This window comes from Furipterus horrens, unplaced genomic scaffold (genome assembly GCF_987537825.1).
Source record: "Furipterus horrens unplaced genomic scaffold, mFurHor1.1.pri manual_scaffold_7, whole genome shotgun sequence".
Lineage (NCBI taxonomy): Eukaryota > Metazoa > Chordata > Mammalia > Chiroptera > Furipteridae > Furipterus > Furipterus horrens.
Genome location: NW_028327177.1, coordinates 39004180 through 39076268, shown reverse-complemented (window position 1 = coordinate 39076268; position 72089 = coordinate 39004180). Strand labels below are relative to the sequence as shown.

Genomic DNA, 72089 nt, shown 5'->3' with positions numbered 1-72089 from the left:
AAAAGACCCTAGCCCATTATGCCAGGATTGGAACCAAGTCATCTGACTCCACAGCCCTCAATCTTAACTCTCTACTGTCCTCTCAGGTAGAGCAACAAACAAAAAGAAACTTGCAAATCATTTTATAGCTTCATGCTAGCTATTTATTTCTGCCTCTCCTTGCACCAAACATTTGTTAGAACTGTTAAGCATAAGCAACACTGTGCAAATTGATTCAAATTCTAAAAGGAGAAAAAACTGAGATCTTGACTATCTACACCAATATCAGGCCTCAAGTTACAGTATTCTGCATTTTTAATATGCTAAATATACCTATATAATATCCTTAATTCTATAACCAACCCGCCAATTCATATGCTTTTCTCTCCCCTGTTCATCTACACTATTCAGTGCTTAAAGTATGGGCTAAATGTAGGCACGCTGACAAATTTTAGGGTTTCCATTTGCTTTTTTGCAGGAAAATACTGGTTCATAAAGAAAATAATAGGGAATCAATATCTATCTCTCCCTCTCACCGTCTTTCTCTCTTCCCTTCTCTCCCTCTCTCCATCCCTCTCTTTCCTCCCCCTCCCACTGCTTCCTTGCAATATATTAATAGCACAACTTAGAAATGAATGAAAGCTGAAACAAGTGAGACCCAGATGTTCCCAGAGAGTTTTCCCAGTATTACAAACTCCTAGGTGAAGCACCAACATGGCCTCTCAAATTCTAATGGAACTGTCAGATGGACATTGATTCATGTTTAAGGCACAGCAGATTGGTAAGATCCTAAATAATAGGTATCCTTTAATACATATCAATTTTTTGATTCCACATTTCTAATATTTATGCTGACAACTCCAAAAGGAAAATAACTGCTAGTAGTGCCTGTATCTATTCTTGATGATTCACTAGACGAGTTTCAACAGGGCACTTCTTATTTCTGTCTCCTTGACAAGGAGCCCACTGCTGACTTTGTTCATCGTCAGGAAAGAATGAGTCCATGTCCACAGAGGTTCTTTGGTGAGAAACAGGCCAATGATTCATGTCTTGATCTCAAGGGTCAAGAATCAAATATTAGCACTACAGATAATGCAACAAAATATAGGACATGTACAACACACAGGTTCTAATTTGCTAGACTTTTATCACCAATTTTAGGAAATGTGCCTGTGCTCTCCACTCCACTACAATGTGTAATCTTGAGGAGTTTCCTCCCAGAGTTTCCCTTTCTCCTCTGAAAAGTGAGATACTGGTAGACTTCCAGTTAAACATGGAGGATTGTCATTTATTTGTGTTTCCTCTCAAAACCCATAAAAAAATTTTTTTATTTATCTTTTTATTTATTTTTTTATCCTCACCTGAGTATATATTCACTGATTTGAGAGAGAGAGGAAGGGAAAGAGAGGAAAAGAGAGACATGGATACGATAGAGAAACATTGATCCATTGCCTCCCCCATGCACCCTGCCCAGGGATGGAATCTGCAACCTAGGTTTGTGTTCTAACCAGGTATCAAATCTGCACCTTTTTTTCTTTTTCTTTTTTTTTTTTTTTTTTTGTGCACAGACAACACTCCAACCAACTGAACCACCTGGCCAGGGCTGAAATAATTTTTTAAAAGAACTAGAATGGTATCCAACCAAAGGTCTGGAAAGGAAATAATGGGAGAGAAGACAACAGTACATGAGATATTTCAACATATTTTTGAAAGATGGAAATCAGGTGAAAAGTAATTCTTAAAAGAGTGGATAATGTTCCAGCTTTAGAGCCTTCAGAAAGGAAATATGGCTAGAAGAGAGCCATGTGCCTTGCATCGATCGTCCCTGAGCTTAGCACTTGAAAGCAAAAGAGGAAAGAGTGAGGCTAAAAACAGTCAGACATCTTAAAAACCTGTACTGATTGGTTGATCAGCAGTCTCCTTCACTGCACAACCAAATCAGTAATTATCCTTCCTCCACAGAAAACAGCGGAAATTGAGCCAAAGAAGCACTAATCTTGTATACACCAGACACAATAATATGACAGAGAAAAAGGGTGGGGAGGAAGGCAGATAATAAAACTCCCCTTCCCCACCCGGTCCCAGAGTACCTACAGACAAGTATATATAAACGCACACACACACTCTCAAGAGGAAGAGATTGCAGTATTCTTTCATAGGGAACTGAAGGTCCTCTTCCAAAATTCTTTAACATACTGGTATGTTAAATATGTTAACACACTGGTATTTGGAGATCACTTTCCAAATGAAACCTACTAGCCCTTCACAAACACCCAGAGCTTCTGGTCAGTATTTCATCAGTATTTCATTGCCTCCTTTTTAAGCAAGAATTGACAGCCAAAGATTAAAAACACTTAAGGAAAGTTTGCAACATGAAAGAAAATCCAAAGCAAACAAATGGAAAAAGGAGACTGGAGAAAACACAGCAATATAGGAAAATGAAAGAAATGCTTTTAAAATCTATAATCATTTTCAAAACAATAAGAGAATCTATCACATTCATAAAACAAAATTGAAATGCTCTAATAAAGAAAGCATGAGAGAATAAGAAAGTTCTCCTAGAAGCCAGTATTATAACCAAATGGAAACTTTAATTGAAGTATCAAAAGAAGAAAATCTCCAAAACTAATAAAAAATGGATGAAAAGAGAATGAGGTGGAAATAAAGAGAAGAAGAAGGAAGAAGAAGGAGAAGAAGGAGAAGGAGGAGGAGGAGAAGGAGAATGGAGGATCAGGAGAAGGGAGAAGAAAGAAGAAAGAAGAAGGGGAAGGGGAAGGAGAAATAACAACAGAGAATCAGTCCAGAAAGTCCACAATGAATAGATGGTCCCCAAAAAGAAAATGATGGGAAGTAAATTATCAAATAAAAAAGTATAAGAAAGTTCCAGTATTAAGTATAAATTTACCAGAGAGTATGTAGCACAATGAAATTTTTAAATCTATACTACAGCTCATCATCATGAAACTTTCAGAATATCAAGGATAGTTAAAGGTTCCACATAAAGTCACATTCAAAGTAAAAGAATCATAAAAATGTCATTAGAATCTCAATGTCAACACTGTATTTTAAAAGTAAATGGGAGGAAAATGCCTTCAGAGTTCTGAGAGACAATCATTTTTAACCTAATCCTATATATCCAGCCTAACTGCAATATAAACGTAAGTAAAGAATAAAGATATTTTAAAATAAGTACTCAAAAACATTACTTCTCATGCATCCCTTCTTGGGAAGCAACAGAAGTAGGGGCTTCTGCAGCTTAAGGGAGTTCCAAGAAAAATGAAGATATGGTAAATAGCAATGGAAGTCCCAGGCTGACTGGTAGATCAGATCTAGAGAACATCAGTCCTAATCAGAACAAGAGGCCAGGGGACTGAACCACCTGGCCAGGGCTAAATTAATTTTTCAAAGAATTAGAATGGTATCCAACCAGAGGAAAAGAAAGAATGGAAGAGAAGACAACAGCAGATGAGAGATTTCAACATATTTTTAGAAGATGAAAAACAGGTGAAAAGTAACTCTTAAAAGAGTGGATGGTGAGGCCTTGAGGGAGAGATGGAAATAATATATTGTCTGATATGTCGGAGATTTTAGAAATTCTATTGCTCAGCCAGATATATGTGATACTGGGAGGAGAAGAAGGCAGAAATAGCCTTAAGAAAACTAAGCAAATGAAAGACTAAAATAAAGCTAGAGAAAAAAAGCCATCATTATTTAAGAAAAGAAAAACAATTGGAGAGCATTTCTTGGCTTAACAGTAAATAATTTTACATAATAATAATAATGTAAAACAGATTCTTTATTCCAAAAATATGATATTGGGAGGTTAGAGGCAGGGAAATGAAATGATTGTGGTATAAGAGAGCTAAGTACTCAGCCACCAAAATAAGAGAAAACCAATAAATCAATAAATAACATGATAAATGTATTATTTTTAAATATGAAGGAAAAACACAGACATAGCAAAGTAAAAGATTGAAAATGACTGACTCTGGGAAGCAGACTTCGTCGTCGGCAGCCGTCCGTCTTGAGAGACGATGGTGTAGCTTCTTAAGAGTCTATCTGCACCGCCGAGAATGGCTGTGCAGTCCGACTCGGGAGTGACACGGTATCTGTCTCCTCCCGTGTTGAATCGACATCTTGCGATGACGCTGGAGTGTCCTCTCCAGTGAAGCTGAAGCTACAGAGCCTGGGCAGGGTGATATGGAGGGTCTGCTGTTGCCCATGCAGCAGACCCCCCCTCTCTTCGCAGCTGAAGGGTCCAAGGGAAAGACGGAGTCAATACAGCTTGGCTTCAGGTGCGCCGCAGGAGTTGCCGGTGTTGACTACAACGTCAAACCGCCTTAGGGACTCCGGCTCCGGATTTTCTGTCGGGGTTTACTCCCTTAGCCTTTCCCCTGAAGAGGTATGCCACAAGGCAGCGGAGGTTTTTTGGAGTCAGAGTTTTCCTTCTCTGATGTGCCCTGACTGGAAGATCGAACCAGCGACACTTAGCTCGCAGGCCGACGCTCAATCCACTGAGCCAAACCAGCCAGGGTAGCAGACTAGAGGATTGAAAAAGAAAGAACAAAAGACTTTATAAAGAAGTATGTCTCTTAGCACTATTTGATGTTTTAATTATTTATGGGCTACTTTAATAAAATAAAAGTTATTAACATTATACAAATAAATATTATGATCTGTCAGTCAGAATAGGCTTATTTTATGCTTTGTCGCTAAAAATTACAAAAATATATTTCTTGCCCATTCCATATGCCCTCTGTCAATTCAGGACTTTAACTGATGAAACAACCATCACCTTGAATGTTTCTGATCCTCATACCAGAAGCAAAGAGAACCCTAAGGGTCTAGTATCACCAATGAAATGTTCCTGGTTTAAAGTGGCACAGATCATTTCTGCTCTCAGCTTACTGGCCAGAGCCACAAAAATACCAAGGATGGCAATTCTACCATATGATCAGAAAGGAGGAAGAACTGAAGGATTTAATTAATTGTACTAATCTCAATAATGTAGAGTGATGGAGATGGTCTAAGTCAGTGGTTCCCAAACTTGTTTATGCATCTAAATCACTTGGGGAGTTTGGTTCTAGTACAAATTCCCAGACCCCACCCCATATTTACAAAATTCAAATATTCAGAGCAAAGTCTGGGAATAAATAGTCCCATTGCAGCCAACCTGAAACCAACCTAAAGCTGTGTACCTGCAAGTCACAACACTAGAATACTTCAGGATTCCTTTAAAAAAACATATGCTATAAAACAGGACACAGATTGTGGTGGACCAAATTGTTTTACATATGTGAACTTTATTTTATTAATAAAACTTTAAATATTCCAGGCCATTTTAGTAAATCTTTCTAAAACATATTTTGTATTCATAACTTATATAGAATAAACATTTCCTTGCTGACACTGAGTGATCATTCAGTTAGCCAAAAATTCCTATCTTCACTCCAGCACTTTGTTAATGGTATTGGGATGCCAGAATTTAGATCTTAAATTATGAGCTAAGAATAATAAGAGATGAAATTTTATAAATATAACTATAAATTTATACACTCATATCCAAAAAATAAATGATACAAGTATAATTGGGAAGGCATATACTGATAAGAGCACATATTTTAAGAACCAAGGATTTGTTTGATTGTCAACAGCATGATGTTCTTGCCAAAGAACTAATGAAATCTTGGCTACTTTTTCAGAAACAAATTCTCCAAAATAAAGGGAGTTCTGCTCTGCTCCATGCACATGGGATCATACCTAGAATCATGTAATTGGCTCCAGATAAGGTCCTTTAATAGGCTTATTAATAAATTAGAACCAATCTATTATGGTGAATTTAAAATTGAAATGATGGGAACTGAAATATCTGCTCCAGCAATGGCTTTAGTTTCCTTATCTGCCAAATGCTGATATTAATAGTGGATATAACATGGGATTTTTATTAAAATTAAATGAGAAAATACCTAGTAATATTTACTATACTCTAAAGGTAAAATGTTAAATATAATACCTAGCAAAGATAAGATTCACAAAAAATGGTTTAAACATTTTTAAGTATAATGAAGTACACAGGACAATTAATTTTCTTTGAATTAATTTCATATAAAAATTATTAATAGAACTGGGAAATTAGCTGGGAGAAGGGTCATCCTGAAAACAAAATGAGGTTGCTATGTTCAAATATTTATTTGAATGTTGTCACACAGATAAAAGAATTGGACCAATAAGTCCAGTTACAGGGAGGCAAATGATTTTTAACTCAACACAGGAAGAACTGTTCAATGAGCAGTTGAAAAGTTAAGTGGTGAGCTTCACAGCAGTGAGAAGTTTCTATAACCACCTTGAGAATGAATCTATGACTCTATAAAATTCCCCTACTGCTCCTCTACTGTGTGGAGTCTCTCTCTGGACATCTCATCAATTTACCAGCCACTTCAAGATTGCAAAAGTCTAAAGACCAAAATGCTATGTGTATTCCCAAGTCCTAGGATCAACTCAGCTTTGATCCACTGCCATATATTCCCTGTGCCAATTGCCCCTTTCTCCCCTCACCAAACTAAAATAACCAAAGACACTCCTCATTTGAGGAAAGACTGAGAAGTCGAAAGCACAAAATAAGGTGATCACCTCCTTCAATGTTTAGCCCAAAGAAAGCCCAGTTTCCTTCCAGATGATTTCATCCCATTCTGCACACACCTTTAACCTCTGGCCCAGTGGCACTTAAATAATCCATAGGAAGCCTATCATTTTTGCTGTTGTCAGCATGTTATACTTCCATTTATCCAGAGAGTGAGCAGGGATCAGAAAATGGAAGTGTTATGGTATCAGTTTTTAATTTAACAAAAGAAAGAATTTTTTTAACCATTATTGCTGTATAGTAATGAGGTGGCTATCTCTAGGGACAGTAATAGTCCTGTCAGTCAAATTGTTAGAACTGAGGTTATGTAGGCATGGTGGGGGGCAATGGGGAGGGGTCAAACTAGATTACCTTAAAAGTCCATTCCAAACATAAGAACCTATACTCCTAAGTATATAATGTGGTAATTTCAAATGGAGTCAAGGGAGAAAAATCACCTGAGTGTACAAATAAATGAATCCCGGTTGAAATGACACACCTGTACTTGCTATAAACACTTGAAATTTAAAAATAAAACAAAAACTTCCATTTCAAATACCTTTGTTGCTATTTTTTTAATGAAAGGTTAGTGTGTTTTAGTGATTAATGCTTACACTACATTATAAAAAAATAAGGAGTTTACTAAGAATATACACACAAATGACAAACAAAAAAGTTAGTCCATAAAACTTGAAGGGATATCCCAGGGTGGCAATTACATAAGGTTCTCTAAAAATGTGTAACAAGATTTGACCTTGGTTCCTGGTTCCCCTTTCAGATCTTGAAAAGAAATAACTCAGTAGGGTTATGAAGTTAAATGCATAGAACATAGGTGAACACAAAAATATATGTAGAAAAGAAGCTGTCACAAGATCATCCCAAAACTGTTCCTATAGTTAAAACTCTGCCTTTCTGACTCTTGCAAGGGCATTGAACAATCTCATTCTTTCATGTCTGCAGGCACTTACGTGAAGATGAATGTGGAGGCCTTTGGCACACTTCCTTCACATTGCTAAGAGTATACACCTCCACCAGAGAATATTCATTCTCTTCCTTAAACAAAGAGCATAAGAGTCTCAACCCCTGGCATTTCCTCATAAATAAACAGGGAACTGGGACATGGGCTGAAAAGCATCATGAAACATGCTCCATTTACTCATGCAGTAATTTAGTTGCCATGGTAATCTTTGGTAACTTAAGAAGAGTATTTTGGAGTCATCATTTCTAATGCTTGTTTTTAAAACTTCTAGAACTTTTAAAAGTCCTAGAGTATAAAGAAGAAAATGCTTTCGTTCTTCAGTTTCTAACCATGGACTCATTAACTGGAGCACAGCTATTCACAATATGTCATCCATTACAACTCTGACAATGATCACTTCATCATTTTCCACCTCAAGACAATTTTACAGACTGCCCATGTCTTCCCAATTGAATGGAAAGCATTAACTTGGGTCTCCAAGGCAGTGAAGAGAATTAATTCATGAAATAAGCACTTTCCCATAATAGTCTTCAAAGCTCACAATTGAGCACTGTCATTTTGGCCTTCCATCAATAATAGGGTGACAAAGTACATTTTGAAGCAGTTTAACAAAGAAATATCAGATAACTTGGGACTTGAACACATCCAGTCTGCTGCCCAAGGAAACATTATCGGACAGGAGGCTCTGATGATTCACATCTCTAACCCACTCTGCTCATCAGCTATGTCAGGGCTCAAAAGGTTTTAGGAAACACTGTCTGGAAGACTTTTTTGGGCTAATAGCTACATTTGACAAGTGACCTTTAATCTTTATTTCACATTATCGTCCTATCATTAACCAAGGATAATACATGAACATTTTTCAAATATGATTTCATGGACTGGAGATGTTCTAAAAACTTTTCATCCAAAGAAAGACACTATTAATAGTTTTCCCAGACTCTGACTACATCCTGGATTTTTCAAAAGAACTTAAAAAGTAAAAATAATGATTTCACTGGAGTTAAATAAGCAGTCGCTCACAATTTCTGTCCTTTTCTGCAGGGCTCTCTTGGTCACATTAGGATAGGATAACACTCATGAACTAAAGCAGTGCAGGCTGTTATGGTAAAAGGAGTAGTGACCTGGAAGACAAGAAAGAGCCTGCTTCGATCTTAAGCAAACCTATTTACTATCTCTGAATCTGTTGCCTCATCTGTAATCTATGAGGATTGAGCTAAATAGGAGAGCATGTGGTTCCATTCAGTGTGTAGCTGGAATACAGAGAGAAAAGTAAAGCATCTATATGGAAAAATGAGGTTTGGCCAGGTAGGCAGGGGCCAGGCCATGCCTTGTAGATCTTCTCAAAGAGTCTGATATTTTTCCTAAGAGCAATAGTATATAATCCACTGAAGGATTTAAACAAGGGGGTGAAGTGATAAGAGATGTATTTTGAAAAGCTCACTGCAGAGCTTGGTTTGGAGATATGAGCAGAGGCATGGAAATCAGTAAGTAAACTACTTCAGTAGCCCAGGTGATTGATAGTGAGTGCTTAGGGTATGGCAATGAACATGAAAAAAAAAGAGGATAAATCTGGGAGTTGCGTAGGAGGTAAAATCAACAGGATTTTGTCATGGATGGTAGGGAAAAGTACTTCTCAAGAAAGGCTTTGGTGGTGGTGAGCCTGGCCTGTGTGACTCAGTTGGTTGGAGTGCCTTCCCAAGCACCAAAATATTGAGGGTTTGATTCCTGTTCAGGGCACATACCTAGGTTGCAGTTTGGTCCCCTGTCAGGGCACATATGAGAGGCAAACTATCGATGCTTTCTCTCTCATGTTGATGTTTCTCTCTCTGAAATCAATAAGTACAACAAAAATAAAGAATGGCTCAAGGGGGAATATTTTGTAAAGTATTCAATATATGATTGGCTAACCACTATGCTGTACAACTGAAACTAATACAAAACAATATTAAATATTAACTGTATTTTTAAATTTTTTAAAAATTAAAAAATGGTATTGTAATTTACTGAATTAACAAATTAAAAAATGGATTGGAAGTTGATGGCTCATACAACCAGTTGGTTGGTGATGTCATTGGCTAGAATAGAAAACACCTGAAGAGAACCATTTTAGGAGAAACTACTCAATTTTTACAAGTTCAGTTTTGGACAAATTGAGTTAGAGGTGCTTTAAAATAACCAAATGGAGATGGAGCTTAGAGAAGGGACCTGAGCTGGAGATATGCATATGAAAGTTATCGCCATATGGAATTCAATTGAAGCCATGGTATGGGGTAAATATATTTAGGAAAGAAGAGGCCCTAGAGCCAAACTTTCAGAATCGCCAACAATTTGACCTCAAGAGTATAGAATAGGAATTATGAACAAGACTGGGAAGGGAGAAGCCACGTAACTAAGAGGAAAACCAGAATGTAGCATTACAGAAGACAAGGGGAAAAAAGTATTTCTTGGAGGGACTGTTCAATAGTAAATTTAGTGACTGGGGGTCAACTGGTCTCAGTGAAATTGTGATGAACTCAGAAACAAATTACAATGAGGGTTTAAGTCTTTAAAAGTTTATTTATATGTAACAATTTATCCTAAAAAAAAGTTAGATAAAGAAGGGTCTCACACACACACACACACACACACACACACACACAAATCTTGAATGAATCATGTTTAAAAAGAAAAAAATATTGGATTTTGAGCAGGGTTATTCTGTTAAAGACCCAAAATACTCTGTAAATAAAGCTGCAGTGTATTTCTGCACCACCAGCTACAGCACCCTCACTGAAGGACTTATATTCCACTTGAGAACAGGACAAACCTTCATGACTTACAGCCCCAACAAACCCTGGAGGCTTACTATATCAGGTTCTCGAGTGTGGATAAGGAAACCACTAATTACATGAAACTGCCTTCCTGCAAGGACTCTTGACACTTAGTCACCATCCTCACAGACATTTGCACAGTATATTCTATGTCCAAGGGACTATGTTGGGGGTTAAAGCACAAAGTTAAAACCTATGGAGGGACTACCCTGGGGGCCTTTCCTAGGTATGACTAAACAATTACTCTCTCCCAATTCATAATATGGGCCAAATGGGAGATGATTATGTTTTTCATTTGTTTGTTTGTTGGAGGCATTGAATTTTGGTTCAATCAGCTCCTTGAATAGGATTAAATGATCTTGGAGATAATACCACCTTCCTCTCTCAAGTGTTCTTTGGCAACTGTGTTCATTCATCATTCATTCATTCATCACTCTCCAGTCATTCAACAATGTATCACATTCTAGAACCAGCACTGGTAATTCAATGGTGAGCAAGATGGGCATGGTCCTTGGTCCTGTGAAATTTACTGAATAGAGGATATCCCTGTTCTGGATGTATTGCCCTAAGCAAAGCTGGGTAGTCAGTAGCCAGGACTAATGAGATAAGGCTATCCACCTTTTTTTATAGATGGCTATGTTTAGGATCAGGGTCCATCTTCAAGCCATTATGGAAACTGTTTGGGAGAAGAGCAAGAGATCCTCTGAGGAGCCATGGGGGTGGAGAGGGAGTGGTGAAGGGCATTGTGAAGTACAGTATCTGGATGTGTCCAGTGAACCCCTGATAAAAAAGACCTTACCAGTAGCACTTTATTGATAGACTTACAGATGGTGTAATTTGGAAAGGACCTTCAATGTCATATAATATATAATTTCTCCAACACAGGGCTCCCCTCTTCTTCATACCATGTATCTAGCTTGTTTTACAAGGCAGGAGGTGTCACACTGAGCATTAGGGTTAGGATGTCTAGCTCCCACCTCCACTACTCTCCTTGGTCATGGAATAATCTTCTTATGTCCCTGCCCCTGTGGCAGAGGCCACTTTATCCATAGTAGGTCTAGCCCTGTCCCCAATGCTCAACTAATTCTTCTAAATGAAGATCATAATCCCACTTTCACTGGATTGTTAAAAAGTGCCCCAAACAGTGCTTTATCAAACTGACTGCTGTCTTGTTCCCCATTCGCCCTGCCTTGGCACCAGGATCTTCTGGTTATGGGATCTTGGGATGTTTGCTTGCTACCAGGGGTCCTTCTGAAGACTCAAGACCCTATCACCAAAACCTAGTTTCATAGCTGGTCCCCTGCTTCCTGCCATTAGAGTTTCTCCCTTCCCCCTCAAAGCAAAGCAATGCTCTGCATCCCTGTTAGAATGTACACCTGTTTGGTCTTAAAAGTCAGGAATCCTAAATCCCCCAGCCCCCAGTTTGTTACTTCCTGGCCATGTGAGCTCCAACAGGTTGTTTACTGTTTTGTCCTCTTCTGTAAAGCGTGGGATAATAACGCCTATCTCATGCTGGGGTGAAGATGATCAAATGAGATCACTTACTGAAAACATTTTAGAAATCATGAAGCATTGTGCATATGTTAGACCTCCTTGCATTCTCCATTCCTGAGCTGATCATACTGCAGGCTCTGGACCTTCCAGCCTATTCTACTGTGGATGGACCCTGGTGTGGTGGAATCTGTTCTACCCTTAGAAGCATGCTGAATAAATCATCCCCTTGTAATACATGAAACCATCATGTCATCATCAGATGATGGCCCCACTTGAAGGCCTTCCTTTGTCTTCATTCATATTTTGCAATACCCCCCTCTGAAATACCTTTTCCCCTCCAGTAATGTCACTCTCTCACTATGAACATCAGTTTTCACCAGATTGCTCCCTTTAATCTTCCTCTACAATTTTCCAGTTAAGTATACTAGTCTACTAATAAATGTGAGGAAGACATGAGGAGCCTGCGGAGTCCCATAACAGTTCCTTGAACACGTGTGCCTTGAGGAGAGTGGCTTCTGCTTGAACAAATCAGTTTTCCAGATGCCTCTGTGTGTGTACATCTCTATTGACAGTGATTATGCAAGTGTGACATTTGTTTTAATGAGTATGTCAGGTGTGCTTTGCTGTAACGTAATATATGACAGACTATGGTATTACGGTAACAACTTGGTAACAACTGCATAAGAATATGTGGAGCTGTAAAAACAGAGGTCTAACAAACTTCTCTTCTGACAGTGGCATAATCTATGAAGGACAGTAGGATCTTAAATTTTCTGTAAATCTATTCCCACTATGTGATAAAATTTCAGATATTCAGAGCCCTTATCTAGTGATTATTTCTGCCAAACTCCTTTGGGGGCAGAAAAGTGGTCTGGGACTACAGCCAGCCAGTCAGTAATCTTGTCAGTTTTCAGACCATGTGTGGACTTTTTGAAGATCTGTCTAGGGTTAGAGAAGGGTATACTTTATTCTGGAGACCCACAAGGGCAGAGTGCTTTCAGAATCAGATCACACCTGAGTCTAAATTCTGGTTTCTACCCTTTTTTGCCACATAATCTTATCAAAGTAACTCTCTGTAGATCTTGGTTTTCTTATCTGTAGAGCAGAGATTTAGGATAATGTCTCCTTCATGGGGTGCTGTAAGAATTTAATGAGGTGCTAGCTGCAAAGCACTTAGCATAGTACATAAGCCCACAATAATATTTTTAGAAACTAAGACTGCCAAGGCATTAGCTTTCTGTTCACCATCTTAGATGTTGGTTAAAATACTTGACCCTAGATTTGTCCTCCCATATTTTCCTTCTACCTCTAGCCCCAATTGTCCCTATCTATCCTGACTGCCTCTCTCCACCTTCTTCAGAGGAAGTGACCAGAACAATGGGAACTACTGATCTCTCCTCTGATTGGATTCTGAGTTGTCTGGCAGGATCAGGAGAGGAACTCATTGACAAAAAGGTTCTCCTACTTCAGCTTCTGCTCTTTCATTACACGTGGTTGGGTAGGGAGCAAAGGTGGCCTGCTGGAGGAAGACCCTGTCATTTACTGGGACACAAACAGAGTAGCACCAAGGAAATCTGCATCAAAATTGAGTCAGTCACCAAGACAACTTTTGACCAAAATCCATTGTTAATTCTTTGATTTCACCCAATTACTTATAATTATTGCTCTGGTCCTTACTATCACAACAAACATTTGAATATATTTCACCCAAATCACAAAAGGCTGGTAGTGAAGGGCCAAACATCCTGGGCCACAACTTGGTTACTTTATCTTCATACTCCTGACTCTAGAAAAGTGTGTAATGAGAAATACCCAGACAACAACAACAAAATTGATTAAATATTTGCATATTGTCACAAATTGTAGTAACTAAGGAGGTTCCTGAGCATTTCCTGTTATCATAAAGGCAAAAACATATTTCATTATCTAGAAAATCTGCACATCAACAAGGTCAACCACTTATCTGATGTATGCTTTGCAAATATTTTCTCCTATTCTTTTCATTTTGTTGATGGTTTTCTTTGCTGTCCAGAAACTTCTTAGTTTAATGTAGTTCCAATTGTTTATTTTTACTTTTGTTACTTGTGCTTTCAGTGTCATATCCAAATATCATTGCAAAGACCAATGTCAAGGAGTTTCTTCCTTATGTTTTTTTTTCTCTAGAAATTAGGAAAATAGGATATTGAAGAAATATGTGCACTCCCATGTTTATAGCAGCATTATTCACAATAGAAACAACCTAAATGTCTAACAGCAGATGAATGGATAAAGAAGAGTTAATGTATACATATACAATGAAATATTATGCAACCATGAGAAGGAAGAAAACCCCTCCATTTGCAACAATATAGATGGACCTTAAGGACATTATGCTAAGTGAAATAAGTCAAGACAGAGAAAGACAAATACTATATTACATCACATATATGTGGAATCTAAAAAGGCTAAACTTGAAAAACAGGGAGTAGAAGAGTGGTAACCAGGGATGGAAGATGGAGGAATTAGGGTGATGTTGTTTAAGTGCACAAATTTACAACTATTAGATAAATAAATCCCAGAGATTTAATGCATGACATAGTCATTATAATCAATAATACTGTATTATAAACTTCAAAGTTGCTAAAACGCTACATGTTAATTGTTGTCACCATAAAATAATAATTTTTTTTTAAAGGGCAACAAGTCTGACATTTAGGCTTATTCTCTTTCTGACAGTATCCAAGTCCTTTTTAACTTTAGGGCAGCACCAGTAGCACTCTGTTCTCTTCAACTTCTTCCAGATAATTTCTGCTCAATTCACTCTTCTTGAGATGTCAAATTATTTACACACACACACACACACAAATGGTTTTGCCTCTATTTCCTGTGCCATCAACAGGCCTATGACAGTTTCAGGACTTAATCAGCTACAGCTGGGTCTGAATTTAATCTGTACTCTCCTTGGGTTTCCAAACTGTATTCTTAAGTTTCATTATAACAAATTTACTCATTTCAAATACTGCAGGCCTTGGGGAAATTGAAATATCTGAAATTTTTAGAATACCTTGGCTTTAAGATACACAAATAATCTAAAATTTTTTTAATAATTAAAGACCTCAACCTTCTCCCGTATGAAAAATTTAGTCAGAATTCCTAGTGAAATAAAGTGATTTGAACTTTAACTTATATAATTTAAGATTAAATGTTTCCAAACCAGATTGCTCAAAAAGACCCAAAAACCCTAAATAATTCATTGATAGTCAAAAATTAGATATCATTTCTAGTCACCAAGAATAGAATCAAGCTGAATGAACATAGAAATGATATATAAAGTTAGGCAGTTTTGTAAGGCCTTCCCACAGACAACACAGTAATACCTCACACCTCACAGCACAAATAGCAATTCATCATCATATGCTACTATCTTTTTAATTTAAGAATAGCAGTTAACAGGCTCATTTTAGAATCTGATTCATTATCATTTTTAGGAAATTTAAAGGCCTTAAATCTTTTCCATACTATGTGTGATTACACCTAATTAAAGTTCACATATTTCACAGAAAGGTGGAATATCAGTTCTAATTTTATACACTAGCACGATCAAGAACATAAAGCATCAGATTGCAAGTCAGGAGACCCAGGTTCTATTTCTGACTTGGTCACTGCTTTTGTTAAATGGCTCAGGTTTTCCATTCATAATACATAGGAAGAGTTCACTAGAACTTGTCAGAGTTATGAGGACAAATCATGCTGTCAACATTCAGTTTTGAACTATTGAGCTAATACTGTGGGCCGGATACCATGCTATTTGCTAGTATACATGTGAGCAAGAAAGGCATGATTCCTATTTTCATAGAGTTTCCATTTGTTCCAAATATTTTTACTGCTGCTGAATCACTAACATGACACTCTCAGGATCCACTGAGGATACATAAAGTCAGTAAGTCACAAGTCAACAAATATTTGTTGAATATTTACAATGTATAAGGCATTGTTCTAGATGAGTAAAAAAAGATGTCCCTCATTGGACCTATACTCATAGCAAGAGGATAGAGGTCGTGTTTATTATTGTACTCTGTGTCCCCGAAGTCCATCACAGTGTCTGTCTGGTACTCAGTAGGTGCTCAGTATATAACTGTTGTATAACCAAATGAGTGAGTTTTTGAGTGAAAAAAATTATGGTGCATGCTGTCAAGAGATTAGACTAACAAGGAATTTGAAGCATGTGTGTGTCTATGCATCAACTACAATAAATCACAACTTGTTATAAAAAGACATAGAGGATACAAAATAATTAAAAACCGTAACTCAAACAAATACTTATACTATATCAAAGGTCATAGCAACATTATCCATAATAGCAGAAAGGTGGAAACAACCCAAATGTTTGACAAATGAATGAATAAACTAAATATGGGTATATCCATACAATGGAATGTTATTCAGCCTTAAAAAGGAAGAAAATTTCAACACGTGCCATGATACGGATGATTCCTGAAGACTTTATGCTAAGTGAAATAAGTGAGACACAAAAGGACAAATATTGCATGATTCCACTGACATGAGGTACTTAGGACAGGCAAACTCAGAGAGAGAGAAAGTAGAGTGGTGGTTACCAGAGACTAGGAGAACAAGAAATGAGGAATTAGTATAATATTTAATAGGTGCAGAGTTTCTGTTTGGGAGGAGGAAAATGTTCTAGAAATGGATAGCAGTGATGATTGCACAGCAATCTGAATGTGCCTAGTGCCACTGAACTGTACCCTTAAAAATAATCGAAATGGCAAATATTATGTTATATATTGTTTGCCACAATAAAAATGATAGTTATTAAAATACTAAAGAGTTTGGGAAGCATTAACAACACCTCCCTGGCTTAATCTAGGTGAGGGATCCTAGAAGTGGTACCATTTGAGCTTGTACTTCTTTTAATGCCTAAAAAACAAAGTTTTCACTATTAACAATGAGAAGCACACATTTGTTTTCATATGGTTCACCAGTTCTATATGACTCCTTCTACAAGAAATCAACAAAAGTGGTTGCTTCTGGAGAGAGGCACTGGACTTCTACAGGTTTGGGAATCTAATAGCCTGGGACAGGAAATGATTTACTTTTCACTGCACATTTATTTCTTTTTATTTAAAATACTAATATTAAAATAAATTTAGAAACAAATGACTCCTTGTCCTCTTTATAAAGATTCTCTAAATGTGATCTAAAAGACAGATCATCTTAGTTTCCTACACTCCTTTTATTCAAAGGACATAAAAATAGTAAATATTCCATGTCAGAAGCATTAATCAGATAACTACCAAAGCACCATTTCAATGTGAAACTCTAACCATCTCTTCTGGGGACCATTGGTTTTGAAATTATGAAATCTCCCTCCCTGCTAATCACCCCTGAACACACAAATATAAAGAACTAATGATATCAAAGTACAGTTTTAACCACCAACCCTTCCTCCCAGGCATCTTAACGAAGGGCCTTGGTCTGACTCTTTGATGCTCTGTGTTTTAATCTCAGGCTCTCTTCTAAGAAATTATAATTTGTCCATTTATTCCTATGGCAGAGTTATTTGCAGTGGCAATGCCCTGGGTTAAAGACCAGTTTCCTTATACTGCTTTGCAGCTGAGTATGGCCAGGCAACTAAGTTTCAGCCCATGAGACGTATTGTGTCCTTTTCTGGAAGATTCCTTGGCCAGGAGATGCATTCCTTTTACCCTTCCCTGTGTGTTCTTCCTGGAAGTGATTTTTGAGAATGGAAGGCATATACTGAAGATAGTGGAACAGAGATAGGATGCTGCATCTCTGATGGTATCCTGAAGCCTCTATGCAACACCTGGCTCCCTTCTGTGGATTTCTTTCATTTGGGAGAATAAACCACTGTGTGGTTAAGCCACTATTATTTGGAGCTCCTGTTATATGCTGTTTATCTAACTTTCTTTCTCTGCCCTTCCCCACATTCTTTCTTCTTCATGCTCACTTTCCTGTAATTCCTGTACTTTTCTGCATTGTAATACAATCTCTATTTTCTGGAAGCTTTAGCTTTCTTGCACAGCACTCTGTCTTTTGCTTAGAGCCACTTCCAGGGCTTCTCCTTTATCAGCCCCCTCATGCTGTCCTCCACACAAAATGCTGCACAGTCTGTAATTCTGCTATTTTGTGGTTAGTTCCCACTAGGAACATTAGCTTCAAGAAAGAGGGGCTGCCCTGTCTGTTCACAGCTGTATTCCTAGAACTTACAACAGGACTTGACTTAAGGGGTAACTACTCCAGAAACATTTCATTGAGTTTATTGAGAACCTTTCTAATCACTGGGGACAGCTCAGTGAACAAAATAGATAAAAATCCCTTCTCTGTGACATTCGAACTCTAGTGTGGGAGAAATAAATATAAACAATAAACATTAAATCGATAAATTATTCAATGAAAAGATAAAAAACTAATCCAGTATGTTACCAGGGGAGAGGTGCTATGGAAAATCAGAGCAGGGCAAAGTGGGTCGGGGGTATTGTGGTAGAGAAAATGTGCAGAAGGGGAAAATGGTCACAGTGTTAAATAAATAAATAAGAGTTGGCCCTTGGTGAAGCAATATTTGAGTAAAGACTTAAAGGTGGTGAGGAAGGGAGCCATTTATATATCTCAGGGAAGAGCATTCTAAGCAACTAGTGCAATAAGGAAATAACTAGTACAAAGGGCTGTGGCTTCAAAGGATAGTGCTGAAGATACTGAGCCTAGAGAAAAGTCAGCAGGTGGGCAAGAGGTATAAGAAGAGGTCAGAGATTTTGTACCTTGTAGGTCAATCTTAGTTCTTTGGCTATTACTCTGAGTGACATGGGAAACCATGTCAGATGAGGGACAAGATGTGGTCTTAATTTTAGAAGAACACTCCGGCTGCTGTGTTGAGAATAGGTTATAAAGAAAGAAAAGTGGAAGCAGGGAGACCAGTAAAGAGACCTGAAATAATTCAGGTGAGAGATGGTTAAAGGCTTAGACCAGGATGGACCAAGAAGTAGGGAAAAATGATGAGATTCTAAATGTACTTTGAATGTCTCTGGAGGCAAGTGGATTTGTCAGGCAATTGGATATGGGGTATGACAAAAATAAGAAAAGAATTCCTTGGATGACTCCAAGATTTTTGGCCAAGGCAACTGGAAGAATGATGTTGCATTAACTGAAATAGAACTGTATGTGGAGCAGGCTTGGGGGCAGAGGGGGTAGACTTGGGTGTGGCTGTGTGAGGTGGGAGATGTCTATCAGACACTCAAGTAGAGGTGTCCACCAGACAGTCAGATATACTCACTTGGAGTTCAAAGAAAAGTTCTGGGTTAGGGGTATAAACTTTGGAGTCATTATGATTATATGAAAAAAGGGCCCTGAACAATAATAAAACATATTTACCTTTACTCAAGGAACCTTAACATTTTGTAGCTGAAGGAATGGCTTCCACAGAGTGAACAAGACCATTTATCAGGAAAACAGTCAAAACCTCTATGATGCTTCTGAAACTCAAAACACGGCCTACAGGTCCCCTAAATCAGAATAAAACCATCTTTTGTCATAAGTATTGTTAGTGATTCTAACATGTATTCAAATCTGAAAATCATCCACTCTGTGTGTGTAACTCTATGGCATAAAGGGTCATTTGGAAGTTTCTACTTTCATAGTTAAAATGGAATCTAAGTATGAGTTACACATGATGGGCACAGCCTGGGGGAAGAGTCACTAGAAATCACTGATATCCAACTTATTTTATATTTGCCACAAACTGACACATGTTGCATGGGATTTATCAATATTCAAGGAAATACATTTCTGGACAATCTTCTGAATGACTGCCTGCATCATTTCCATAGCAACCCTGATCATTCGACTTGAAGATGGATCTCTTGCTATGAATAACAACTTGGGTTCAGATGGGCATAATATGTTCAGGAAAGAGGCTGCTAATTCTCAGCCATATATGATTCTCTGGGGTCAACATTTAAAAACCTATATACCTCATGACAGTTTTTCAGTTCTTTGTAATCCTGATTTTTTTTCTTTTACTATTTTTTGCTTGCTGATGAAGTTTAAGAGCACATGAGATTATACTCTAGTCTGATGAACTGGAAAGCTCTTAAAAAGTAATTGGTTACTTGGAGAAACGAACACAGCAGACACATAAAAGGATTACCCAGGTACCCTTTCAGGGAAATTCTAGTTTCAGAAGACTTGGCAACCACACTTAACAGGTTTTTTGAGTAATCATTTTTAGCCCCAGATTAACCTGCAGTAATGAAGTGATATTTTTAAATTTTCTAGATTGGGGAAGCCAGTCAGAATATGTGGTAGTTGTGGGCTCTATTCATACATTTCCTTCCTGGTCCTTGTGGGTACTAGAGTTACCACACTTAACACAGATATTGTTTTCATGGCTTCAAGATCCTGAAGCCACATTTTTAATCTACTATGTCAAAAAGAAACAGAAAAAGCCACTTGGCTCAGTATGCTATGGAGAATCTGGTATTAGAAAATCTTTAGAAAGCACTTGGAGCATTTTTTAATGATAAAACACAAATTTGTGATATCTCTAAGTTTTGTTTTCCAAAATTCTAGGTATTTCTGACTTCAGTTCTGCTGGACAAGAGGTTTACATTTTTAATTACAGTTGTCACTTTCATTTGTCTCAATTTTAAAATAATATATTTTTATAATTTTGTTGCATAAAACAGTAATACATTTGATTGACAGGTTGCACCAAAATTCAGTAACCATCCCAAAGGACTGAGATTCTCAAACATAAATTAGAGATCATGAGGAACCACAATCATGTGGTTCTGAGACAGCCTAAGCTGGAGGTAACTGGCCCACAGCATCACAGAACTAACATTTGTAACCCAAAGAAGACAGGAGGCAAGAGGGCAAATGGTCCTGTCAGAAAGTTCCGATGCTGGTGACTCTCTGGCACTATCCCAAGCACTCATTCAGGCCTGGACTCTGGTAGTGGTAGGAGGAGAGCACAGTGGAGGCCCCAGTCCAAAGACAGTAGTGGGAGGACAGGGTTCCCTTGGGGAAGTCACTCCGTCTTTCCGAACGTAAACAAGAAGGAGCAGCCGCATCCAATAAAGAAACATTGACTTTTCCTCATTAAACTCATGAGCTATGACTCCAGGCAGATAGCAAGTTTGTAAGTTTTTTTGTTTTTCATTTCCCACTGGTTACTACTAAAGAACTCAGAAAGGACTTCTTAAATATTGTGATATCCCTTCTTTTATCCTCCTCTTTATTCAGATGACACTTCATTCAAATCTTGTTTCATCCTGGGATGCACTGGGTCTTATTCCAAAATATTAAGCTACATAATTTCCCTTTTCTTTCTACACCTGGTGTAATTAGGAAGCACATGGCCATACTGGGACTAAGGTATGATGGGAAGGGCAAATACCTGTGCCGGGGTGCATTACAATGTCTGGGAAGTTCTGCCACACTTTCTATATGCCTTCCCATAATGGCATTTTCTCTTCAGTTACACTAACAGTCCCTGCAATACAGGCATCCTGTTGTCTTTCTATAGCATTTAGAGTTCTGTTGCATTAGGCATTCACCAAGTATTTGTTGGCTCATGATTTATGCAAACTAAAAAGAAAAAAATTAACATATCCCACTGTATGTCCATTTTCAAGACTGCAAATAGCATGAGATGCTTGTCATGAAGGCTTATTAACAAAGCTCTGGTGTACTTAGGTATATAGCTAACCTGGGAGCTATAAACAGGAAGACAAATATAATGTAACAAAATGTTCTCAACACTTACTTGCTTAGAGGAAATTATGAGTTGGAAGGTATCAACAGTGTCTGCTAAATCATCTGTTATTAAATATATTGTCAAGAGAATAAATCCTTTTGTTGTATATTGTAAGAAAACAGCTTTATACAAGATTCCAATAGGAAATGAAGAAAAGGGAAAGGATATTTGATAAAATATCCTTTGTTAAAGTAGCAGTTCCCATTTCCCCTTTATTTTTATAGCTGTTAAAGATGATGACAACAAAAACTAATAGTCTCTAACTATTTCAAATTATATACATATACTTACACATAAAATTATACAACATTGTCTTATCTAGCAATTATTTTTACAACATCTATATGAGGTAATTCACAGAATTATCTCAAAGGGATCGCTAAATGTTCTAGTAAAAACTTAGAAAATAATTTAATTCCTCCACAGGGGCATTTCCAATAAGTCAAATATGATGAACTAGGATGTTAATGAGATTTAGTGTGGTCGTCATCATTATGTCATATACCTGAAATTAATATACAAATACCCCATCATTATATCGTATACCTGAAATTAATATAATGTTATATGTCAATTATATCTCAATTTTAAAAAAGAAAGAAAACTCAATCAAGCTAATAAAATGTAGGAGCAGAGAAAAACAGGTATAGAAAAGGTCAGGTAAATAGAGGGCATAAAGTAAAATAGAAATAAATATATCAGTAATCAAAATAACTATAGTCTAAATATGTTAATTAAAAGTAATAGATTGTCAGAACTGATTTTAAAACAAACAAACCACCAACATATCCAGCTGTACACTCTTATAAGAGACATATCTAAAGCAAAAGGACAGATGCAGTTTGGAAACAAAAAATGAAAAAATATGAATCAGATAAACACTAATCAAAAAGAGCAATATAGCTATAGTACTTTGAAAGCATATTAAGGATAAAGATGATCACTCTGTTATGATAAAAGGATAAAAAGAAATTCACCAGGAGGATTTAGTAAATCTAAATGTTCATTTTCTTTAATAATATAACATCAAAGTATAGAATGAAAATTTGGTAAATTACACATTGATAAATCTATTCTCAAAGTAGAAGATCTCAACATACCTCTCAGTAATTGGTAGATTAAAAACATAAAATATTAGTAAGAATAAGGAAGATGTAATTAATATAATTTAAAAATATCACTTTGGTTACCTTTTCAATCGTCTAAAATCTTCCTCTGGAATCAAATCCTAAAAGTACTCCACCTTTGGTATGGCCTTGACTATCTAGCCAAGCTTACGTCATACCACCCGATATAAATAATCTATCCAAGGCAGACCAAACCACTAATGGACCAAAGAAAGGAAGCTCTATGGTATAGTGCTTATGTGCCTGGGTTGGTAGATGACAAAGGTTCAAATCCTGGTTCTTCCATTTACTAACTTCATAACCATAGATGTTACTTAACCCTTGTGATTTTCAGTCTTCTCATCTATAAAATGAAGATACTGGTAATATCTACCTCCTATTTTGAGGATTTATAAAGAAAAGCAGTACCTGAAACATTGTATTTGCTCCATAAATGCTGGCTACATGTCTTTATTCATATTGTTACTATCCTGAAACACCTCTCATCTACTCAAACCCTATCCAAGCTCAAAGGCCAAGTCAAGTTCTTTTTCTTTCACAAAGCCTTCACCAATTACTCCCTCTAGCCTTCATTTATCTCCATCTTCTACAGTACAGTAGTTCTTAATCATGTAGGGGAGAGGCAGAGTCAGAGGTGCCTTACAGAATCTTATGAGGGGAAATATCTTCTACCCATAAAAATGCACATGCATAACCACAAATGATGCTTTCATAAAACATTAGGGGATTCATGTCTCTCTGAAGCTCACCCATGGAAACCAACTAAAGAACTTCTGTCTTCAAGTCTATATTTCACCATCACCCACTCTTTTCTCCTGAGGCCATCTTAACAAAAGCACTGAATGCTATATACAAAGCTAGAAGAGGCATAGAGAGAAGCTAATGAAACTCACTTCAAGATAAGGTAACTGACTCAGAAAGGTGAAGTGACTTACCAAAGCCACACACAGCTGCACAGTGGCAGGAATGGGGCCAGAAACTGTCTCCTGACTACCTCTCTAGGGTTCTTTGCAAAAATATGTTTGAATAATTCATCTCCAACTCACAGAACTCTAAAACTGAGAAATAATGTTAGCTTATTTTTCAGATGAGATAATGATTCCTCGGGGAGTTTTTCCCTGGGGAATCAGGCCAGAAATCACCAAGGCTGATTCGCAGAATAATAATTACTAAACATACCAGAAATGTTATTATATTTAACTCTACTTTACCTTCCACCCCCTGGCTGGTTTGGCTCAGTGGATTGAGCGTCGGCCTGCGAGCTAAGTGTCGCTGGTTCGAACTTCCAGTCAGGGTACATCAGAGAAGGAAAACTCTGACTCCAAAAAACCTCCACTGCCTTGCGGCATACCTCTTCAGGGGAAAGGCTAAGGGAGTAAACCCCGACAGAAAATCTGGAGCCGGAGTCCCTAAGGCGGTTTGACGTTGTAGTCAACACCGGCAACTCCTGCGGCGCACCTGAAGCCAAGCTGTATTGACTCCGTCTTTCCCTTGGACCCTTCAGCTGCGAAGAGAGGGGGGGGTCTGCTGCATGGGCAACAGCAGACCCTCCATATCACCCTGCCCAGGCTCTGTAGCTTCAGCTTCACTGGAGAGGACACTCCAGCGTCATCGCAAGATGTCGATTCAACACGGGAGGAGACAGATACCGTGTCACTCCCGAGTCGGACTGCACAACCATTCTCGGCGGTGCAGATAGACTCTTAAGAAGCTACACCATCGTCTCTCGAGACGGACGGCTGCCGACGACGAAGACTTTACCTTCCATGTTTTGAAATTCTCATTAGTTTTCTCTGAAGCAACATCAACTGGGGAAATACAAAACTACCCCAATTTTATTATTTGAGGGAGTTAACTTTGAAGCTTTCTTTAAAATTTTACTAAAACTGTAATAAAGAATACATCAGTTCTACATCTTGGGCCAGGAAAGACACAACTAAAGTCAATCCACAATCTTTTATTCTCAGACCTAACCTTGTAAAATATGAATATTTCATAACTATTTCATAAATATCTTCTTTTTCCCTATAAGACATTTTTTCAGAACCATGAACAAATAGTAAAATGAACTGTACCTTGTTCATTCTCTACCCTATCTTCCAATTCTCAAAGTAGTTTAATGGTTAAGTAAAGAAAAAAGAAACGCATCACGAATAACCCACAAAACACAACAATCAGCCTCCTTGTTATTAAAAACCGATTAACGCTGGATAGTCACAGTCTCCTTATGCAGGCAGGAAGCTGTTTCACTATGTGGAGTCATATAGCCAGTCTAGGAATGAGATAAATGACTCAGGAAGAGGGAAAGGTTTGTAAAATGCAATATATCAACCAAAAACTTTAATCAACAACCAGGAGCCCTGGTCAGGTAGCTCAGTTGGTTAGAATGTCATCCCAATATACCAAGGTTGTGGGTTTGATCCCCAGTCAGGACACATACAAGAATAAACCAATGAATGCCTCAATAAGTGGAACAACAAATCAATGTTTCTCTCCTTTCCTCTCTCTCTCTCTCTCTCTCTCTCTCAAATCAATAAGTTAAAAAAAAAAAAAAAAAACAGGAAAGAAAGCACTTTATAAGAAAATAATATTAGAACACCTGAAGAGCACAGACTTTTAACAAAAGGATCACAGAGATGGATCAAAAAGGCCACCTAGTGAAAACCTTTTATTTTCCAGGTAATAAACTGAAGCCTGAGAACTAAATTGTATCACCTTTGAAATCTACAAGCTTTCCAGAGAACGGAACCCAAGACCTACCATAATAAGTCAGCTTCCCCAACTGAAATTCAGCACTATCTTAGATAATGAGGCAAGTGAAATAAATACTGGAAAACACTAGGAAAATTATTCATACATTCTAAATAATAAGTTCTATTTAGGCCTTGTTGGGAAGTACACACTCCTCATGCAGCTTCTTTATTACCAAGTGGCTCAGAGAGCTAGATGAGACTCCAGTGCACTCTTGGATGCTTATAAGGCCACAATGATACACCTCCTTGCCACTAAGAGGCTCTTTCCTTTGCTGTCTCCCCTTGGCAAGTAAAAACACCTAGAAAAAGAAAAGTGTTTGTTACAGGCTTATCATATATAAAGTCCTGTTTTTAGTATTCTATTCATATTTTTCATAGGTGTGTTCTAAAAAATAATGGGTCAATAACATTTAGAAACAACTTTTGGTTAAGAGAGGCCAAGAATTAGTGTTTATTTGATATACCAGTAACTTAATATATATTATTAATATTGCTTATTTGGGAAACTTAGAAGAAAAATTGGACTTATATAATATATATTTACACATGGTCTATAATTACAAAGACAAATTAAACAAATTGAAGGCTGTGTGAAACAAAGTTGCTTTCCTGAGGGGAAAGGCATTTTTATGACTCAGTTGCCTAGACTAGAGTAAATCACTCTAAAGTTATTTGCAATAATTGCTCACATTTTCCTGACTAAGAATACACAAAATGATTTCTTACTCATTTCACTTTTACTTTCAAAAACTAAAATATAATAGAAAAGAATAATTTAGGACTTCCAGTCAACATGGCAGTGTAGGCAGACATGGCTTGCTTCTTCACACAACCACATCAAAATTACAACTAAAATACAGAACAAGCATCACTCAGAACTGTCAGAAATTGAGTTGAATGGAAGTCTGACAACAACAGAATTAGAGAATTCACATCCATCCATACTGGTAGGTGGGATACAGACACAGAACAGGCTGTTCCCATGCTCACACGTGGTGGAATAAAATTCGGAAGGGATAACTCGGGAGCGAGGAGTACCAGCCCCACAACAGGACCCCCAACCCAGGGTTCCAGTGCCAGGATGATAAGTTCCCACAACTTCAGGCTGCAAAAACCAGCAGGGATTGAGTTGGTGGAAGAAACTGCTGGAGCTCCAAGCAATTCCTCTTAAAGAACCTACACACAGACTCACTCTCTCTGAGTTCCAGCAGCAGGGCAGCAGCTTGAAAAGGCAGCAGTGGCATACAGGGAGACTGAAGAGTCTGTCATCAAGGGGAGCAGAGGCTATTGTCCGTTTTCTAAACCCTCCCCCACAGAGCCCACAAACTGGTGCTATATCTGAGACTCCACTAACCTGGCTAAAACTGTTTGATCCACCTTGGAGATCCCTAGAAACTCTGCCTCATCCAACTTATAGGCCCACCCAAGCTGCTTTTCCATATGAATGGCCGGTCAGGCTTCACAACTTCCTAAATGTTCTCAAACAAGCAACAGCCAGCCTCAGTGAGCCCCAGGCCTAGCACTAGCAACAGCCAGCCTAGATTCACACTTTCACTTCACTTGGGAATCTTCAAGCCCAGCTCAAGTAGCAGCCATCTCAGATTGGTTTATAGCTCAGGAAGGGTGCCTCAGGCTGACATAAGCCTGCACCACCTGGGAAACCCCAGGGCCAGTCCACCCAGTGGACAGCTACAGACCACACCAGAGTACCACCACCCTACCCCCACACAGCTGATCCTCCACAGAGTGCAGAGATTAGTGGTCAGTGGTCACAGCCAGTCCTTGCAGCTGACTGGCCTGGTTAAATCCCTCCCATTGACCTGTCAACAGCAATCAAGGCTCAACTGCAAGAGGAGGGTATACTCAGCCCACAGGAATGACGCACGTCAAGGACCCCGCTTGGGTAATACGGGAAGCTGTGTGGACCCTACAGGACACTTATTACATTAGGCAACACTACCAAGACACAGAGTCATAGCAGCTCTACCTAACACATAGAAACAAACACAAGGAGGCTCCCCAAATGAGGAGACAAAGACATGGCCCAAATCAAAGAACAGATCAAAACTCCTGAAAAGGAACTAAGTGAAATGGAGATAAGCAATCTATCAGATGCAGAATTCAAAACACTGGTTATAAGGATGCTCAAGGAACTCAGTGAGGACCGCAGCAGCATAAAAAAGATTCAGACAAATGAAGGAAACAATAATTGAAATAGAGAACAACTTACAGGGAAACAACAGTAGAGTGGATAAAGCCAAGAATCAAATCAACAATTTGGAACATAGGGAAGCCAAAAACAACCAACCAGAACAACAAGAAGAAAAAAGAATCCCCCAAAAAGAGGATCTCAAAAGCAGCCTCTGGGTCAACTTCAAGCAGTCCAATATTCACATCATAGGGGTGCCAGAAGGAGAAGAGAAAGAGCAAGAAATTGGAAATCTATTTGAAAAAATAATGAAAGAAAACATCCATAGTTTGCTGAAGGAAATAGACATGCAAATCCAGGAAGCACAGAGAGTCCCAAACAAGATGGATGCAAAGAGGCCCACTCCAAGACACATCATAATTAAAATGCCAAACATTAAAGATGATTGATAGAATCTTAAAAGCAGCAAGAGAAAAGCAGTTAGTTACCTACAGGGGAGTTCCCATAGAACTGTCAGCTGATTTCTCAGAAGAAACTTTGCAGGCTAGAAAAGACTGGCAAGAAACACTCAAAGTCATGAAAAGCAGGAACCTTCAGCCATATTGCTCTACCCAGGAAAGGTATCATTTAGAATCAAAGAGCAGATAAAGAGCTTTCCAGACAAGAAAAAACTAAAGGAGTTCATCATCACCAAACCATTATTATAGGAAATGTTAAAGGAACTTATTTAAGGAAAAGATCAAAACTATGATCAATAAAATGGCAATAAATACCTATCTATCAACAACTGAATCTAAAAACAAACTAAGCAAACAGGAAGAACAGAGACAGAACAATAGACATGGAGAGCTTTGATGGTTGCCAGATGGCAGGGAGTGTGGGAGAATGGATAAAGACGTGAGAGGATTAAGATGTACAAATGGGTAGTTACAGAATAGTCATGGGGAGGTAAAGTATAGTATAGGAAATGGAGTAGCCAGAGAACCTACGCATGACCCATGGACATGAACAATGGTGGGGTGATGGCCTGACGGAGTAGAGGTGCTGGGTGGAGGGGGACAAAGGGGGACAACAGGACAATTGTAGTAGCATAATCAATAAAATATAATTTTTAAGTCTGTGTACTAGATTTATTCCTTTAAGCAATCATGTATTGAATACCTATTATGCATTCAGCACTATGCACTATGCTCAACAAAGTGGAAGTAAAAATCAGACTCGAGTCATCAAGGAAATTAAAATCCACTTGAACTAAAAACCATTGAGCATAAAACAATTAGAATTCAATTAAGAGCTGACTTGTATGATTCAATCCAAATACCATTTCATCCAGTGAGAATTCATACCATTCAGCACCTGTTGATATCTGCTCTCCCCACAGCCCCAACTCAGGTTGATAGAGGAGATAAATCCTACTAGGTGTACTTCCTATTAAATGGCCAATCATACCATATGGGAAATTTCTCTTTACCTTTCTTCCTTCCCCACTGTTCCATAAGGTGTCAATTATCTTTGCATCTAGTGTCTAGCACATGGAAGGCATTCAAGTGTTTGTTAAATGTATGAATGAATCAGAAGCTAAGCCAACTCCAGAGCAGCTGCCAACATTCTTAACTCTAAGACAAATCCCAGAAGCTATACGGTTAAAAGCTGTTACCTAATATGGCCATTCAATGATTTTGGCCCAGGGGATGACTGGTATTAAAGACTTGGTGCTGAGCCATTAAGACAAAAAAAGGCTCAGAAAACCCCTGGGAAATCCTAAATGGCTTTTAGAAAAGAGGAAGAAAGAAGATTCTAGCACAGTGGTTCTCAACTTTCCTAATGCCGCGACCCTTTAATACAGTTCCTCGTGTTGTGGTGACCCCCAACCATAAAATCATTTTCGTTGCTACATAACTGTAATTTTGCTACTGTTATGAATCGTAATGTAAATATCTGATATGCAGGATGTATTTTCATTGTTACAAATTGAACATAATTAAAGCATAGCGATTAATCACAAAAACAATATGTAATTATATATGTGTTTTCCGATGGTCTTAGGAGACCCACAAAGGGGTCACGACTCGCAGGTTGAGAACCTCTGTTCTAGCACAATGCCTTAAGTATAAAATGTGTTTGCATTTCTAACAAACTCCCAGCTGGGGCTATTGATGCTGGTCCAGAGACCACACTTGTAAAGTATCAAAAGCCTAGAAGACATTACAGAGAATATATAAGTAGTCTTAAAGCTGTGCGTAAGCTTCCTCCTGCTCCCACATTTCCTAGTTATATAACATTGGACAAGTCATTTTACCTCTCTGAGCTTTGTCATCAGAGTAATACAGTGAATAACAACAGCTAAGACATCGAGTGCTTACCATGTACCATAAACTGTTTCATACTTCTCAACTTACAAATAGGACTTAGGTTAAACAGCCTGTCCAAGGTAGGTACAATAAACCTAGATCTGTTTCTAGGTAGTCTGACCCAAGAACCTGGTGTTTAATCACCGTGTAAGACTGCCTCTTCAGCTTAGCTCCTGGAGCCTTTATGAAGATTAGCTAAGAACTGATACGTAGCCCTTACAAGTTCCAGGCCCTAGTCTAAGCTCCCTTCGGGGCATATCAACTCATTTATCTTTGCAACAGCCCTAGAAGGTTACAGGTTTTAAAACAGGCCCAAAAAGTTAAAACTGAAGGTCAAGCAGTGGCAGAGTCAGGGCTGAAATCCAGACAGTCTCGCTGCGGAGCCTGGCCCTCTTTTGCCACAAACCAAGAGTGAAGGCGGCCGGGACTCTGGGCTACCAGCGCTCAGCAAGCTGAGGTGGGCGCACAACACTCAGGGCGGTCTGTAAACCCCACTCGCGCCCAGAACAAACCGAGTCTCCTACGCTTAGCTTCACGTATCCGTGGAGTCTGTCTCGGCCCATACCCAGGACTCCCCACGAACGGGTCAGTATTCTGGTGAAATATAACTTGTCCAGACTCAAAAAGGGCTGACTGGCTAAACATCTTCAGAATACATTTTCACTGAAATTGTGACAGAGTCGCTCGGGAACCCTTCAATACGCAGCCCCAGGAACTACCACCGCCCATCTGCTCCACCGCCTCCTGGGTGCTGCAGCCCCATTTAGACTCTGCGATTTGTAGTCTGGGCTCCTCGCGCCAGCTCCGCCTCCTTCCGGACTGGAGCCAAAGGACTGCTTAGGACCCCATCTGCTCTCCAACAGCGCCCTCTGCCGGCCTCTTCTCGAGTCGTCCGCACTACGAGCTAGTTCCGGTTGCTCCGGAAGTTAAGCTTTTCTTTCCGGGGTGTGCGTCCGAGTGCTCGCACGTGGTTGTATTTCCCCGGCGCCGGCAAGAAAATAATTTGAACTGTCTTCCCGGAGGTCGTGAGCCGAGCCAGAGCCATGGAGAGCCAGGGCGTGGAGGAGCTGCTGGCAAAGGCAGAGCGGGATGAAGCCGAGAAGCTGCAGCGCATCACGGTGCACAAGGAGCTGGAACTGGAGTTCGACCTGGGTAACCTGCTGGCCTCGGACCGGAACCCCCCCACGGGCCTGCGGTGCGGGGGACCCACGCCGGAGGCAGAACTGCGGGCCTTGGCGCGGGACAACACACAGCTGCTTATCAACCAGCTGTGGCAGCTGCCGACGGAGCGTGTGGAGGAAGCGCTGGTGGCTCGGCTTCCGGAGCCTACGACTCGCCTGCCGCGCGAGAAGCCGGTGCCCCGCCCGCGGCCGCTGACACGCTGGCAGCAGTTCGCGCGCCTTAAGGGCATCCGTCCCAAGAAGAAGACCAATCTGGTGTGGGACGAGGTGAGTGGAGAGTGGCGGCGCCGCTGGGGCTATCAACGCGCCCGCGACGACACCAAGGAATGGCTGATCGAAGTGCCCGGCAATGCCGACCCCTTGGAGGACCAGTTCGCCAAGCGGATTCAGGCTAAAAAGGAACGGGTGGCCAAGAACGAGTTGAACCGGCTGCGAAACTTAGCCCGGGCGCACAAGATGCAGCTGCCCAGCTCGGCCGGCATGCACCCTACCGGCCACCAGAATAAGGAGGAGTTGGGCCGCGCCTTGCAAGTGGCCAAGGTCTCCACTGCTTCTGTGGGGCGCTTCCAGGAGCGCCTGCCCAAGGAAAAGGCGCCCCGGGGCTCCGGCAAGAAAAGAAAGTTTCAGCCCCTTTTCGGGGACTTTGCAGCAGAGAAAAAGAGCCAGTTGGAGATGCTGCGAGTCATGAACACCAAAAAGCCTCAGCTGGACGTGACGAGGGCTACCAATAAGCAGATGAGGGAGGAAGACCAGGAGGAGGCGGCCAAGAGGAGGAAAATGAGCCAAACGGGCAAGAGAAAGGGGGGCCGGCAGGGTCCTGGAGGCCAGAGGAGAGGGGGTCCACCCAGCCAGCGGGGGAAGAGGAAAGGAGGCTTGGGAGGCAAGATGAATTCCGGGCCGCCTGGCTTGAGTGGCAAGAGGAAAGGAGGGCAACGCCAAGGAGGAAGGAGGAGGAAGTAAAGTTCACCCTCCAACCCTCCTGCCTGTAAGCCAAGAACTGTTCTAAATGTTCAGGTCCAAGTCCTGCGGAGGGATGAAGGAGAAGGCCACTGCCTTCATTGAGCTTGAGGTTAAAGTGATAGGATTGCCCTCCCCTCAAGACAGTATGTAAATGTTGGACTCTACAAATTAATGTTGTTTTTTCAATAACTAGGTTTTGGGCTGGAGATTTAAAGTATGTATTTGAAGACATAAGAATTAGGAGAAGAGTTAAGTTGAAACTGGGAAACTGTTTTTCTCTTATTTTCTTTTTTTAACTTTGGATGCGGTGTGAGGGAGAGTTCAGCTTTATTTTTATAACAAGCTTGTGTATTTGTCAAAGGGGGGGGGCACAAATCACATTTTCAGAACTTGCCTTAAAAGTAATTGTGAAGTTATTTAATAAAAGTGTGTCTGTTATCTAATATTGCTTTTAACTGTTTGGCTGTTGGTAGAAATTTTAAGTAAAGCCAGTGAGCTGGATATCTGGTACAGATAATTTTTACTTTGTAAAAAACACAAAGCAGCTAAATTGTGATAATTTCAACGACACCACTGTGAAAAATAAATACTTCTTCTAGTATCAGTTATAAAATAGAAGGTGTAGTATAACTGGTGTTTCTGAAAAAAGGATTTCCTGCTTTTCAACACTGAAAAATTATTTGCTGTAAATGATCAATTTGGGCTTAAATAAATAATGGTAATAGTTATCATTAATCCAGAAAATGCTCAAATCTTTCAACATGTATATCCCCAATTTATTTAAAGTTTCAAGTAGAGTCTGTTTTGGGAAGACAGAAAAATCTTCAAATTTCTTAATTGGAACATTATCTTTTGATTTATTTGACAAATTGACCTGAGCTGGTTTGTGTAGGTGGTAAAATGTTTATAGCTATTCTGGGTCTCTTTTCTATTTGATTTCAGTAACTCATGTTTGTAAAAATATCTCCTGAAAAGGATTCATAGTAGATCTGGAATCCAGAGGTGGGTTTTGCTGCTATTACAGAGTTGAGAGCCACTCTGCTGTTTAGTCTGACAATTGACAGGAAATTAAAATGGGGAATTAACTTTTTTCACTGGTGACTCATTAGGTCACTTTTAGAAATTGCTGTGAAAAAATACAGATTTCTCAGGGTTGCGTAAGATATATGCTCAGTCATTACATAGGATACTTTCTGATGAAGTTAAAGTTGAACTTTTGCCAAGTTGATCATTGATCAACTTTTCCACTTGGACATGGATGCACTTGGGGCTGCTAAGAGTAGTCTAGTCATGGAAACTTTTAACTACTTATGAAACCATTTAATGGGATCCTAAACAAAAGCCAAGCCATTCGCAGAGCATTTAACATTTAACTTTTTAAAATCTCAACTTGGTGGTGGTGGTGGAGGGGGGATGGTCATGTTGCTACTTGCTTGATTTAGCAGTTGAACACAACACAGACCCTGTGAAAAGGGACCCTCCGGCCTTTTGCAGGGTTCTTGTTTATTAGAAGTTTGAGTGTCTTAATTTTTTTTTTGAAAGTACTTTAAGAAGTCAGAATAACATTTTAAATGAGTGGGGAAAAGAAGTCTCTTGCTTTTCCCATTCCCCACGTGTGAAATAGAGGGTTTCAAGTAGAGGGACTTGAGTATCCAAGACCCCACCGAACAGTTACTTTTACAGCAATTGCAAAGATGGGCGGGCGGGGAGACTGCTGCTGGGGCAGTTGCGGTTTTGACTCCTGGGAAAGGAGGATAAGGGGGCTGAGCTAGCGAAGCAGGTGGGCAGTCGCCCCGGGGAGGAGGGCGCTGCAGGGATTGGTCGGCGCAAGGGGGCGCGGCCATCGGGAGACCGCAGAGCAGTCATGGCGGCCGCCGAGCGCTCCCGAGTCGCGCACTTGCTGAGGCAACTGCAGCGGACAGCGTGAGTGCGGGGCCCGGCGGGCGGGCAGGGGACCCGAGGGTGCCACCGTGCCCACGCAGCCCCGTGGGTGTGATCCGTCTGGGCCCCGCGCATTCTTCCTCCGGTTACTCATTAATTTGGAGAAGGAGTTACTGCAGTGCCCGGCTGCTTTGCCCTGGGCGGCGTGCCGGGCGTGATGGCCTTGTCACTGAGTGTGCCATGCAACCACGCGCCGCGCCGTGAGGCTCGCTTTACCCTGTTCTATGTACAGCTAAGGAAACAGGCCCAGAGAGGACAGTGCCTGGTCCCACGTCGTGGCAGACAGCGCATGGCTTGGCACAGTGACCAAGACAAATTCATGTATCCAATCAATACATTTTTATTGGGTGCATGTTATGTGCCAGAAACTACTCTAGGAGTTGGGGATACAAAGGTGCAGTCTCAGGTCTACTAGGATGTTGGATTGAGGAAAAGGGGTTTGTAAAACTGGCCTGTGCGGATGCAGCGGACAGAGGTGTAGAAGAGAAAGGTGGAGCTGAGAAATCACCAGAAGCTTCACTCCCTGGCACGTGCAGCGCTGTCACAGCAGGAGCGTTAAAATGTTATAACATGTGTGACTTATCCGTTAAGAAAAAAAATGCAAGTTACATAAGCAGCCACCTGATAAAGTAGTTGTTGGATGTGCAGGTGCAAAAGAGGAACAGGGAAAACACGGGAAAATGCAAACAAACAGGTGGATATAAATAAGGAGTTGGGGGCAAAGTAGCAAAATGGTGCTTTGTTTGTCCTACACGTTTCTTTTTTTAATAAGGGAAGCATTTAAAATGGGAGATTGCAAATAAAAATCTTGGAAAATTGGGGAATGGCATGATGGGGCCCACATCTGGAGGAAGTCTGTGGGGGCCGAGGTGAAGTGGTGGCCAACTCCTTTGGACAGGGGGAGCAGTCCAGCTTCCTGAGAGACCCAGCACAGCCCACCACTCCACGCAGCAGCTCCCCTGACAGCCAGCTGCTCTGACTTCTCATTTACATTACCTGCTGACTTCCGTAGGCGTCTGGATTTGCAAATAATTTACACTTCAAATAGAGGGAAAGTAAGTCGCATTAAAGGATTGGAGCCCATGCCAAAGAGATAAAGCCCAGGAGGAAAAGACATCACATTAACTGCAGATGGACAGTGTTCTCATCCCTGGGGTACAGCCGGGAACCAAACAGCCTAACATCCCTGGCGCTTAAGTGTGCATGGGGTAGGTGGGACAGACAATAAACAAGTAAGGTTAAAGTAAATTAGATGTTGATGAGCAAGATACAGTAAAGGGAGACTGGATGTTGGAGGAGGGGGATGCAATTTTAGAAAAGATGGTCACAGAAGACCTCACTATTTCTTATTACTACTGTAACAAATTATCAGGAACGTGGTGGCTTAAAACAACACATATTTATTCTCTTACAATTCTGAAGTTCGGGAAGTCTAAAATCAGTGTTACTGGGCCAAAATGAAGGCCACACTGCCTTCAGAGGCTCTAGGGGAGAACCCATTGTCTTGCTTCTAGAGCTGTGCTCCTTAAATTCCTCTGCTTGTGGCTCCTTTCCCCATCTTCACAGCCAGCAGTGTAGAATGTTGCTTCAGTATGTAGTCACATTGCCTGCTGTGTCAAATCTAACCTCTGGCTCCCTTATAAGGGTGCTTGTGATTACATTTAGGGCCCTGCAAGATAATCTAGGATAATCTCTCCATCCCAAAAGCCTTAATTTAATCACACCAGCAGATGTACTTTATCAAGTAATGTTCACAGGTTCCAGGGCCTAGGACCCCGGATGTCTTCAGGGGCTCAGCTGACCACACTCATTGAGAATTAACTATTGCAGAAAGACCAATGGAGGGAGGGAGTGAACCATGCAGCCCTCTGGGAAGTTGCTAGAGGTGGAGCATACCTACTGCCATTTCAGAACATGGTGACTGAGGCATCAGAGTGCATGAGGGGGAGATGGATTCAGAGACTTTGGGGGCCAAGTGGGTGGCCAAGGATGACCCCTATATTTTTTACCTGAACAACTGGAAAGATGAAGTTGCCATTAAACTGGGGTGGGGAGGAGGCTTTGAGGGAAGACCAGGAGCTGAGTCTCAGGCAGGGAAGCTGATGCAAAATAGACATTCAAGAGCAGTTGAATCTGAAGTTCAGGTGAGGTCTAAAGTATAAGATAAATGTGGAAATCATCAGCATAGAAGGTATTCAAGGCCATGAGACCAAATAAGGTCACTCAAGGAGTGAGTGGAAGAAAGGAGAAGGGTTCAATGGGCTACACCTGGGACTCCAGCATTCAGACTCCAGAGATGAAAAAAAATAGGCAAGGAGCAAGCAGCCAGTGTGGGAGAAAGAAGACCAGAGTGGTGTCCTGGAAGCCAAGGGAAGAAAGTGTTTCCCGGGAGGAGGGAGTGAACAGGAGAATGCTGTTGACAAGTCAGGTAAGGTGAGGACTGAACTGAGAAGCGAGTTGTGTATTAGCAAGGTGAGGGCTTTCATGACCTTGTCAATGGAATCAAGAGGCAAAGGCCAATTGGAGGAGGTTCCAGAGTGGGCAGGAGAAGAGAGAGCCAGGTCAGCTAAAGGGAAGGAGAGACGTGGGGGCAGCATCAGGAGAGGGAAGAGGAACAAGAGAAGTTTATTGTTTGCTTTTGAAGGGTTGGGAGATAAAACCATTTTATTGAGGGCCTTTGGGGGAGGGTTGAAGGCCTAGAAAGACCAGGAGATCTGAGGTCTTCTGCCCAGCTGGTACATCCTCAATTTCACAGCTGCTGAAAGTTGTTTCCTTTTTATATAATATGGGAAAGGATGTATTGGGAGGGAGATTTTGATGAGAGAGAAGGAAGAACAACTAGGAATGCCCTTGAGTGGGGCTGAGATGTAGTGCACAGGGGAGGGGCAGGCCTTTGCTAAAAGCATGGCCAGTTTATCAGTAATGCAGGGAAGGAAGCCAGAATGGTTGGGCCAACCAGGGGGTGAGTGAGGGGCTTGCTCTAACTGGGGTTTCCTCTACTTCTCAGGAGGAGCCAAGAAGCTCATCAATGACTTCAGGCCATCCTAAGAAGGTGGGGGAGCCCACAGTCTATTCTCCCTCCCCAGGTCAGGTTCTATGTCTCTGGAGGTTGGGAGATTTAAAATGTCTTCATTCATTCAGTCAGTCACTTACTCATTTAATCAGCATAAAGGGCTTACTCTGCCTGGCACTATGCTAGCCACTGCAGATAAAGTTGTGAAAAAGGTTAGCTCTTGCTTTGTTACCACAAAATTTACATTCTCAAGGCATAGGGAAGCAGGAAAAGGACACCAACAGCACAGTGTGTTAACAATTTTAATGGGAAGGGAGGTGCAGGGATCACAGAGAGAGGAGGTCTGCCCTGGCCTCAGGCCTTAGGGAAGACTGCCCAGGGGAACTGACATCGGAATTGGCAAGAGAAAAGAACACTAGTAATCCAGAAGGTGGGTGGAAGGGCGGGGAGTAAGTTTCAGGCAGAGGAAATAACAAGGACAAAATTCTGGAGGCAAGAGAGTGTGTGGTTGATTAAAAGAAAAGAACCAGGTTGATTTTTCAAGAGCTCAGCCCCAGAGATGGAGAGTAATGAGCCAGGCTGGAGAGATTAGCAGGGGCACATCTAAACTTTGTCCTAAGTGCCATGATAAACCATCAAAGTACTTTTAAATAAGGGAGTGACATCATTGAAAATATACCCCTGGCCACAGTGTGGCAAAGGTGAAGTGAAGAGAAGCATGTTAGGAACTTCATAGTAAGCCAAATGAAAGATGACACCAGAACCAGAGAGAGGCAGAGGGCCCCAGAGCAGTGGATGGATTTGGGGGGAGAAATATTAGGGGCCTTGATGCATGGTTGGCTATAAAGAGGAAGGGGTGAGCCTGGGACAGAAGCCAACATTTAAACAATGGGCAGAGTGGAGAAAAAGCCACAGGGAGAATAGTTAGAGGTGAGGGCAGGGGGCCTGGAAGCCAAGCATTTCAGCCACCCAGTGAGGGGTGGCCCACAGCGTTCAATGCTAGGAGGAGGTCTGACAAGTGAGGATCCTTGTGAAGACAGCAGTCCATTTAAGAGGGCCAACACAAATGTATGGGAAGCAAGGCAATGGAGCCAGCAGATATCGGTCAGGAGTGCAGAACCAGAGACTGAGCAAGCCATGAGGTTGAGAGGTTTAAGTGTGAAACGCTTAAACATGACATGACAAGGATCAGCTAAGGGGGAGAACAGATGGAGGTTCTGATAAGGCAAGAGGGGATGGGATTCAAAGCACAGGTAAGGAGTAGAAGAATTGAGGTAGCCTCAGAGCCTGAAAAAATATAAAATAAAAGAAGGGGGGGTGGCACTTGAAACCCCTCAGTTTGATTTTCTTCCCTTTGCCTCTTTTCTTGTCCTTAGAGGGCATTAAGCCCACCTGCGAGGCCCACCTTGGCCTTGCCTCCTTTCATTTCCCTGCGGGAGCCTGCGGCTGCGTCAGACCAGCTGGGCTGCTCCCGGGGAACCCGTAGCACCTGCCGTGCTCAACGGCGCCCGCCAGGTGGCAGCCTTGACTCACGGTAGCGTTCCCACTGGCCTCCCCCGTGATTTTGACTTCACAAGTCTCAGTTTTTGAGAACTTGACTGCCACTGAATTCAACCCTTTTCCTTCTTTCTCCTTCTTCCCCTTCAGATGATTTCATTACAAATTTCAATGGAGATGGGGAGGTTATATACTCACTTATCTATAGGAACCTCACTATGACAAGGTCCGCTAGGCAATAAATACAAACAAAACCCTTTCTCAACACTCAAACATAGTGAGCAGGACAAAAGGAAGCCAGAGAAGGGGCTGTCCAAGAACAAGGATGCTACCAGGATAGGGAAGGGATGCGGAAGGCAAGAGTAGAGGGACAGGTGTGGGCGCAATTTAGGCAGAAAGTGGACAAGCCCGGGGAGTCTGAGAAGTGGTCGCTGGTGTCTGAAGCTTGGCCCAGAAAGGATGGAGGCGGGCAGCGGTCCCAGGGAGGCCAGCAGAAGAGGCTCAGAACCTGTTTGAAAAAAAGTGAGGACAATGGGAAAACACAGATGCGGGAAATGAGGTGTGTGAGTAGTTAACCTTGGGTCAGTTTAGTCAAAGCTTCTAACTCGGTAAGAGCGGGGACGTCCCCCAGAGTAGGGACTCCATCTTAAACTTACTTGTGCCCCAGAGTGCTAGTCTCAGCTCCCCGCAGGCATTTATTAAGTATTGTTTGAATAATTAATGAAAGAATGAGCTTACAGCACTAGAAAGACTCAGGCCACTTTTTTTTTCCATGGTGATTTCTGGTTTTTCCTATGTGCCATGTTTGCCAATAGCTACTGTTTTGCTAGCATCTTAAGACTGCTGAGCTAGTTACTTTGTCTCCTTATCTTTTGATTTTCTACTTTCACTTTACAGTTTTTCCTTTTTTTCTTTTCCCTAGATGCCAGTGCCCAACTCATTCTCATACCTACTCCCAAGGTAATAATACATTTTGTGTTTTTAAACTGGCCACAATTTCCGTTTCCGCAGTTGGCACTCCAATACGTTTCGGCAAAGGGTAAAGCTAGAAAATCAAGGGCTATGAGAAGGAGGTTGGTGAAAATGGTTGCCTTTCACTTAAAATTGGTAATCTGTAGTTCTAATTACACAAGGGTAGCTGAATGTATGCTGCTGATTATGTGTTTGGCTCAAATATATATTTAATACTATTTATAATGTTTTTCTATTTTAAATAGAATTATTTGCCAAAGCTAAAAACGATGCTGTGGATGGGCTCTTAAGATTGTCTGGGTCATCAAACAATAAAGATAAAATCTTTTGAAGGTTCTAATACATCTCAAAAACAAAAGAAGCTAAAGAGCAAGGTGGTTCCCAGAAAGAAAAATTTTGTGTATTAATTTTTAAAATAACATTCTATTAAAAATAAAAATAAAATAACATTCTGTTTCTTAATAATTAAAAGTAATGACAAAAGTTTTCAGTTTCCACAAACATCTTAATCCTTAACAACTCCATTGTCCACAGACCAGCAGGAAGCTCATTGTAGCTTCAGTGTGTCCTCAGAATGTCACATGAATTACTGACACAAACATTGATTTCACCTCTTAGAAGGAAAGGTCAAATATAAACAGCAAGGCTAGGAGAGAGATGAAAAGTACTGGGGCTGGTCAAGCAGGATCCTAAGCAGAAACCCCCAGAGAAGCCCATTGGGAGTGGAACAGAGAGAGAAAAACTGAGTGCTTTGCCTGCCGGTGGAGTGACTCATACTTCAGGACAAGCCAAGGGACTTCCCATTCATTAACGGCCATCTGCCAAGCAGAAGCAAACATGTGCAGAATTTTGTCTTCAGCTGATTTTCTCCAATTCTTACTGGGTTTCAACAAAGAATCAGGAATTTCCTATTTGGGCAAATAAAATTAGTAATTTGGGGAAAGTTAATTTCTCTGTTTAATAGGATCCAATTTATATCATTTCCTAAACTTTAGTCACAAACTTTTATGATTTAAAAATAAGTACATAAAAACAAGGATAAAATTCACTTGGTCAGGCCCTCTTGTCGTTCTAATATGAAAGAAAATCATTTTGTCCTACCTACAGCTGTTGCAAAGACGTATCAGTTTATAAACATGTTTATTAAATTTCACAAAGAAAACTAAAATTTTATATTTATAAGCTTGAGAAATAGAAATATCTTACTGTGATAAGTAATCTCCATGGAACAAATATTAATTGAAACGATCACAGTTGCTATAAGAAGTATAATCAAGATTCTAATTAATGACTTTACTAATAGTTGTTTGTTCTCTAACAATAACCCCACTCTAGAGCCTAGGAGATTTTTACACATTATGTTTTTGAAAGTATATTTTAATTTCAATGGAGAAAATATTTTAAGTAACTTTATTTTCACACAATCAGCATCAAGTTAGCATTACATTCTCTTAAACTATAGCTTTTAATTTTTATTTGATATGCAACAATGAAACCTGAAAAACAAAATATATGAGGTAAGGCTTCAAGGGAGATACTTATGTTCACTGCTAGAATACCAATTTACTATCAGATAACTATTTTTGAGGCCTACTCTGACACTGAGTTTTACATTTCTAGCTCCTGGGCTTTCACCTTCTGGAAACACAACAGATTATGCCTTTGAGGTAAATTTAATCAGTCATTCTTTCTTTTATGAATGATCTAAAAAATACAACTAGAGTATTTTGCTAATGCATTATTATCTCTTTTCAAGTCTGCTATTAATTGATGTCCCCTAATTTCATTATTTGATCAGGCCCTATTTAGCAAAGTACTTTGTTAGGATAATGGAATGTAAATCTTCTGATAACATGAGTAATGTCTAGAATACCATTTTCTGTACAGCCATTAAACTTTTCCAATTTACATATGTTGTATGTCGAATCTTCAGTTTTGTAAGTATAACAATCCCCAAAGAGGTCCAAGTAATCTTTTGACACAAGAATAAAGAAACAGTTCTGATGAATTTTTCATCATACTGTAGTTACATAATTATTTGTTTAAATCCATATCTTCTTCTAGTTCAGGACTCATAAATTAAATATCACCAGGGCCAACTGCTAACCAGTCCATGAACTGATTAAGGCTGAGTAAGGACAGTGCTGAGTTCACTGAGAGCACAGGCCCATCTGAAGAGTATGTCCTCCACTCAGCCCCACGTGATTGCTGCCCCACAGGAATGCAGACTCTTGTGGCCCAGTTACTCAAGAGAGATCAGATGGTCACATTGGATATTTTTATCCTGATTTTTTAGAGTTATGAGCCAATTCAAAAACGAAGAAATATAAACAATGTGAATGAAACAAAACACATCTTTGGGTCAATAGTGACTATTCATCCATCATTGTAAAACCTCTTCAATCAGCTATAAACTTTATAAAACTATTTCTCTTATTCATAGTTGTATAACCAGAGCCTAGCACAATACCTGGAACACAGCAGGCACTCAGTAGCATTGGGTGGGTGAAATATAAATGGATAATTGGATGGATGGATGGATGGATAGATGGATGGATGGATGGATAGATAGATAGATGGGTACATACATGCAAAGGTAATTGGATAGATGAATAGTTGGATGATGAATTGTTGAATGAATGAGTGAAGAGGTGAAAATATACAAGGAATCAACATTTAAATTGGAAAATAAGAAATGCAAGAGGTGACTTAGCTGTGGAGATAAGGAAAGGCAGGCATTTAAAGCTGAGGGAATACTTGAGAGTTTATTATGTGTCTGGAAAAAGATAAGTAATTTCAATGGGACGAAAGCCATAGTTTGCTTAAAGAGGTATGGTGAGTCTGAGGCCAGAAGGGTTGAACTGGAAAGCCATGCTATGGAATATATACTTCATTCTCTAGGCAATAAGGAAACAGTTCAGGCTTTTAGAAATGAAGTGGCCAATCTCTCCTACACCTATCACCAAAATTTTTTTTTCCAGATGGCTGTTTCAAATATTAGATATGGAGCTGGAGTTACAAAGGAAGTGGGAATGGCAAGTATTTAAGAGTTCTAGAGACTACTGTAAAGGTTAAATATCTTTTAAAACAAGTGCAAATGGACAACAACTGAGTCCTTTGTTTTAAAAATGTTTAGTCCTGGATGATGTGGCTCAGTGGATTGAGTGCCAGCCTGTGAGCTGAGGGGCTGCCAGTTTGATTCCCAGTCAGGGCACATGCCTGGGCACATGCCTGGGTCATGGGCCAGATCCCCAGGTGGGAGTGTGTAAGAGGCCACAAATCAATGTATCTCTCACACATCATTGTTTCTCTCTTTCTCCTTCCCTTCCTCTCTGTCTAAAATAAATAAAAATTAAAAAATAAAAATAAAAAACTGTTTAATGTTAAGTTGGCCGGAAGTATCTATTACATTTCTAGTGTAATCAAACCTTACTTATAAATTATTTTTGTTACTGCAGGACCTACAAAACATGGGTGCTAAAAATGTTTGTTTGATGACAGACAAGAACCTCTCCCAGCTCCCTCCTGTACGAATCGTTATGGATTCCCTAGTGAAGAATGATATAAACTTTAAGGTTTATGATAATGTGAGGGTGGAACCAACCAATAGAAGGTATTTTTTTACTGTTGTTGTTTTTTCTTTTAAGTGAAAGCCAGCACATATCACTGTTGCTTGAAACTTGCCCCAGGACTTACTTAATGACATGTCAGTTTATTTCTGAAAAATATGACAATAATGACTTTTCTTTTCCTTTCTTGTAGCTTCATGGAAGCTATTGAGTTTGCCAAAAAGGGAGCATTTGATGCCTACGTTGCCGTAGGTGGTGGCTCCACCATGGACACCTGTAAAGCTGCTAATCTGTATGCGTCTAGCCCTCACTCTGATTTCCTAGATTATGTCAGTGTCCCCATTGGGAAGGGGAAGCCTGTGTCTGTGCCTCTTAAGCCTCTGATTGCAGGTAAAGACTCTTTGCTTGCCTGTTTGTTCATTGTTTTGTTTTGCAGTTGGCAAAACACCTTAGGAAAGATGCAAACCAGAAATTTTAGGGTATGTATTTCTAAAGCTTTCTGATTTCTTCATTTCAGTGTAGAACCTTGTTTACAAATAAAAACAGATAGCAATTCATTTATGTTTAAAATTCTGATCTTCATTATTGCAGATAGAGGCAACTTGGGCCAGTGGTAGGAAAGTTTGCAGATTAAAGCTATGAAGTCGCTATGGGAAGGAGGAGGGAAGGTCATCATTTACATATTATTAGATCCCTCTATAGGCAGGTTTGCCTTCTAAGCCCCTCTGTTTTGTCCTATTTTGCCAGCCACTGTGGAGTTTAAGTGGAATATTCACTATTATTTTTCTGGTGTTGACTCAACCCTTTCTTCCACTAATGGCTCTTCAGCTGACCCAATGCTTTGTCTCTGCCCTGGGACATGTGGCCAGCATGGCCCCATAGCTCTGGGAGACATCTGCTCTGTAGCTGCAAGGGGCACAGACATGCAAATGCTAATCAGAATAGCTTGTCTGTTTCACACAGACCGTTTCTTCCTTCTCATTTTATAACTGTTAGCATATTACTATTTAAAATTTTGTAGCTAAAATGCACTAACTGGTCACTGGAAAATACCAGTTTAATGTCTTATCTTCTCTCTTCTGCCCCCATTGTGAACAGGCCTGTGATGGGATAGGAGAGGGTTAGTGGCAGATGAACTGCTTTGATGTGAATGAGCAATCAGCAGGGAGCAGCGTAATTGATGTCTGGCAAATGGAACCCTGTGGTGACCCTGTGTCAGAATCACACAGAGGGGTGATTAGTAAAGTTTAGAAGCTTGACAGAACTACAAAACTGTGAGCCCAGCAAAGGCAAAGCATTACTGTGCTTGCTGCCAAGAGGAAATTAAGACATCTTTTAGAGAGGCAAATACAAGTTTTCTTCCTGGATATGGCCAGCAACCTGCATTTGAATATCCAGTTGCAGCTGTTTCAGCTCTAGCGCTAGAGGAGCTCAAGGTTCCCAGAATCTCTCACTGTTACTACAGAAAAAGGCATCACACATACACATTAAACCTACATGTGTATTAATATAGATGTGAACACCCATACATGTTAACAGATACAAGTATCACATACATGTCAAGATGCCCATGAGTGTTGATGCAGATGCGGACATTGTGCATGCTAGACATGCATGTTGGTGCTAATACAGGCATTGTGCTGTTGTACATGCATGTTAATTCAGACTACACATGTGAAGCATGCATACATGTTAACAGAGATATACACATCAGATAAGGAACAGGGGCAGTAAAGCTTCCTTCTCTAACTTTGTTCCTTATTTCCTAAGGCTGAATTAAGTATCTCTACTGACTTTTATTTAGATGCTTTATTAAAATTAACATTATTTTGTTCAAGTCCCAACTACTTCAGGAACTGGGAGTGAAACTACTGGAGTTGCTATTTTTGACTATGAGCCCTTGAAAGTAAAAATTGGTAAGAAATTTGCTCATTAATGTTTTTAAAAATTCTCTCTTTTAGCTTTCAAACTAGCCTCTTTTAGTTAATCCTAATGTTTAATGATCAAGGAGTTATGGAGTTAAGGGAAGAGTATGTACATTTACACATTGTTTTCTTTTTCTAAATACATATAAAAATATGAAACAATCTAATAAACTTCTTTTGGAGATTACCTACAAAAGTATATTGAAATGTCATGAATCTTGACTGGCCATTTTTCTGCCTAAGTTAGTGTGATGGTCTGTCAATAATAAAGGGTTATTCCCTTTCCTGGACATTGTTTTTACATTTTCAGTCCGTTTCATTGAGATATAATTTTTTTTAATGTTTTTCTTTATTTTATTTATTTATTCTCTTTTTAGAGAGAGGGGAAAGGAGAAAGTGAGAGAGAGAAACATCACTGTGTGGTTGTCTCTCACACGCCCCCAACTGGGGACCTGATGCGCAACCTAGGCATGTGCCCTGATTGGGAATCGAACCAGCGACACTTGGTTTGCAGGCCAACGCTCAATACACTGAGCCACAGCAGCCAGGGCTGAGATATAATTTTTATATAAATAAAATTCATACATTTGAAGAACCTGGTTTGATAGATTTTGACAAATATGGACACCCATGTAACTACCACCCCAATCAAGATACAAAACATCGTCATCACTCCAGAACAGTCCCTCCAGTCCCATTCCCCATAACCACTGTTCTGCTTTCCATCTTCTTTGTGATTTTTATCCTGTCTCCTTCTCTAACTCTCAGCTAAGAGGGTGGAAATGTCCCTCTCCTTGAGTCTGACTCCATATCCTTCTTTCAGGCTTTTGTCACAGAATAAATTGCTGTTCAACCACACATTTATAGTAACTTCTCTTTTTTAAATTAAGTTACGTTATCTGTTGACATCAAGAAATAATAGTTACCAACACTTAAATTTCATCTTAAAATTTTTTAAAAACTTTTTCATAATGTTATCTAGTGTGATCCTTACAACAGCTCTGTGAGGGATGGAGGCCCTGTGATTGTATAGCCTAATCTCACAGACAATTCAGGGAGACTAAGTAACTTGCTCAGAGACACATGGTAAGTTGCAGAGCAAAGACCCAAACCAGTGGTGAGCTAGTAAACCAGCTCTCTGACACTTACTAAGCAAATAAACCCTGATTTGTAGCATTTGCCAATTCCTGTGGTATAAATGCTCCCACCATAGCCAATGACATCACTCAACCTACCTTTGGGAAGAGATGCGCAAACTAGGCTCCTACAAACTGAAAGGAGTTTCTGCTCCACTGAAAAACTCAAGTTTCTGACTCCCAATCTCTCTTCATGCTTCTTGCTGCCTCCCTATATGAGAATGACTTTTATCTCATATTTTTATTTTTCAAGATAAGTTGTTATCCTAAAGTTATTTAATATGTTTAAATGAAGTCCATACCTATAGCCTCTGTTGAAAATCCCTGTCCTAGGCATTGGTTCCCGAGCCATCAAACCCACGCTGGGACTGATTGACCCTCTGCACACGCTGCACATGCCTGACCGGGTAGTCGCCAACAGTGGCTTCGATGTCCTTTGGTAGGTACCCGGAGGGGCATTTTCAGTACCTGGATCTAATCTATGGACAGTCTTTTCTTTTCCTTCCTTTTTTTTTGGAACAATAAACACCTTTATTATATAAGCTAAGGTAGGAGAGAGGAGGATTTCTTTGTCTTTCCAGCCCTTGATTTACCTCAGACAGAACTCCAGCTCTTTGCCCTTGAGTACAAGGCCATCTGCTTGGCCATGTTGGCCTGGTCTTGGAGCGATACATACAAGAAGCTTGCTCTGCTAGAACTGCTCCTCTAGAACACTGCTGATTGTGGCATTCTTTTTCCTTTCATCAGATTCCTTTTGAGTTTTCTTGGATCACTTTTTGTTTAAAATCTCTTCCTCCTTAGAAGTCAGCTCAGCCGCATTCCTGTGGCCCAGGGGCAATGCCTAGTGGGACTCATACCACAGTTAGTACAGTGTGCTGTCTGTGAGCACAATGCAGTTCTTTACTAGGGTTTTGGTACAGATCAGTTTGTTGTTGAATACATTGTAGGCAATATCAGTAATCCTTGCTTTGTGCTTGCAACACTGGGGCCCAGGAGAAGTTGCCTGTGTCCAGCATCAAGGCTGGGTACTTCCTGTTGCCTCCCCCCGTGTGGATTGGGTATATGAGGTGCAAGCCAATCAGTGTTGGCAGCAAGGAGTTCCAGCTCATATTTTTGCTACATGTGGCAGGGCTTCCTCTTGCCCTCAGTCTTGCGGTGCTTGTGCCAATTGTCCTGAGAGATGCCCATGGCTGGGCGCCAGCTGGATAGAGCACAGTATTTTCTTAGTGAAAGTACTTACTAAGCATTCACTGATGAGTGCTCCACAGCAATGCCAGCATAGACATTCATTATCCCCTTCCCTACATGAAAATAAGGACGCTGTTAGTGAGTGGGACAGTGAATAGGTGAGACCCGGGGTGAGCACAAACCTGCTGTTCAGGATGGGCCACTGTAGCTACAGCTGTGGCCACAGGGACATGGCAAAAGGAGAAGTTGAAGCTGGCATGCCTCTGTGGCTGCACTAACCAGAGAATGCCCAGGGCTGCCACAACACAGAAGAGGGCAGCGAAGGGAGCTGATATTCCCAGAACTGAACTGTGCACACCAGGTCAGCACTTTATACTCATTATCACTTCACCACAGCTCTTTGCCAGACGAAAAAGAGAACTCACTTTGAGATGTTTAATAACTTGCCCAGAGTTACACTGCAAGCTCCCTGGGTTTCGGCTGCCATGTGCAATGGCTCCCTAATCAGTGGCTTCTACCACAGACCTCACTGCTGAGGTCCAGGCCATTCATTCCAGTGGCTTGAAGGAGATCCCATGGGCACTCCTCATCCAGCATGTCCCAAACTACCCTATTTCATCCATTGACACATGCACATTTTTTCATATTCTAACATCTCAAATCAGAACATATCTGTGGCATGGCATATGGTTTTCTTCCTCAGTGGTAAAGTTTTTGAAATGGCACATCTTATAATGCACGGCATCTTAAATTTGATGAAATATGATAATTTTCTTAATTTCCACCTACCCAGCCCCCCCTCCTTGGCCAACATACCGGACAGCTTCTCCTCTGAGTCCCTTAACTTAGTGAGCAACTGGACTCAGTATGGACGTCTCCTCTCTCACGCCCACACTAGCCATCAGATCTTCTACCTTGTCCTGCTGAGTCTCTCTCAGATCTGCTCCCTCCTCATAGACCTCAATGCTCCTGCCATGGTTTAGGCCTACCCCAGCTCTTGCCTGGATTGTCGCAATGGTCTCCTCATCAGTCTGCTTGCTTCCATCCCATAGTTCTTCTGTCTGTCCTCCATAGTGGCCTCACCAAACTTGCAGAATGCAAGATGACCATCAATACACTCACACACACACATACATATACCTCTTCCTTAAACTCTTTCAGTGGCTTTCCATGCCTACTGTCCAAAGATCAAATTCCTTTGGCCCTGGAATGTTCTTTGGCCCTTTGCTCTTTATCTGCTTGTATAACTCATCTTTCAATTCCACTGGAGCATTCTCTCCTTGATGGAGCCTTTGCTGACCATCCCCTTCCCTCTCCTCAGGTACAACTGACCATTCCCTCCTTTGTTCTTCCCCACTGGGGGCCTGTACATTGTGTCTGAGACACCTCTCTCTTCACATGCCTGTCTCCCTCAATGCACTATGACCTTGGTGAGGGTAAGACCATCTCACTCATTTATCTATTCCTGCCCCTTGGCTCACTGACTGTCACATCATAGGTACTCAATTAATATCTGTTGAATGAAGTTCACACAAGCAGGAGGCAGCAGATTTAGGATTGAAATCCAGATCTATCCAAGTCTGTGGTGTGCTTTTCTCACTACATTATACTGCCTGCCAAAAAACTGGAAAAAATTGTTTTTGACTCTGTCCTGGTCAAAGTTGTCAATGCTTTGAAGATCTGTCCCCTAACAACTTGGAAATAAGGAAAATAAGATTATCCTCCCTAACTGGAAACTACATAATAAATACATAATGGACCAAAGAAGTCACCTTTAAGTGAATGACTCACAAGCCCAAAGACTTCACTGTCAATCAGAGAGGGTCGGTGGACTCAGAAGATAAAATGATGATAATTGTTCTTCCAAGTATTTTCCAAGGAAGATAACACCTGGCCTGAGGTCTCTGCCCCTGGGTCACAGTGGCCAGTTCTGAAGATGTACACACCCATGTATTTAACCTTAGAGGCAATTACCCTTGTTAGGACTTCATGGTTCCTCTGATCTTGAATTAGCATCCATTACCAACAGGGAGAAATGGTGCCATCTAGAAGACTCAGGTGTTTGTGTACCTCAGCAGTTACATTTCTCATTATAAATTTAATTGGACTTGCAGATTTTACACATAGTTTCTGTGAGCTCAGCTCAGTGAGTCTACCCCTGAGAGACAGAGCTGCTCTTGGGTCCATAATCAAGATACATGCAGGATACCTCAGCGAACTCCTTACCACCCTGTCCTCTTCTCATGGACACCTTATTCTTGCATTGCCCACAGAGTCCCTGTTTATAACTATAAAACCATAGCACCTGTCTACCAACTAATTTGTTAAAAATTCTGATACTTTGGTCAAGATGTTATCTGCTTCTCAAGTGTAGAAGAAAGGAAATTCTCCATTCTAAGACTGATAACTATAATTCATGCAAAAAATAGTTCATATTATATTGTGTTCCCAATGCATAATTGATCTAGATGATTACATTTATTCTTATCTTCAGCAGTAGATTAGCTAGAATTGGTAGCCAGCCAGCAGTTGGTGGAAATTCTGAAGGTTAGGTCTTAAAATAGCCTACCCTCAATTTAGGGCATTTAAGGAAGAAGAATTTGATTTCTTTTTTTCAGGATAAGAATTAATAATAATTGTGAATGATAAGTTTTACAATGTGCTAAGTACTTTACATAAGTCAACCCAATTTTCACAGTAGCTCCATGAAGATGTCCTATTGTTTATTCCCATCTTAGAATCACAGGGAGGTGGTGACACATCCTCCAACCCCAGCCCACAGTGGGGAGGTCTGGAGCTAGGATTTACACCTGGAAAGCTGACCCCAGGGTTGGTGTTCTCATTCCCTGCACCCACACTCTTAATGGGAGGCTAGTGTAATTATGACCCTACTTGGGTGGTATGGTATTTGACTAATGCAAAGTATAAAATAGTAAACATACTTCAGAAGGAAATAATTTTTTAAGATCCAGTGCTTTTCTTTACAACTTAAATGTTTAAAAATTCAAGATGGTAAAGATTTATTTGCACTAGAAGGGGTCAAAAACACTGTAGTGCTGTAAATATAAGCTTCGCTGTGTTAATTTATGTAATAAGTGATGACTATTGTGGGCAAGAGTTGACCAATGGCATGTATTGTGGTTATCAGTGCAACATAGCATATCCACAGTGGAGTGAGTACATTTGTAATCCTAATTTTGGGAAGAAGGAAGACCACACTTTCAATCTGTGTATTTTAAATATTTCTTGTTAGCCATGCCCTGGAGTCCTACACTGCCCTTCCCTACCACATGCGGAGCCCCTGCCCTTCAAATCCCATCTCCCGGCCAGCCTACCAGGGCAGCAACCCAATCAGTGACATCTGGGCAGTCCACGCACTTCGGATCGTCGCTAAGTATCTGAAGAGGTATGCCACCCAAAGGGGATAAAAATAGAACAGAAAAACCACATTCCACTTTTACATAAAACGTAGCGCGCCAGATCCGGACATGTGCAGAGGAAGTCTCTTCACCAAATGGTCAGTCAGTGGGTGTAGAGAAGCACCAGTAAGCTTCCGGGAGAATGAAAGGGGTGTGTGTTGTGGGGCGGGGCTTGTGATGACAGATGAAAACTCAGTCCTTTAGTCTAAAAAGGCAAAGACTTACAACGGGGCAAAATAGGAGTCCCCAATTTACGAAGGCGGCAGATACAAGGCTTATTCATTGAAGCCTCAAAACCAAAGCTAGGATGAGGGGAGATGTCCTTTGAGATGTGGCTACCAAGAGCAGACAAGTGAACCACAGAGGCAGATGTTGGCTGTGCCCATCTGGGCCCTGGGCAAAGGTACACTCAGATGAGCTACATTTAAGAATTAAATGTGTGGAGCTGTCTGGCCCAGGAGATTTAAAAGGCTTCCTAAAAGGTTATGACAGATTTATGAATAACATAGCCATAATAGGCTCCTGGGTGAGCAAATATATACTTAGAGATGAAAGCTTATTACTGGGACATGAAGACATTCACAAAGTCGGACTCACTTTTGTACTTGTACGTAAAGGATGAGAGAGCATGGCAGGTGAGGCCTTGATGTGAACGCAGTCCCTCCTTGCCTGGAGCCGGAAGTTGCCCTGAAGAGGGAACTGGACTGCATTTGTGGTAGAGCCTAGGGAAGGGACACAGAACTATTTCAGGCTTGTGGGGACCATTGGGGAGCACTGAAGCATTTGACTTGGTGGAAGCAGATACAGATAACTGTCAGCCAGTATGTTTTGGAAGGAGCAGGAGGCTTGGCAGAGCAGCAGTAGGAGGTGAGCTAGTAAAATGGAGGGACAAAAAATGGACGGAGGAAAGCTGAAGCTCCATCATCAACTATTTCATCTTGTTATTGGGGGAACAGAGAGCAAACACTGGGTTTTGGAAAGGAGACTCAAACACTCAACCGTTTCAAATGAAAGGGGGAAAAGGCCATGGCACTCTTATTTCATAACAGGAACCCTTAACTCCAGGCAAAATCACAAGAAAGCAAGTGAGAAGTGGTTTGCTTGGCAGTCCCAGGCTTCCTCCCTGGGACAGGGTTTCCACACAGTGTGTGCAGGAAGGCTGAGCTGCTTCTGAAAGGGGCCTTTGAGAATTTGCTTTTCCAAAGTGGCACTGGGGACAAATAGAGCAAGCAAAAGCTTGTCCTACAATAACATCCCATTTCCACAATAATAAATATTAAAATAACATGTGCAGTTTCCACAGATAACATAAGAGCCCTACAGTGGGTCTGATCAGGGCAGTGTCACAGAAAGAAAGATGGCTGGGCGGGCTGCCTGTAGCCTGCAGGTAGCCCCGGGCGACAGGGACTCACTTCAGTAAATCCGTCTGGGCCCTGCGCATTCTGAGTGTATGTTTACTCTAAGTCCATTCACAGCTGCAGTCAAGGTCATTGACAAATGAAGAAGAAGAATGAGTCTCAGGGCACTTTGCTAGAGCAGCTCTCACAGTCCAAGGGTCAGTGCTCTGCTTCCCCTGGCACTTTTATCACACAAGCAGCCTGACAGCCTATTTATTATGCCTTTGCTGAAACCATTGATGAGAAAATGTTTACCCTCAGTTTTCCTTTAGAAGACAAGATGTCATTTGAATAACTTGCCTAATTTTTCTTCCTACCAAATAGCATTTTTTTTTTCCAGATCTTTCCCTAAGGCGTCTCTTTATTCAGTAGGAAATGCCAATGTTGATGTGTTATTGTTAGGCATTTATATCATCCGCAGGGCTGTCAGAAATCCTGATGATCTTGAAGCAAGGTCCAATATGCACTTGGCAAGTGCTTTTGCTGGCATTGGCTTTGGAAATGCTGGTGTTCATCTATGGTGAGCAAATCTAAGGTTTTATTTCTTCACCTAAGCCATGGCTTTTTAAATTTTTTAAATGTTTATAACTTAGGACAGGTGGTAAGATTTAAACATGTTATAGAAAGAAGATATTTAACTTAGGATCCTGGAATATTTTCTTAATTCAAATGTAGTTTATTGGGTTATAGATTTTTTTTGGTAATAATTTTATTTAAATATAATTCACACACTATATAATTCACCCATTTAAAATGTACAATTCATGGTTTTTTACTATAGTCACAAAGTTACCATTACCACAATCAATTTTAGAACATTTTATCATCCAGAAAAGAAATTCAGTCCTTAGCTATCACCCACCAGTCCTCTTATACCTCCAGTCTTAAGCAAATACTGATCTACTTTCTATCTATAGATTTACTTATTCTAGACATTTCATACAAATGGGATCATGTAATATCTGTCTTTTGTGTCTGGCTTCTTTAGCTTAACATAATGTTTCCAGGTATTAGTACTTCATTCCTTTTTATTGCCAAATAGCATTCCATTGAATGGGTATAACACATTTTATTATTCATTCACCAATTGATGGACATTTGAGTTGTTTTCACTTTTTGGCTGTTGTGAATAATGCTGGACACCCATGTATAAATTTTTGTATGGACATATGTTTCATTTCTGTTGATTATATACCTAAGAGCGGAATTGTTGGTAATTCTATGTTTAAAATTTGAGGGATTTCCAGACTGTTTTTCACAACAGCTGCATCACTGGTACATTCTCATCAGTAGTGGATGAGAGCTCTGATTTCTCTACATCTTCACCACACGTTGTAGATTTTTAAAACCTCAAATGCAGAATTTTTTCTTCTCATCTCTTACAAAAAGAGAGATCAGAATCTTTGCCAGTAGCCCAGAATTAACCTGCTTGATCAGAACTTTATTGGTATATTGCCTTAAAATTGAATACCAGTGAACATTGAGGATTAAGAATAGGCGTTTGTTAGGGAGAGTACAACAAAATGAATGATGATCCCCAAACTCTGCTGCTTAGGAGAGCACAGATGATCTCTCTTTTTAAAAAGCAAGTGAGCAGAATCTCCCAAAGTTTGAAAAATGTGTTTACCCTTTGTCCCACTAATTTTACTTCTAGATATGTAGCCTAAAAAATAATAATCATATGACAAATAATTTTCTTATAAAGATAATCACCTAAGTATTATTTATAAATGAAAAATTTGGAGACAACCTACATTTCCTACAGTTTGGGAATGGTTACCTAAAGTGCAGTATTCAAGGAATAAAATAAGGCTATTAAAAATAATGTTTTAGGCCACAGCTAGTGTGATTCAGTGCAGCATAATTCCTACAAACTGAAAGGTCACTGGTTAATTCCTGGTTGGGGCACATGCCTGGGTTGCAGATTCAGTCCCATGTCAAGGCACATCAGAAGGCATCTGATCGATGTTTCTCTCTCACATCGATGTTTCTCTCCCTCTCTTTCTCCCTCCCTTCCCCTCTCTCTAAAATCAAAATCAAAATTAAAATTAAAATTAAAAATATTTTAGAAGAATACAAAATGATATGGAATAATGTTTACAAAGAATATTAAATAACAAAAGCATTGTTTAAAACTGAATGCACAGTATGATCATATATTAAAGATATGCATAAGAAGACTAGAAGGGAATAATTCTATAATGGTTATTTTGAGGAAATAAGGTTATGGATTACATTAATTTTTTACAAAGAATATATACAACTGTTAAAATAAAAGAAATTAAAATAAAATATTGGCTATCATTAGAAAGGTACCCTTGAAAGCTACATGAACCCTTTCACATCATGAAAACACACTAGATATGATTTTCTAAATACTCTGGAGCCCGAGAAAGGTAAAACACTCCAAAATACCCCAAAACTCAGGGGACCCATACCTTTTGATCTGCCTCACGAAAGATGATAGGCAATAGGCACCTTATGTGGGGAGCTAGATAATCATACAATTCACCAAAATATTTCATTTTTCTATGAAATGTAAGTCTTTTGGTAAATAAGCATGAAGTTATACAATAACCCATATTAATTAACTTACAGACCATTTACTATTATAAGACATTTTATTTTTAGTATGTTGATTGTAACTATACTAACGTCTCACAATGTATATTTCCTGAGTCATCTATTAAACTATAATATTATCCTATTTGTTCATTAAGAATTCAAGAGGATATAAAAAGTTTTTCCACTAAAACAACCTCCCTACCGTACATGCTCCCACAAATAAAAACCATGGTACCATTTTTTTGAAAATCTCTCAGGCTAGAATAATCATTTATGATTCAGCTCCATTAGGATGTAACATTCAAAAGGATGTGTCAATTATTGGTGGTACAGATCACTGGCAGGTTAAGCTTGCGTGTCTAATGCAGCACATCTTGGTTCCTGAACCCCCACCAGCATGGTCAGCTTGTGCAGGAACACACTGCCAACATATTGCAGAGCAAGATAGAAAATGCATGCCCTGGAACTTATTAAAGAAACTGCCAAGTGAATTCTCAATTTCTTCAAGATTATAAGGTTATCCAATGTATTTGGGGAGACTCTTCTACATCAACACATTTTTGCTTCTTAAAAAAAGTTTATTTATTGTTTTTCTATTTCAGTTGTCCCTCAACACATTTCAATGGCCTACAATTTTATGAGCATTTGAATTTGAAATTTCAGGGGTTTTGTTATGAATAACACCAAATATTGAGTGCATAACAATATATAATTACAGCAAAGAAAACAGAATGTATAACTTTGTGAGACTGTGAAGGGCTCTCCCAGAAGAGATCTTTGTATTAACTTGAATTTCTGATATCTCTGTGTCAACATAAAGACTTTCTTTCTTTTCTAGCCATGGAATGTCTTACCCAATTTCAGGCTTAGTGAAGACATATAAAGCAAAGGATTATAATGTGGATCACCCATTGGTGGTAAAATCATAATAAATTCTTTAATTAAATCTTATGTGCCTTGCAATTGCTCTAAGTGTATTTGTCAATTCTTGATTTCTTGGAGTACAGGGTAAAGCGATTTAATATCTAGAACATACAGATTGAAGACCAGCTTGCCCAGTCGGTCACCATGTTTTCTTTCTCCGCAGCCCCATGGCCTCTCTGTGGTGCTCACCTCCCCAGCTGTGTTCACTTTCACAGCACAGATGTTTCCTGAGCGGCACCTGGAGACCGCAGAAATATTGGGTATGCACCATTACTCATAATTCTGTGACCAACAGAGGTGGAGCATTTCCTGGGGTTGCTTCTGAAGATAAACCATAAAAAATAATACTAAAAAAAATGTTGCTTTGAGAAAGTTTAATAATAACTTGTCACTGACCTGCTCCAAGTCCCATCTAGCACTAAAATTCTTTAATTGTATGTTTCTAATTAACAATGAAATTGAATCAAATATTGCTTAAGTTTGGAATAATCATATTTTCAGTTTTCATCTCCAAGGAAAGTGAAACTTCATATATTACAAATGTCAGAAATGGCTTTTAGTGTGTTTAATAGGTAATAAAGTGAATTTAATTCCCAATTGTAGAGTCTAAACAACTAGAAACCTTCCAAAAAGATCACAAAAGAAGAATTTATTGCTGATTTGTAGAATAAGTAATGTCTACAATAAGATACCAACAGTGCCTTTTGAATCTTACAAGAAATAAAATACATTCAGGATAGCTTAGTTAAGTAAAATTTTGGTGTTTTTCTAAAGAATTCTTTTAAGTAATGAGTATTTTGTTTAAACTTTGCAAACACCTCATTCCCCTACTTGTGTTTAGGATAGGAAGGGGAAGTCTAAAAAGAAAGCTTCATTATGCTCCCCTAGCACCAGCCGTTGGAGAGACTATTTCCAAGAAGGTAGGAAAGACCACATATATCCCTCCGCGGGACCGCTTCACTATAGCTTCTCTCCAACTCTTCTCTGACACGCTGACATTTGTGCTTTTGCCAAGTTCCAGGTGCTTTGCTGGGAATGTTCACAAAAGAAATCCAGGGCAGAGAAGTGGTGCTCGGGGCATGGTTTTCCAGCACATGCTGTCGGAAATGTGGTGTCAGTTTTACCAAGAATCTTGTGTCCCTTTTCCCTTTTATTTATTTTTTTTTTTTAATTTTTTTATTTTGGTTTTTCAATTACAGTTGTCCCCTTTTCCCCCAATTTCTCTCCCCCACCCAACCCACCCCCTCTCCCACAATCATATCCCTCCCCGTTGTCCATGTCCATGAGTCTTTCATACAGGCTCTTATTAAACCCTTCCCTTACTTATCCCCCTTCTCTCCCTCTCCCCTCCCCCCTATTGACTGTTATTCTGCTCTTTGTTCTATTTAGTTCCTTTGTTTGTGTTGTTCTTTAGTTTCCTGTATTAGGTGATATCATATGGTATTTTTCTTTCTTTGCCTGGCTTATTTCACTAAGCATAATTCTCTCTAGTTCCATACACGTTGTTGCAAATGGCAGGAGTTCCTTCTTTCTTTCTGCTACATAGTATTCCATTGTGTAAATGTACCACAGTTTTTTGATCCACTCATCTACAGATGGGCACTTAGGTTGTTTCCAGCACTTAGCTATTGTAAACAGTGCTGCAATGAACATAGGGGTGCATAAGTTCTTTTGAATTGGGGTTTCAAGATTCTTCGGGTATAATCCTAGTAGTGGAGTCATTGGTTCAAAAGGCAGTTCCATTTTTAATCTTTTGAGGTAATTCCATACTGTTCTCCATAGTGGCTGCACCAGTCTGCATTCCCACCAACAGTGCAGTAGGGTTCCCGTTTCTCCACATCCTCGCCAGCACTTGTTGCTTGTTGATTTGTTGATGATGGCCATTCTGACTGGTGTAAAATGGTATCTCATTGTGGTTTTTATTTGCATCTCTCTGATGGCTAGTGATGCTGAGCATTTTTTCATGTGTCTATGTCCTCTTCGGAGAAGTGTTTGTTCAGGTCCCTTGCCCATTTTTTAATTGGGTTGTTTGTTTTCTTGATGTTTAGTCGTATCAGCTCTTTATATATTTTGGAAATCAGTCCCCTGTCTGTGATGTCATTGGCAAATATGTTTTCCCATATGGTTGGTTTCCTTTTCATCTTGCTGATGTTTTCTTTTGCTGAGCAGAAACTCTTCAGTTTGATGTAATCCCATTTATTTATTTTTTTCTTTATTTCTCTTGCTTTAGGAGATGTATCCGTGAAGAGATTGTTACGTGAGATATCTGATATTTTCTTGCCTATGTTTTCCTCTAGGACTTTTATGGTGTCACGGCTTACATTTAAGTCTTTGACCTTTTCCCTTTTAGATGAGAGATGCTGTTCAGCCATTTGTTGGGACTCAGATGCCTTTGTTAATATGCAAACAGTGTAAATAGGAAGGGGCCCAAATAGTAGGCTAAGTGGTTAATAAATAGGAAAATCGTAGAAAACTTGCAGCTAACATTCCAGACAACCAACCAAATATTTGAGAAAGCAATTTCTCTGTTAGATAAAACCCAGCAGGAAGAACCCACCAATTCTTCCTTCTCACATCAAAAATTTTGTTTAATATTATTCTACACTTATGCATTAATATTTTAATTCCCTAAGTACTCTTAGATTTTCTTAGCTTTCTACCAATGTATTCTCTTTCTTTGCCCTCCTTTTTCTCTAAAACACTTCTTAAGAGAACCAGATGTTTTGATGGTATGTTTTATGACAACAATCCAAGAAAATAAAAATCTCATAACACCTGTACAGTGTGTCACCTCTCCACCTACTCCACATTTTAGCTGCACTGTGTAATATAGACTGGTCTTGTCAGGCAAGGTCTATGTTCCATCCAGCTGCTCTACCAACCAGCCCCATGTCTGGTTCTATTTATCCTTGTCCTGGATTACTAAAACAGTTCCCACTGTCCTAGAAGAGAGAGGTTAAAACTGATTTAATCATGTGCTTCAGTATGCAGGTGAAATGTACATTCTAGTCTCCTTTTGAACAACACAGTGAAAGTGGACTTAGATGATAGCATGGGCCATTTGGGGTAATAACTAATGTTACATTTCATTTGTAAGGTGCTTCACTTCTGGGCAGTGAAGGTGTTCAACTAGAATAGGTGGGGTCAAGGGTGCTAAAGTTTTGGGATCAGTGCCCTTCACCTGGGGACTTTCACTGCTACCTTTCCTGAGGGCTGAACCCCTGGCTCTTCCAGATTGATGTATGTATAGTTTTGTGTATTAATTATTAATTATGTCCAAATTCCACTCTTTCAAATCTCCAACCCTTGGCAACCTTCTCCCCTTTCACTAACATCATAATCATCTACATATTAAAAACTATTTTCTGAGAGTCTCCATGTTCTTGGTTCTACCTGATTAGTTCTGTAATATTTATTTAGAGGAACCTGCTTTGCCCCTTGGTAACAAAGTCCAAAATAAAAACTTTTCTAGCTATAGAGAGGAAATCCCTCCTTCCCTGGTCACACATAATCCATTTTTGTCATCTTCTTCCTTTTTTGGCAGGTAATGTTGGAGCTTTTGTACTTATATATATCCTTGTTTCACAAAGTGTTTTTGCAAAGGGTTTGTCTTTTCCTTAGACGTTGCTGTGAGAAAAGGCATTGAACATGTAAAACCTCTAGATGTCAGCAAATTCCAAGCCTTGAAAGTTACATAAACTGTTTTCTGCTACAAATGCTCCTTCTTCCTCATCTAAACACCAGCCTTCTTTCTTGGTCTCCTTCCTGTGCCTCTTTTCTTGGCTCTGTTCCTTGTTGTCCCACCCCACAAAGGGTGAGTAGCCCATTAGAAAGGTGAGAGCCAGGTTAGCCGCCCCAGTGACTTCTCTGCACTGGCCTGGCCCATCTTCTGTGCGGCTGCCCGCTGGGCCAGCCTCCAGGTGGAGACACATTGGTGCCCTTGTGCTCCGTGTCAGGGAGCCAGCAGTAGGTCATATATCAGCTATCGTGTGACTGAATTACACCTAGGGCCAGCTTCCTCCTTTCTGTCTACAGTCAGCACTTTGTGTCTTCTAGGAGCCGACACCCGCACTGCCAGGATTGCAGATGCTGGGCTTGTTTTAGCGGACACACTCCGGAAACTCTTATTTGAACTGGATGTGGACGATGGCCTCACTGCCATTGGTTACTCCAAGGTCAATATCCCTGCATTAGTGAAAGGAACACTGCCCCAGGTAAGAGATGCAGTGCATTCTCACTCCCTTCTAGAAGCTTCAGGAAAGACATAGTCCACTTACTTGACTGGGGGAGATGAAGACCCAGGGGTCCTCCACAGGCTCTGAGGTCTCCTCCACAGCAGAGGGCAGCTCTCTCCTTCCCCAGAAGAATGGGGCCAAGTCTCCCTCACCTTTATATTCTTCTGTAAAACTGTGGCATAGGTGAAAATTTTATAATGTAACTGGAAGGAGCCTTTATAAAATTTCAAGGCAAAAACAAACATATTTATATTTAGGTATGGCAAAATTTCCCTTTTCTCCATTTCTCCTCTTTTTAGAGTCCCCTATAAAACTATATGAAGCTGCTACAAAAGAGCCACTAATACTATTTTCCTTTATAAAGAATTACAGATTTCTACAATTTTGTGAAGAATAGACATAGCCTTTAAGACTACTACAAAATCACTTTTTAACATATTTGGGAGATTATATATTTTATGCATATACATATAAAATATATAATATACATATCTGTGTTACTTTGGGTCTTATTTCACTTACTTAAAACTGAACTGCCATCCTTTATTTAGTAGAAGAACCATAAGAGATGTAGAGTTTCCCCTCCCAAGGTTCTCATGAAGAGAGTTTGTTCCCCATTGGCCTCTCTCCCATTTAGAATCAGATACCCTTGTGCTATATCATCAGATCCTAACAGGTCAAGTCAAAACTTTAAAATAGGGAGCTAGAGCCATTAATGCTCAGTTTGTGGACCAGACCATACTCACCATACTAAGTGCTCACTTAGTCCTCCTGTCCAAAATGGGAAAGACAAGACCACTTGAGCATTATGAGGACCTGAAGATAAGGCATGTCTGCCCAAAGGTATTCCTGCATCTATTCCTGAAGCTAGAAAAGAGTTACCAGCTGGAATAGCCACTCACACAGCGTCCTGCTCATTCCACTTCCATTAAGCAGGGGCCTCACACTAGCTTCTTCCCCACTTAGCAAATGCTTAGAATGTTGAAAACCTCAGCTCACGTAAGATAATATTTGTATGGGCCCACTCATGTCCACAGGAGCCAAGGAAGTAACAGCAATGAACAAAGCAATTTAAGGCAGTCGCAACTGGTGGGGACTTTGGTGAACTGGAAAGCACATGGCTTATTTCATTGGGTAAGCCTCTTTTCAGTTACAATATATTATCTTCAAGTAGAAATTCAGATCTCAGTGTTGGTAGAATGTTCCATTTTCAAACAAAATCCACAATCTGGATATTTATGTTGAATTCCCTCATTTTCCAATGTACAAACCATACTGGCCCATGGGTCATCAGTTTCCCTGATTTAGACTGAGAACCAGTGGACTTTATTGCATCTAAAAATATAAATGAATGAGAAAAAGAGGAGTCTCAAAGTGTAGCAAAGATCCTAGGCTTACTCAGAAACTTTCAGTCCTAACCAACAAGTCCAAGGGACTAAATGGCCAAAAAATATGACCATCCCAATTATTCTATCCAAATCTACTAGACTATAAGTTCCAAGAAGGCTGGAACCTGTCTGTTTTGGTCATCCATCCTCTGTTGCATCTAGCATGGGCTAGTAAACATGTTAAATGATGGCATACCTGTAGTCCTCTCCTCCTAAACCTGTTAGGTGAGCTTAATGGCTGAATGGTGGTAACATTTTGAGAAGTTTTCTTAGATTTAATAGGACTCAACCAATAACAAGGAACCATAAAAGCCTGTCCAGAGACACCAGAGGCCAAATGGTCATCACGATTTTTATGTAGCTCTGGCTCTTATAATATGGTCCCAATGATAGTGTCCTTCTGCAAGGGGTCCTCTGAAAAGTTCTGCTTAAATATCCCAGGAAAGTGTTCAGGAATATGTCAATCACAAATGGTATCCATGATTTTCGGATGAAACTGTATGATATTTCTGGCCATTTAATTGCTGGTGGCAATGCATCTTCCAGCCATCAGGATACATTGACAAGTGTTTACTGTTTTAATTCTGTTATGCTCAGACTTCCACTTTCAGAAGCTGTTCCAGATTAACGCTTGAGATTGTCTACTAAAATAGCAGGTTAATTAGGTATCATTCTGAATGCCTCAGTGTACTTGTCATACTGGGAAAGACCGATAGCAAAACCTTAATTAGACAAAACTAATTTGTTTCACAAAAGATGCAAGATAAATGGAATCTTTGGAATACAAATCATGTTCATAAAGTAGGATTCCCTCAGGCTGCATTTATAAATCAGCCCCAACATGTATGCTGCCTTTTTTCTTTTGATAATGTTAGAAACAAGTTAATTTGAATTAACTGTCACATTTGGAGTCAATGTCATATATATGATATATATATAGAGAGAGAGAGAGACAGAAAGATATATAGATATAGATGGATGTATATATATCGTCGTCGTCGGCAGCCGTCCGTCTCGAGAGACGATGGTGTAGCTTCTTAAGTGTCTATCTGCACCGCCGAGAATGGCTGTGCAGTCCGACACGGGAGTGACACGGCATCTGTCTCCTCCCGTGTTGAATTGACATCTTGCGATGACGCTGGAGTGTCCTCTCCAGTGGAGCTGAAGCTACAGAGCCTGGGCAGGGTGATATGGAGGGTCTGCTGTTGCCCATGCAGCAGACCCCCCCTCTCTTCGCAGCTGAAGGATCCAAGGGAAAGACGGAGTCGATACAGCTTGGCTTCAGGTGCGCCGCAGGAGTTGCCGGTGTTGACTACAACGTCAAACCGCCTTAGGGACTCCGGCTCCGGATTTTCTGTCGGGGTTTACTCCCTTAGCCTTTCCCCAGAAGAGGTATGCCGCAAGGCAGCGGAGGTTTTTTGGAGTCAGAGTTTTCCTTCTCTGATGTACCCTGACTGGAAGATCGAACCAGCGACACTTAGCTCGCAGGCCGACGCTCAATCCACTGAGCTAAACCAGCCAGGGCGTGGATGTATATATATATGGAGAGAGATATAGATAAAGACGTATATTCATAGGACTTTAGAAGGAATCTTAGAAATAAGCTTGTCTTGCAAATGAAGAATCACTATGGGTCTGTGTTTGGCAACAGTAAACATTATACAGAAATGCTATGGCGACTTCAGACTTTTACACACATGGCACACTAATCTTCACTTATTAGTATCTGTAGGATTTAAGGTAGTGAATGGGGATATACTTATTCCTGGAAAAAAAAAAAAAGGTTATTTCATGTAGTCAACATTTGATAAAGCTTCTTTTATGTTCAGAAATGAGGGATTGGTTTTCTCTGGAAGGAACAACCAGGTCAGTATTCTTGACCAAACACCATACTGGCAGCGCAAATAGCGGTCCTGTGTGCAGAGGCTTCCAACGGCCGTAGCAAGGGGAGCGGGGAAGAATAAATTAATCTTCCAGGATGGATTTCTGAAACCTCTGGAAAGAAACATTTACATTTCAAATCAAAACATTTCATTACTGAGGAGAGCTGTCTACCAAAATGAGTACTTCCACTCCTTGGCAGGCAGACCAGCTGAAATGTTATTTTATGAATGTGCTAAAAGTAGTAGTCTGGATTTATTTATTTCAGTGCCCATGTTAATCAGTTGTCCTTCGGTCTTACACATTTATAAATAATAGCACATTGCAGAACACATCTTAATTCTAAGAGTTTAGCTTTTATTGCCATGGCATCAATGGTATGTGTGAGGATATATCACAAACTTTACGTTCTTGCCCCTGTTAACCAGTCGTTGGGAGTTAGAAATCTAAAAGAGAAATTCAGTTCAGCTTGGCCTGAAGTACTTCTGAAAGTCCTGAACTACGTCAACAAAGATGAACAGTATTATTTTAAGGACCTTTTTCTCATTCAATAAGACTCCATTACCAACAGAATAATGGGACAGCAGTCTTCGGCTATAGCAAATGCTAAACTTCAGTTCTTGACTCTGCCACAAAGGTACACATAGGTCACCATGAACAAATGTCTGCCTTGCTGTGGGTTTTCAAAATTCTTTAGAGTCTCTAAAAGATTAGCTGGGATGTAAAATTGTACCTTGGCTTTATCCATACTTGTCAGCATTGTTCCCCATACTTCTCACATCTGTCCATCTGTTTTTTTTTTTAAGATTTATTATTTTAATTGTGGTAAAATACACCTAACAAAATTAATTACTTCAACCATTTTTAAATATACAATTTAATGCCATTAAGTATATTTACAATCTTGTCCTACCATTACCATTGTCCATTTCCAGAACTATTTAATCATCTGAAATAGAAGTTCTGTTCTATTGTTTAATGGTAAATAATATTACCATTGTCCCCTTTCTCCCCTTTCCCCATCCCCTGGTAACCTCTATTTTACTTTCTGTCTTTATGAATTTGCCTGTTCTAGGTACTTCATGTAAGTGGACTTATACAATATCTGTCTTATTGTTTTTGCCCTATTTCACTTAGCATAATGCCTTCAATGTTTTAGAATTCCATTCCTTTTTATGGCTGACTAATATCCCATTGTGTGTCTATACTGTTTTTTGCTTATCCATTTATCCGCAGATAGATGCTTCAGTTGATTCCACCTCTAGGCTATTGTGAATAGTGCTGCTAAGAACATTGGTTTACAAGCATCTGTTTTAGTCCCTGATTGCAATTTATTTGGGTCTACCTAGGAAGAGAATGGTTGGATCACATGGTGATTCTATGTTAACTTTTTGAGGAACTGCTGAACTGTTTTCCACAGTGGCTGTACCATTTTACTTCCCCACCAACAATGCACAAGGGTTCCAGGCAGTTTTTCCACATCTAACACTTGTTGAACACTTGTTATTTTTCTTTTTTGATAGCCATTCTAATGGGTGAGTGGAAATTCATTGTGGTTTTGACCTGTATTTCCCTAATGCTATGATGTTGAGCATTTTTTCAGGTACTTATTAGCTATTTATATATCTCCCTTAGAGAAATGTCTATTCAAGCCCTATGCCTATTTTTGAATTGGGTTGTCTGGAGGGTTTTGTTTTGGTTTTTTTTTTTTTTATTGCAGTTGAGTTGGAGCAATCATTTATTTATTCTGAATATTAATTCCTTGTCAAATAGCTGATTTGCAAATATTTTTCCCATTCTATTACTTACCTTTTCGTTCTCTTGATAGTGTCCTTTGATGCATAAAAGTTTTTAATTTTGACAAAGTCCAGCTTATCTGTGTTTTTTTTTGTTTGTTTGGTTTTTTTTTTCCTTTTGTTGCCTGTGCTTTTGGTGTCATCCAAGAAATCATGGCCAAATCCAATGTCATGAAAATTTTCCCCTATTCTAAGAATTTTAAGGATTAGCTCTTACATTTAGGTTCATTTTGAGTTAATTCTCATATACATCTTTCCTTCTTTTCATTCTTTCTTTTACCTGACATATACTTAGTGAGGCCTTACTACATATAATTCATTGTATGGGATACAGTGAAGAGGAAAATAAAATCCTTTCCCTCTCTCATGGAGCTTACATTTCAATGAGAAAACACGGACAGTGTGTGTAATCAAATCTATAAATAAGATACAAATGAAATCTGTTCACATAATGGTAAGTAGTATGGAGGAAAACATGGGTGATTTTACACAGGACAGTGTTGAGGGAACTCCAATGAAGATGGTCAAAGAAGGCCTCTGGGCTGGAGGTGGAAGTAGCCCTGTGAAGATCTGGTAGAAGCACTCCAGGCAGAGGACAAAGACCTTGAGACAAGGTGAAGATCAGCATTGTAATGGGACTGAATGAGGATGGTGGGTCTAGGTGAGATGAATGAGTGAGAGAAGAGTTAGAGCTGGGATGAGAACCAAGGCCAGATAAGGTGGCATTAGAGGCTATGGTTTTGTTCTAATTGCAATGGGAAGTCATTGGAGAGCACTAGCAGAACAATGGTATGGTCAGATTTACACTGGGGGGAAAATCACTCTTCTGTGTGCCACATTACCTCTAGGGGGCAAAAGTGGAGCAAAAGTTGAAACATCTGTAAGACACCTTTCAAGTAGAGCAGAGGAGTGAAAGTGACTTAGACTTGGACTGCAGTGGAATGGGATATGGAAGTGGTAAGATCTGGGATTTATTTTCGTGGTTGATCTGACAGATAAGCTGATAGATTTAACATGTAGGGAAGGGAAAGAGGAATCAGGGGTGTCTCCTAGGTTTCTGCCTTAGTGACTGGGTATCATTTCTGACATAATGAAAATATGTGAATTATGACATGCCTATATCCCCCCTCCCATTGTCTTTATTAATTCAACAGATAACTGTTGAGGACCTAGTTACTGTGTGCGGAGCATTCTAGAAGGTATTGGGCATGGCTTGAACACAGTCTTATCCTCATGGATTTTCCCTCTTCCACCACTTGTGCTCCCAAACAAGTGTTAATCACAAGAAAATAGACGACGAGATCCATGAAACTGGAACCCCCCAAAGTGCTACATTTCTTAATTTTATTTAGGCCCAGAAATTTGGACACAGTCATTATAATATCTTTTAATCCCCTGTCCCAGAGGCATCAAGGAGTCACTAGGACAGAAGAATACAGGAACATAAATAGCAAAAGTGCGCGCCTAGTCGATATGGAGACGTAGGGAGACATAGGTAAATATGCTTTGCCTCCTCGCACCACAGAAAGAATTACAACTAGATCTCAAAATACATAACACCCAGAACCATCGGTAAATCAAACAGTGAAAGTCTAACAGCCAAAGATTTTAAAAAGTCCCATTCATCCAGACAGGTAGGAGGGGCAGAGAGGCACGGAGTCACCATGTGGCATGGAAAGCTGGCAGTGGCAGAACAGGTATCCCACATTTATATCTAGTGGATAAAAATCAGGAGGGATACCTTGGGAGTGAGCGATCCCAGCCACATGCCAGACCACACAGCCCAGAGTTCCAGTGCCAGGAAGATAAATCCCCATAACTTCTAGCTGTAAAAACCAGAGGGGGTTGGAGTGGTTGAAGAAACTGCCAGATTTTGCAAGAGACCCTGCTTAAAGGGTCCATATGGACTTAGGAGGAAGCATGAAGACCCCTCTGGGACTCAGCACTGGGGCACAGCTAGAAGGGCACTGGTTGCCACCAATAAGTAAAAGGACTAGAAACTTGGTGAGTGGCAGGCAAAGCTCCAGCAGCCAGGCAGTGGCATTGTCCCCTCTGTGAGTCCTCCCCCAACACAGAGCTACAAAACAATGAAACAGGTTGCCCCACCCTGACGACTACTAAGGCTCCACACCACACAATTTACAGGTCCCTTTTCTACAATAGGCCACACTGCTAAGACAGGGAGTCAAAGCAGCTCTACCTAATGCACAGACACAAACACAGGGAGGCTGCCAGATTAAGGAGACAAAGAAATATGGCTCAAATGAAAGGACAACAAAACCCCAGAAAACTAAATGAAACAGAGATAACTAACCTATCAGATGCAGAGCTCAAAACACTAGTGATCAGGATGTTCAAAGAACTCATTGAGTATGGCAACAGCATAAAAATGACCCAGCAAGAAATGAAGGTTACACTAAGTGAAATGAGGAAAAATCTACAAGGAACAAACAGTGGAGGGGATGAAGCTGGGTTTCAAATCAACAATTTTGAAAATAAGGAAGAAATAAGCATTCAACCAAAACAGCAAGAAGAAAAAATAATTTTTAAAAAAATGAGGATAGTATAAGGAGTCTCTGGGACATCTCCAAAAGTGCCAACATTCAAATCATAGGGATGCCAAAAGGAGACGAGAAAGAGCAAGAAATTGAAAATTTATTTGAAAAAATAATGAAATAAAATTTCCCTAATCTGGTGAAGAAAATAGACATACAAGTCCAGGAAGCACAGAGAATCCCAAACAAGTTGGACCCAAAGAGGACCACATCAAGACATATCATATTAAAAGACCAAAGGTTAAAGATAAAGAGAGAATCTTAAAAGCAGAAAGAAAAAAGAAGAGAGTTACCTACAAAAGAGTTCCCATAAAATTGTCAGCTGATTTCTCAAAAGAAACTTTGCAGACAAGAAGGGACTGGCAACAAGTATTCAATGTATTGAAAAGCAAAGGCCTACACCCAAGACTGGCTGGTTTGGCTCAGTGGATTGAGCGTCGGCCTGCGAGCTAAGTGTCGCTGGTTCGATCTTCCAGTCAGGGCACATCAGAGAAGGAAAACTCTGACTCCAAAAAACCTCTGCTGCCTTGCAGCATACCTCTTCAGGGGAAAGGCTAAGGGAGTAAACCCCGACAGAAAATCCGGAGCCGGAGTCCCTAAGGCGGTTTGACGTTGTAGTCAACACCGGCAACTCCTGCGGCGCACCTGAAGCCAAGCTGTATTGACTCCGTCTTTCCCTTGGACCCTTCAGCTGCGAAGAGAGGGGGGGTCTGCTGCATGGGCAACAGCAGACCCTCCATATCACCCTGCCCAGGCTCTGTAGCTTCAGCTTCACTGGAGAGGACACTCCAGCGTCATCGCAAGATGTCGATTCAACACGGGAGGAGACAGATACCGTGTCACTCCCGAGTCGGACTGCACAGCCATTCTCGGCGGTGCAGATAGACTCTTAAGAAGCTACACCATCGTCTCTCGAGACGGACGGCTGCCGACGACGACGACGACGACGACACCCAAGACTACTCTATCCAGTAAAGCTGTCATTTAGAATGGAACAGCAGATAAAGAGCTCCCCAGACAAGGTAAACCTAAAGGAGTTCATCATCACCAAGTCATTATTATATGAAATGTTAAAGGACTTATTTAAGAAAAAGAGGAAGATCAAAACTATGAACATTAAGATGACAACAAACTCACAACTATCAACAACTGAATCTTAAAAAATAAAAACAAAACAAACTAAACAAACAACCAGAACAGGAACAGAAAATCATAGGTATGGGTATCGATAGAAAGGTTATCAGCTGGGAGGAGGAAGGGGGAGAAAGGGGGAAATGGTGCAGGGATCAAGAAGCATAATTGGTAGGAACAAAATAGAAATGGGGATGTTAAGAATAATATAGGAAAGGGTGAAGCCAAAGAACTTTCTTGCATGACTCATGGTCATGAACTAAGGGGAGTGGGACTGCTGGAGAGAAGGGGGATACCAGGAGAGGGGAGGCATGGGGAAAAAGAAATTGGGACAACTATAACAACATAAATGATAAAATATACTTAAGAAAAGAAAAAATAAATAAAATTTTTTTTTAAAGAGAAGGCTTTGTGTGAAAGATGCATCACTTTGATAAACTTCTGAGTTGGGAATTAGCTAGTATGAAGCAAACAAGAAATATGACTTTTAAAGTTACAACTATTATCAAGTCATTGTTTCTTATGCCCAAGTTAATTTGCATAACCTAGTGCCTTTTACAAATTGTCTTTTTAAAGCCCTGAGTAACCCCTTTTGTTTACTATTTCAGGAAAGGGTCACCAAGCTTGCACCACGTCCTCAGTCAGAAGAGGATCTGTCTGCCCTGTTTGAAGCTTCAATGAAACTGTATTAATTTCATTTTCACCAAAAGAACTACCATTAGCTATCATAGTTCTGAAATCAGAAGTTGTTCTAGTCAGAGCTTTGTCTGTTCATCTCCACACATAAGTTATCTGTTACTGGTTTGAGTGTGATAATAAATTTATCCTGCAGAAGATTTAATAATGCTCAAAGTCAAGCTACTTCCATAATACAGGTTAGACAAACACCCACAGTGTTCAACCCTGGTTTATGCCCTAAACCCCGCAGACTGCCCCTTCTTCATACATCAAATGTGTAAAAACTCGTTTATCAAAAAAGTTAATGTACATATCATATGTCCAGTAATCCATGTCTAGAAATTTATGCTGTAGAAATACTCACATGAGTGTGTAAAGAAATACAGAAAAGATGTTTCTGGCAACACATTTTCTAATAAAATTTGAAAGAACCTAATGGGTTAGGTTCATTAATGATTTATTGATAAATAAATTACAGTATATTAAACAATGGAATGCTGTTGTGCTGTTAATACAAATGAGGTAAAACTACTGGAAACATATTTGTGATATGCTGCTCAGTTGGGAAAAGGTTACAGAACAATTATATATAAGTATGTCTGATTTTTATGTTTTTAATTATAAATAAATATATGTCTATATGTACATAGAAAAGAAGGATGCAGTCAAAATATTAAAAGTTATCACTGCAGACATTAAATTTAAGGTGTAGAGGATTTAAAAAAATAATCACTTTATATTTTATACTTTCACTTTTTATTTTATGAACACCTATATTATTTAGATTTGTTATAACAGCATAGATCTAATTTTAAAGGGGGAAAGAAAGGAAGTAAAAATATCACTTTACTGTTTTAGGTTAAATATATCTTACTTTATAAAAATACTAGTAACTAATATTGAAAAGATAAATACAAAGGGGTACAATATTAGACCTATCCTCTGGCAAATAAATTGTTCTTTTGAGAAAAACACTAACTATTTCTTTTAACTGAGGTCAGATTGGTTAACATTATATAAATTTCAGGTATACAACCTTACAATTAGATACCTGTATACACTATAGCATGCTCACCACCTGAAGTCTAGTTTCTATCTGTCACCATACATTTCACCTCCTTTACTTGCTTTGCCCTCTCCCCACCTCTTTTTCCTTCTGGTAACCACTAATCTGCAGTCTGTTTCTATGAGTTTGTTCTTGTTTTGTTTGTTCATTTGTTTCTTTTTTGTTTTGTATTCCACCTATGAGTGAAATCATATGGTTTTTGTCCTTTTCCATCTGACTTGTTTCACTTAGCATAGTATCTTCAAGATCCATCCATGTTGTCTCAAATGGCAATACTTCATCTTTTCTTATGGCTCTGTAGTATCCTATTGTACTTGTATATCATTATTTATACTCGTCGGCAGCCGTCCGTCTCGAGAGACGATGGTGTAGCTTCTTAAGAGTCTATCTGCACCGCCGAGAATGGCTGTGCAGTCCGACTCGGGAGTGACACGGTATCTGTCTCCTCCCGTGTTGAATCGACATCTTGTGATGACGCTGGAGTGTCCTCTCCAGTGAAGCTGAAGCTACAGAGCCTGGGCAGGGTGATATGGAGGGTCTGCTGTTGCCCATGCAGCAGACCCCCCCTCTCTTCGCAGCTGAAGGGTCCAAGGGAAAGACGAGTCAATACAGCTTGGCTTCAGGTGCGCCGCAGGAGTTGCCGGTGTTGACTACAACGTCAAACCGCCTTAGGGACTCCGGCTCCGGATTTTCTGTCGGGGTTTACTCCCTTAGCCTTTCCCCTGAAGAGGTATGCCGCAAGGCAGCGGAGGTTTTTTGGAGTCAGAGTTTTCCTTCTCTGAATTATTTATACTATATATACATATATATGCATACAAATTTACTGAAAGAACATACATCAAATTTTTAACAGTGGCTATCTTTTGGATGGTACTATATGAACAGATATTTTCTTTTGTGTTTTTTCTTGCATTACCAGCTTTTGGTACTGAACATATTTTATGTTTGCAATTAGAAAAAAAACATTATTTAAATGTCATTTTTACAATCTCAAGGAATAGCGATAAAGTGGGCCTGGGCCAATTGAATGGCACAGCAATGCCCTACTTGTCCATGTTTAAAAATCCTGATGTAATTAAATATACATATTTGATTAAAGCTTGAATTCAACTTAAAACATGAATAATTCCACAAATACACCGAGATCTAGACTCGAAAGCATGAGCAGATAAACCTCAGTGTGGAAACCTTTGTGAGGAAAATAAGCTGTAGAAGTTTCTGCAGGTCAGGAATAACAAGGAGGCAGACAGTGATGCCCTTAGATTCCACTTGCAAGGCTGAAGTCTGTAAACTACAAAACTGCTTGCTTTCGAATTAATTTATTCTGAGCACCAGAAACATTTTTCCAAAGAGGGTATTATCATGTAAAATGTTAGTGTTTTCTAATTTAAAGAGGTATGTGTACCCCTATGTTCATTGCAGGATTATTTACAATGGAAACTCCAAAGTGTCCATTGATGGGTGAATGAATAAAGATGTGGTCCATATCCATATATTTTTACTTAGAAATGGTATAGATATAATTCCTCCTGTACGTACAAATTTGTCACACCAAGTACCCAAAAGTCAAGCCTAAAACAGCACCAACAGAATTTCAGCTATACCCTGCAGAGCATATGTAGCTTAAATTCCCTCCAGC

At 40.1% G+C, this 72089-nt stretch overlaps 2 protein-coding genes and 1 pseudogene across 4 annotated transcripts; 2 read left to right on the top strand and 1 right to left on the bottom strand.

Annotated features, from left to right (window-relative positions):
* Positions 1 to 30964: 30964 nt before the first annotated feature.
* On the top strand, positions 30965 to 32251 carry RRS1 (regulator of ribosome synthesis 1). Its single transcript, XM_090282824.1, has one exon. It carries the CDS (start codon positions 31077 to 31079, stop codon positions 32172 to 32174), a length of 1098 nt encoding a protein of 365 aa, XP_090138950.1. The 5' UTR covers positions 30965 to 31076; the 3' UTR covers positions 32175 to 32251.
* Positions 32252 to 34017: 1766 nt separating this feature from the next.
* ADHFE1 (alcohol dehydrogenase iron containing 1) lies at positions 34018 to 69407 on the top strand. 3 transcript variants are annotated; one of them, XR_016512381.1, is made up of 15 exons: positions 34018 to 34097; positions 39548 to 39585; positions 41218 to 41264; positions 42579 to 42632; positions 43056 to 43210; positions 43360 to 43556; positions 45005 to 45082; positions 46561 to 46666; positions 50669 to 50821; positions 52653 to 52751; positions 55635 to 55713; positions 55884 to 55980; positions 59777 to 59934; positions 60993 to 61089; positions 69315 to 69407. XR_016512381.1 is itself a non-coding variant. In XM_090283619.1 (14 exons), the coding sequence occupies exons 1-14, from the start codon at positions 34039 to 34041 to the stop codon at positions 69396 to 69398; spliced, it is 1404 nt and encodes a 467-aa protein (XP_090139745.1). In that variant the 5' UTR covers positions 34018 to 34038; the 3' UTR covers positions 69399 to 69407. The 3 variants fall into 3 exon arrangements, 1 of the variants encoding a protein (XP_090139745.1); XR_016512382.1 differs by lacking the exons at positions 60993 to 61089; positions 69315 to 69407 and adding an exon at positions 56562 to 56640 and having other exon boundaries at positions 59777 to 59839; XM_090283619.1 differs by lacking the exon at positions 60993 to 61089.
* Positions 46787 to 47415, bottom strand: LOC150004311 (small ribosomal subunit protein eS8 pseudogene; annotated as a pseudogene).
* Positions 69408 to 72089: the final 2682 nt, after the last annotated feature.

What these genes read in the sequence shown, in the direction of transcription:
- RRS1 (XM_090282824.1), top strand. Translation starts at nt 31,077, where the DNA reads ATGGAGAGCCAGGGCGTGGAGGAGCTGCTGGCAAAGGCAGAGCGGGAT.
- ADHFE1 (XM_090283619.1), top strand. Translation starts at nt 34,039, where the DNA reads ATGGCGGCCGCCGAGCGCTCCCGAGTCGCGCACTTGCTGAGGCAACTG. An exon ending in TTACAAAGGAAGTGGGAATG is followed by an intron (nt 42,633 to 43,055) that starts GCAAGTATTTAA and finishes TTGTTACTGCAG; the next exon opens with GACCTACAAAACATGGGTGC. An exon ending in AGTGGCTTCGATGTCCTTTG is followed by an intron (nt 46,667 to 50,668) that starts GTAGGTACCCGG and finishes ATTTCTTGTTAG; the next exon opens with CCATGCCCTGGAGTCCTACA.